The sequence below is a fragment of the Strongylocentrotus purpuratus genome, unplaced genomic scaffold (genome assembly GCF_000002235.5).
Source record: "Strongylocentrotus purpuratus isolate Spur 01 unplaced genomic scaffold, Spur_5.0 spur5_contig_819, whole genome shotgun sequence".
Taxonomy (NCBI): domain Eukaryota; kingdom Metazoa; phylum Echinodermata; class Echinoidea; order Camarodonta; family Strongylocentrotidae; genus Strongylocentrotus; species Strongylocentrotus purpuratus.
In genome coordinates, this window is record NW_022145523.1 from 217,500 (window position 1) to 279,738 (window position 62,239).

At 38.3% G+C, this 62,239-nt stretch overlaps 2 protein-coding genes across 2 annotated transcripts; one reads left to right on the plus strand and one right to left on the minus strand.

Moving 5' to 3' along the window:
* Positions 1-22,162: 22,162 nt before the first annotated feature.
* Positions 22,163-38,744, plus strand: LOC115922177 (testis-expressed protein 10 homolog). The gene is made up of 15 exons (XM_030980482.1): positions 22,163-22,370; positions 23,132-23,468; positions 24,369-24,508; positions 24,935-25,119; positions 27,237-27,495; positions 27,943-28,306; positions 29,247-29,379; positions 30,108-30,277; positions 30,802-30,970; positions 31,561-31,646; positions 32,879-33,036; positions 33,852-33,932; positions 36,280-36,613; positions 37,256-37,374; positions 38,334-38,744. Exons 1-15 carry the CDS (start codon positions 22,170-22,172, stop codon positions 38,424-38,426), a joined length of 2,829 nt encoding a protein of 942 aa, XP_030836342.1. The 5' UTR covers positions 22,163-22,169; the 3' UTR covers positions 38,427-38,744.
* Positions 38,745-40,884: 2,140 nt separating this feature from the next.
* LOC587625 (ATP-dependent RNA helicase DDX42) lies at positions 40,885-60,620 on the minus strand. Its single transcript, XM_030980419.1, has 20 exons — positions 60,522-60,620; positions 59,541-59,714; positions 58,692-58,866; positions 57,794-57,889; positions 56,837-56,998; positions 56,259-56,363; positions 55,557-55,676; positions 54,006-54,113; positions 53,275-53,343; positions 52,189-52,317; positions 51,444-51,543; positions 50,797-50,844; positions 49,861-49,958; positions 48,723-48,897; positions 47,836-47,937; positions 46,407-46,508; positions 45,589-45,713; positions 44,712-44,966; positions 43,559-43,827; positions 40,885-42,850 (listed from the first exon to the last, which is right to left on the minus strand). Exons 2-20 carry the CDS (start codon positions 59,696-59,698, stop codon positions 42,307-42,309), a joined length of 2,940 nt encoding a protein of 979 aa, XP_030836279.1. The 5' UTR covers positions 59,699-59,714; positions 60,522-60,620; the 3' UTR covers positions 40,885-42,306.
* Between the last annotated feature and the right edge of the window lie 1,619 nt (positions 60,621-62,239).

Here is a 62,239-nt window from a genome sequence, read left to right on the forward strand (position 1 = left end):
GTCACTTCCTTTCACTGTAGTAGGCAATCAGCTGACCTCATAAAAATCTGAAAAGAAAGAAAGAGAGTAAAAAGGGTATTATTAAGATGTAGTCCATGTACATATAAACCCAAATTGCAGCTTTCAAGGCTCATGATGCTTAGTTTCGGTAAGCGAAAAGAAGAAGAAGGAGGAGAGGGAGAAAAAGAAGGAGAAGAGGGAGAAAAAGAAGGAGAAGAAGGAGAAAAAGGAGAAAAAGAAGAAGAACCAGAAGAAGAACCAGAAGAAGGAGAAGAAGAAGAAGAAGAAGAAGAAGAAGAAGAAGAAGAAGAAGAAGAAGAAGAAGAAGAGGAAGAAGAAGAGGAAGAAGAAGAGGAAGAAGAAGAGGAAGAAGGAGGAAGAAGAAAAAGGAGGAAGAAGAAAAAGGAGGAAGAAGCTAGAAAAGGAGAAGGAGAAGGAAAAGGAGAAGGAGAAGGAGAAGGAGAAGAAGAGGAAGGAGAAGGAGAAGAAGGAGAAGAAGGGGAAGAAGAAGAAGAAGGAAGAAGAAAAAACAAATATTTGTGCATTAAACTTGATTACATTACGAAAGAGGCTTACTGGTATTACATACATGTAATATACAGGTGTACATTGCACATGTTTATGTCATACTAGTACAGTAGGGGACATGAAAGTACAGCTACGATGCACTACGTGTTCACATTAGCATTGATTGTGGAACGGACGTGGGTGTCTTCAGGGGAAGACTAGCTAGTTCACAGTCATGCTTAGATGCAGGTGTAATAGTGAGAGAAGCCCTTAGGACACCAGATGGGGTTGACAGATATCGTCCTGCAGCCATTGATCGGTCCATCAAATCTAGAGCATATTCGATTGAAGGGAGTGAGGAAGAAACGTTATGTCAGCCTCCTACAGTGTGTAAAGCTATGCCATTGATAACATCCCATCCGAATCACTTCTTGAATGGAAAATCAGAATTCAAATCTCACAATTGCAATTTGGTCCACGGATTGTTAATTATGCTTTAGTCACAGCTTTGCGTATTTGGCTTGCATATTGCTGTGTATTTATGGCAAGCTGTTTTAACATTTATTCCTATTTCTTGATATCTGTTGTAAAGCAATGGTAATTCTTGATATCAAGAATTCAAGTCTTGATATCAAGAAATTGGAATAAATGTTAAAACGGCTTGCCATAAATACGCAGCAATAATATGCAAGCCAAATACGCAAAGCTGTGACTGAAGCATTAGACACGGACAACTCTCTTGTTTGTGTACATGTTCACAAGAAAGTTAAAGGTACTATGTCCCATTTGCAGGCCAAAAAAATGAAAAAGCTAAATTCCAACTGCATTTGAAAGATAATACTTATTTAGAACTTCCCTAAAAAAGGTGCGGCTTGAAAATGTCTTCAAGTGGGAAAATAATGGCTATTAGTTGTCAAATCGACTTTAGAGCTATAGAGCCCAAAAGTAATAGTCTTGATTTTCAGACAATTGTACCGAATGGTCATACGTTTTATGCTCCGCAAAGATTCAATCAGTTTAATCTTGGCCATCACAAGAAGTGGGTTATTGATGTAGACAAATGCTCATGTACCCTTTACAACTCTTTTCGTGTATGTTATTACCAAAGAAGAAAAAAAAGCCAGTCAGTCAGTCAATAGTGTCTGACAGTGAAGTCTAGTAAGTAAACGGGTTTCCTTGCATAATTTGAATATGAGGACACTGCTAACGTTTAAATTTCACAGATAGGACATACATGACATATTCATAATTCCTGCAAAGTTCTACAGAATTTGAGGTTAGCTGCAAAAGGGACATAGTACCTTTAAATGCACTGAATTTACACAATTACAGCAAAGCTGTGATTTACCACAGAGTCCAAAATTCTTTCTTTTACACATACATGTAGCATCTCTTTGACTTTTCTAAAGAAAGTGTGATATTTATAAAAGGAATATTTTCATATTTTGTACAGAACTCTCTCTCTCTTTTAGAGATTGCTTTCTACTCCCACTATTGTGTTTTTCAAATATCTATTACCTATCAATACTAGTATACTACATGTACACAACACATATATATATAACTTACAATTTGGCAGTATTCTCAAATAGCAATGCAATGATAAAAAATGATCAGTATATTTGCAGGTTTTGTCTACATGTACCTCTGAATGAGGAAAATTTGAAGAAGGTAGTTTCACTTGGATGCAAAACTGTGCAAACATATTGAGCTTTCAAATTACAATACATTATATCTCTAATCTATCTGCTATCGCTGTCAAAACAATGATAAGATACACATTGATCAAACAAATATTTTTCACACCAAATATTGTTTTTTTAAAGATAACAATTGTTGGTGTGCACAATGCACATATTCCTTATAAATCATTAATAATTAATTGATTAATTCAAAACATTAATATGTCAACATTAAAGATAGGCCCGCAAACCAAACAAAGGCAGTAGTTGAAAGTACACACACAATGTACATTGTAGAGGTGTTGTGGTCTAGTGAATACATCAAGAGGCTGTGGCTACAACTGCTACAGTTTCATTGCTTTACAAATCTTCTATTAAATGGAATATTCTTTTCAGAGTTATGTCTTTAAGTTCCTACTGTTTCAAAACAAAATGTATGGTTTGGGGGTCTCTTTTTTTAAATAGAGGTAGTCACAGTATATGTAGTTTCTAAACCCAATCACAAGGTCAAAACAACTGAAACAAATAATTTAATTGTAAAATATTTTCTCTCATGAATGTACAAACACATTCATGTAGTGGATTTAGGAAAACAGAGAACTACATAGACTACATGCACATGCCCTGATACATAAAATTGTAGTTGAACTGTTTGAAAAAAATATTAATCATGGTAAATACACTTTGGCTGTCCTAAAACTCTTTATGCTTTTTATTTATTATTTTTTTATAAGATTAAACGATTCCTTGCACACTCACCTGGACAGTGAGACAGAGACAGATGAAGAGAAAGACATAGCAGGGTGCTACTAGAATTTTTTTCACCACTTGCCCTGTCGGGCAAGTGGGTTTTCAATTTACTTGCCCAAACAATATTTCCACTTGCCCAAAACTTTAAAGCGAAAAAGGACTCTGATCTTGAGACCGCAGTAATAAATTGAAAACGAGACAAAAACATTCATCTGATTTATATGAGCAGCGAGTTTTAAATAATATGTTCACAATCATTAACAGTCATTATGAATAAATATCAAACATTTGACTTTTTGTACTTACTAGAAAATCCCTGTTGTTTATTCCATTCCGATTCGCACGTGTTCATTTCCCTAGAATAATGACGTCATATTTGGCGTGATTCAACCAATCGGCAATCAGAGAATAGCAAAGGCCTGTCGGTGCGGCCTGCAGAGCTAGAGAGAGAGAGCGCGAATAAGCTCGCAGCTGGTACGATCGCGCTAGCTGTCTCTAGCTAGCTCACGGCCGGCCGTGCGTGGAGGCGGAGCGGCATTCATGGCTTGAAGTGTCACTGTTGCATGCGCGCTGAGCTAGCTGAGCTGGCTAGCTGTCTGTGAAGTTTTTTCGAAATCGGAACGATCGCTTTTTTGCTTCTGGATTTTGACGACGGGTAAGAAGTTGACGGGTGAATGGTAGAGTTCTTGGACACTAGGAAATTACTGTAAAAGTATCACTTGCCCGAATCGGGCAAGTGATAATTTGATTTACTTGCCCGACGGCTCAATTTGGTTGCCCCGGGACGTCGGGCAAGCGGGTTTGTCGCGCCCTGCATAGATGGAGCGGGGCTTGGGAAGGAGGCAGAAAGAAGAGGAAGGGAGAAGAGAGAACGATTTAGAAAGAAAGGGTGAGGGAGCAAAAAAGAGGGAGAAGAGGGATTATTATAATTTAAAAGTCAAAGGGAGGAAACTATTTCTGCACAATGATTCTAATAGCGGACTTGCCAACCTCTGGAGTTCAAAAACTGTATTCTTTAGTGTCAAAAGTTGTATTTTACTGACAAAAGTTGTATTCTTGAAAATAAACACGGATTGTTAAGCAGATCAATGCCTCTTACAGTTTCTACCTACAGGAAGAATTTTTTTTATTGATCATTGGTTGAATATGCATTATTTCGTCACGACTGGTGTGTTCAATGAACCAAAAAACATCCCCAAATTGCCGATGTGAGATGCTTGTAGGATACTTTACAGGCAGAATGGACATTTTGCCATTGAAAATGGCGGACGCACACACAAAATATTAATAAAAAAATTATTAATTTTTTTTTTTTTTTTTTTTAAATTAAAGGCACACTGTCCTACTTGTAGCTACTTGCTCCCTCTATATAGAAAACTTCCCCAATCAGTGCCTGTTGGTCCCCCATGATCCTCTTTTTCTTATGTTAAATGAGAGCTGAGTTAATGAGATAGCCACCTGTCACAGTGACCTCGCTGGCTCGCTGGGCGGTCTAATCCCTTCTTGCTGAAGTAGTAAAGCCTACCTTTAAAAAAAAAAAATTAAAAAATTAAAACAATTTTTTTTTGGGGGGAGGGGGGGGGGAATCGTATTTTATTAAGGAAAATCGTATTGTCGTATTTGCTTCTAAAAATCTTACTAAATATGACTAAATTGTACTGGTTGGCAGGTCTGTAATAGGTTCTGCATTCGAGTCAGAAGGATGTAGACTAGTAGCGATTCATACACGCAAGATCAATCAGCTGGCAATAACATGAGCAGGTGAATTTCCACAATGAAAGTAAAGATAGTTGTAGATTGTGATATCTGCATGGAGCATGAAGGAAATTGATTTTGTTGGGATGTGTGACGTTCATTCACCCCACCACCTGATAGTGTTTGTCCGTATGAATGACACGGTAATCGAAATGAAAGTTCAATGAAAACATAAATAACTGGTAAACTGGGCTTGGTTTAGTAAGTCTTCAGCCTAAATGCACAATCAGAGTTATATCAAATATAATTTGTGAACCCAAGTTGATTTTCAGAAAACTAATAAAGTGCTTTGACAACTAGCAATTGTTCCACTTCAATTAAAATGTGTTTAATTTCATTTCTATTTTGGTTGTTTGTTTGTTGGTTGGTTGGTGGTTGGTTACTTAGTTAGTTGGTTCATATAATTCCCAAGCAAACTAAATGTACAATCATTAGACATTTACGGGACTGTACAGGACTGTTCATGTGTATACAATACATGAAATGAATAGGTACCACAAAAGCCGTAAAACAACTGTAAAACTTATTATCTCAAAACAAGTAGATTTGGGTAGTAATGAAGGTTTACATGCCCAACATCTACGTATGCATGCGATTCATTTGACATAGTTAAATATTTGAGTTTGACCAATGTCAATTGCTTCCATCATGTTATTGTCAAATAACTATATCATTTGTGTCAATAGACACAATTAATACTCACATTCACATCTCAAAAGACCAAAGAAATGCTGCACAATAAGACAACATAAATGACATTTACATAAGGAGCAAATGTAAAACAAATACAAATTATTTAAAGTTAAGTTCATTAATTGCAGGTATCGGGAGGAGCAGCAGAGGTTAAACGTTTCTTTGAATCTCCTATTATTTTTCCCCAGGTGCAGCAGGAACTTCATTCATGTATGCTAACCCGATACTCACCACTAAGAACCAAAATCACTTTGCGATGCACCCTCTGATTGAATCTCATTAGAATTTGACCATCCTGATAGCCGATAGTTGAGTCGACAAAGGATTCCTCTTTCTTGCTCTTGTCCTTACCACTTTCAAGCTCTGGACATAAACACCTCCATCAATCCAACCGGACTGGTGAATAAATTAGCCGTTCCCTTCTCAGAGTATAGAGCCGACTGGTGCGAAGGCCTCTGGATGCTTGAGAAGGGGTATTGTGCAGTCTAGATATCTGTATAAAGCAAATAGAGAGGGAGAAAACAGATCGGAGCTGGTGAAAGAAATCCACGGACTGATCAAACAAAACGCTCCAAGGATGATCTATTTTGGGGAGCTTTGATTAGATTTAAAACACTTCTGTAGATTCTACATTGTACAATCTATGTGCAATAACCATGTTAGGTTTTTTGTTAGATAGTATACTATGTTTAAAATCACTTGAAAAACACACATATCAGGAAACTTATACTGTATTCAACCATTAAGAAAATATGCAAGGTTAAAAAGAAATGAGAACTCTTCATCTCATTATTGATAAAAATGCAACTGCTCATAAAATGACCAATGAGTTGTGAGCTTTGATTACATTTAAAGAACTTCTGTAGACTCTGCATTGTAATGATCTACAGTATGTGAGATGACCATGTTAGATATCTTGTTATGTTTAAAATCACTTGAAAAACACAAATATCAGTGGAACTTATACTGTATTCAACCATTACAAAAAAATGCAAGGTTCAGAAGAAATGAGAACTCTTCATTTCATTATTGATAAAATGCAACTGCTAATAAAAACCAGTGAATTGTTGATTTGCACAAATCATATAACATTTCATATCACATTTTTTTATATTGTTTCTGTAGTTCTCACTTCTTGTAACTTTTTTTGCTGTTTATAATTGCAGATTCAGAGGAATTTCCCCTCACATTGATGGTTTTAAGGCACTCATTATTAAAGTCCAACAAAGATTTACAATTAAGAAAAGGAAAGTATAAGAGCAGACTTGCTCTTCACTTGGATTTAATTGATGTTCATCACATGTATAAATAATTGCAAGATATACATGTATGTTCTTATAGCATTTTCATTGACTCTGTTTACAGGTACATACAGTATTTAGTTATCAATTTCCACCTGCTTATAATATCTTGTTTACGCCTCGTTGATTGTGATTCTTTTTTATTTTGATTAATGCAAACTTTTTTTTTAATTGCACGTAGGCCTATATATATATTTGTGGTAAAATCAAGATTAATTCATGCTACAGTATATTTCAAAAGCAACTCTGAACAAAAGTAAAAATCCAGTATCAAATGGAATACAATGAGCATGCTTTCTCAGCAGAAAAGCTTGATAAAGGTATAACACCCATGTCCTTTCCCAGCAAAAACTTGATGTGCACACAAATTATTGAATATTCCAAACTAGTGCTGTAACATCACGGATATCTCCAATTCCGTTTAACCGCCAGGCAAAACCGGACGGTTTTCGGTTAAACGATTTAAAAAAAAAAAAAAATTAAATTAAAAAAAAAAATCTTTTTTTTTTTTTTTTTTTTGCTGACTCTGTCGGCAGCAAGCCAGGTCCGTGTGAAAAAGCGGGAAGGCGCCAATTTGTGCTTGCGAACTTGTCACAAATAATAGTAACAATGTCATTTTTAGAAGAATGTGTAAGATCATTAATGTAAATTAAAAACAGTAGAGGACCTAGGATAGAACCTTGTGGTACGCCTTGTGTAAAAATTGGATGAATATTATTATAAACTACATATTGAGATCTATTACAAAGATACTTTCAAACCAAGATGACAGACAAATTGGAGTGTTGTTCTAGTTTCAGAGTGGTGATTCAACACACACATTACTGAGCTGGGAGACATTGCCAGGCATAGTGCCAGGTGGAGGGGCATAAATCTAAACTTTAAAAAAAATAATAAAAAAAAAAAAAATTATAAACAAAACAAACAAAAACGGGAAAACGAAACCGTCCAATTGAAAACAGAATCCGCCATGGGCGGTCGGATACCGGACGGTTAAACATTTGAATACAGCACTATTCCAAACAAAAATAATTTGATTGGATCAGCAGCACGATGTACATGTACATGTATCTTTTGATCCTCATGATAGCTGGGAAAACACAAGTTGCATCCATTAATTCTAAAGCATGAAAAGGGGAAAATGCACCCCAAAAGGAAGCCTAGAATAATCATGAATAACACATCTAAGTAACTACCTAGTTATCACTCTCCAACTGAATCCCTACATATACATTGCGTCAAGGTCATGCTACAATACATTATCCAACATTTCCCAGGACCCTAGACATCATTAATGTATTGAGTGAAGACCGCTCAGTCTCAGGGTGTTATAGACGTAAGGCTTGTCACTCGCTCTATCGTCACACATATTTGATCAACTGCTGAATTTGTTTTCAGACTAAAAGAAAGGAGATGGGAAAGAGGGGAATAGGAGAGAAACTGAGCAGGATCAATTGTATGCAACTTTTTTTTCTTCTCCTTCTTCTTCCAGTGTAAGTGCTGCTTCAAGGTGATGAAGATAAACGCGCTGATTGTGTGTGTCTATGTGGAGACTTTCACATATCCTGTTATTCCACATTTGAACATTTTAACTTTTTATTCTTGTTCTGCAGGTGCATATATATATAAAATGTGTAAGTAAAAATATCTGCATGATTTACACAAGACACGTGTACCCGGTACTCCCGGTTTATGGACTTGCTTTATCTCAGGACAGATGTAACTCAAATATTTTGAACTATCTTTCTGTTGTATTTCTACCATAATTTAGAATTTCGGCCCTTTTTTTTAAATTCTCACTTGTACCTAGATCGGAGGCCTCTATGTTATTCTCTACTACTCTAATGTACAAGAATTGAACTACGCATACAGATACAACATCATTTTCTAATTAACCTTTGAGCCTCTTTCTGATAAGATACATTAATTCAATGTCTGGGATTAATCTATTTGAAGTTGCATTTGAATTCTACATCATCATATAATCAATGATAACTCATATAATACAGAAATAATACCCTCATGGTGTCAATAGACAAAATTGTATTTATCAGGAGTTACACAATAGGCCGTTTTTGTAATTTAACCAAATGTATGCATCATGCCTTCCTGAATAATAATAATAACAATAATCTTTTAAAGTCCACTCCAAATTTATTAAGTTAAACCGAAAATGGAAATTCTTTTTGCCCAATTGATCGTGAGCCCGGCAGCCACTGAGCAGTGCCAGATCGACGTTGCTCTATCCCTTATTGTTGAACGCCAAACAAGGTGGCAGCAACTCCCGTCTTTTAACGTCTTTTGGTATGACGCGGCCGGGGTTTGAACCCACGCCTTTTTACAGATTATTTTATTTACCCGTTACGAATAATTGTATGCCAATAATCAGAATTTGGATTGCGTACATTAGTTGTTGCTAGGTAGGACAAACATTATGGCTTGTCCTACCTACATGTAACTACCGTAATTAACGGTGTATTAACCGCACCTTTTTGCCGCCGAAAAAACTTCAAAGTCGGGGGTGCGGTTTATACACGGTACACCAAAAAAAAAAAAAAAGTTTTGATTTATGCCCCTCCACCTGGCGCTATGCCTGGCAATGTCTCCCAGCTCAGTAATCGGTGTGTTGACTCACCACTCGGAAACTAGAACAACAATCAAATTTGTCTGTCATCTTGGTTTGAAAGTAATCTTTCTGATAGATTTCAATATGTAGTTGATAAAAATAATTCCTCCAATTTTTCTTCTATTACACGGCGTACCACAAGGTTCTATCTTAGGTCCTCTACTGTTTTTTAAGTCTCAAGTATTTTAAGTCGGCAAAAAAAAAAAAAAAAAAAAAAAAAATTTTAAGGTGAAAAAGAGGGGTGCGGTTAATACACGAGGGCGGTTTATACAACGTTAATTACGGTATACATAATGTATGCAATTTGTATTCTGACTATTGAATTAAAATTATTTGTCACTAAAATATAAAAACATATAAATTAACAGAAATTGGTGCATTAATTTGATTAAATTACGAAAATTGTCTATGCTATCACTGCTTTAGAGTTTGTAAGATACACAATTCTTCACTGGATATTTCAAAAGATAGTGCTTGACCGTCAAGTGAAACTGAACAACAGACACACACAAAGCAAAGGGATAAATGCTATTGATGTTTACAAATTTCCACATTTACAGTACAATGAAATACTGAGGTCTAGACGGCCTTGCCCTCCCTCGGGTTGTTACCCAATCAATACAGTGTACAGGTGTAATGTATACTGGTGTACTGGCATTCAACTAGCATAAAAAGAGGAATACTATACAGGGAAGGGTGGGAATCAGAAAGAGATAAAGGAGATGATTTTTGTTTAGTGTGTGTATATAATTATATATATTCAAGTTTTATGCACACTGTTATTAAAATATAAGTTGTTCTCGACACCTACTACAAAAATACAAAACTTGGTAAGGGTATGAATAATGAAGTTGATATAAACTGTACATGTACACTAAAGAGACTAAATCAGCAGGCCTAAATATAACACAACTTTGCAACAAACAGTGACATTATTCTAACCATGAGGTGTACTGCATTACCAAGATGGCTATATTTCTTTTATTTACCATGACCTTAATGAGGTCACAATTATATGGTGTCACTATACAAAAGGATTATAAGGGATGAGAGTGGGTAAGAGTTGGAGGGATTAAAGAGATTAGCCATAATGAATGGGCTTTCATTATTGGAAAAGAGAAGCCAACCTGGAAAATACTACATCCATGATGGCTTAAAGCTGGGAATTACATGATCTTACTGGCTAGGATAACATCCAGTATAACTATCTCAAAAAGTGTGGCAAAACAAAGTTGTATTTTCTTTCACAGTTGTATACATTATGTTTGTGATAATATTGTAACTAAAAATGCCAAATTCTGAAATCTTTGCAAGCTGGCTAGTTGCTAACTTTGAACATTTCTTTATAAATATCAGATTCCAAACTGAACATTTTACCTCCTTCGTGTACATCATATATCTTCTTCTTCTGTTGAAGTATAGGCCACCATGTTGTCAGTTTTTCCTCATACTTTTAAAGTTGTGCAGTACATATATGTACTTCAGTGAATTTGAATTTGCCATTGGAAACCAAGATTTCTTGCAGTTATTTATCTCTTCTCCTTTTTTTTTCTTCCTTTTCTTTTTTTGAGCTTTCATCGAGTTTTCAGTGCTCTTTTTAGAAATTACCCGAGCTAGATTATTCACTGCACCTATGCATTTTTTTCCACTGACTCTTTAAATAATTTGCAAATTTCAAACAATAAAAAAAAATCATTCCAAAAGGCATTAATATCTCACCCAAGCGCATAAAGAGATTCAAGAAAAAAGGAGCAGTGTTACAAAAGCACATTGAAGTATACATTCACTTTATAATGCACAATATATTATATTTTGACAAACATACTACATGATCTTACGAGAAGGGTGTGATTTTTATTAGACTACCTCCATACAATGGCTGGCAGTGATTTGCGTACATGATCAGTAATTTAAAATCTTTCCTCAAATAGAATGCATTATACATGCACGACTTGGCAGGTTTTACCCAGAGCTCATTAATAACATTTCGTGCAGGATGAGGAGCTCAGTGTAGTCTGCTAAAACAAACCCTTGTCAGTTGCTGGGCATAACAGTGTCTGCCCTGTGAGACTAGGCCAACAGCATACTGCACATACAATGTAGGCTCTGTACTTCAGCTGATTCAGACAAGTCCAGAGACCGACAGAGCTAGGCTCTGCTCAAGGCTTTAGGGATGGTGGTAAAGTGTCAAATCATAGTCTTTGACTGCAGACTAAGCTACATGTATGTGCTTGACACTGACAGGGTATTAACCTAATTCCTTGAACACAGATCTTCAATGTTCCAACCTAATAACATGGTTCATTCGTATTCAACAAGGCAGTCATCCAATTTACATGTGGTCAATCCTCACACTACATTAGCCCAGAAATCAATCAGACACAGAGGTCCAGATGTATGGAATTCTTTACCTAATGATATTCGAAATATAAAATCAACAAACTCTTTTAAAAGAGCACTCAAATGTATTATCATTTCACAGATGTAAGATATTACTTACATTATAATCTATTTATCAGTTCTAATTAAATCTAACATAATTTTGTTACTAGGCTTAACAAAATTCTTTTTTTGTTTCTTTTTTTTTAACTTTGTAAATAGTGTAAATAGTTCAATACAAAACTTTAGGTATTTTATTATTATATTTTATTTGTCATATATTATATATTTGAAAGGTGTTGTAACGATTCAAGCTCTATTTGCTTATGTTTCATCACCTTTGTGTGTTCATTTTTCAAACTGTATATAAGTTGCAACTTGTCTTTGATAAAACAATGTTATATTCTTTTTCACGTGAAGTTAATTCAAATGTGTCGTAAAATTGAAAATGATTTGTCATCTTATATTAATTTTTCATGTGATGGTAACTTCAATGAATTGTGAAATTATGAACATGCATAAATAAATAAATAAATAAATAAAATAAAAAAGATGGGCAAATTTCAAACTCAAACACCTCAATACCCACATCCTAAGTCAACTTGCCCAACTTTGCAAGAGAGGAAATTAAATCATCAAGACAGCTTGATCTTGTTTTGAATTGAATGCACAAACATTTTCTCCTAGCTCGTTCTTCATGAAAGGTCATTCCTTGTACCGTAAATCATGTTTAAAGGTAATGCAACGTTTTGGTATGGGGTCATGAATTTGGTTCAAATGAACATATTGCCATATTATTGGAAGCATGCGATTTTACAATATAATCAATGATCAATGAAATCGAGTCTAAAGACAATAAAAGTAAGTTAAGTGGAAGCACGACTGCTGAGAACACATGCAGCATTCTTCCAGAATCTCGGGTAAGGTAACAGGTAAAGGTAAAGTGATGAAATTGTAAATAAGTAACTCTTTATGTCGTATGTTAGCGCCCTCTCAATACTGATATTACTTTAAATAGCTTTAAGACAATGTTTCTTGACTATACATTTGATACATTTGACCGATGCTATTATTCCTGTTTGGAAATTATTTTTATATCAGAACTGCATGTCTGAGATTTTCGTGGTCGCAGCTACTGGCCATAGAATTATGGCACTATTTGAAATATTTGAAATTTACCTGGGAGCATAACTCGAAGACAAAGAGTGGTGAGCTCATATTTAGACCGAAAATTTCTGTCTCTTTCGTTTGTTAGCCTCTGATCTGGGTAGGGTCGGCTCCCCTCTTTGTAGACCGAATTTTCCGTCTCTTTCGTTCGTTAGCCTCTTATTGGGGTAGGGTCGGCCGGCTCTCTCTTTAGAGACGGAAACCGTCTATACACATTCCCTTGATAACGCCACGGCCATTTCAGGTCGTAGCGTTTTGCCCCCAAAATCCCCCAAAATGTCATTTTACCTCGTGCATATCCACATGTAAATAAGGCCTAGGCTATAATACATCGGTTCCACTTACCAACTTGACTGAAATAATCAGTTTAATAGTCCCTTTTTAGGAAATTATGGGTCAAAATCGAAATCCATTTTGAAAATCTTTTTCAACATGGATTTCGATTTAGACCCATAAATTCCTAAAAAGGGACTATTAAACTGATTATTTCAGTCAAGTTGGTAAGTGGAACTGATTTATTATAGCCTAGGCCTAATTTACAATATAACATGCACGAGGTAAAATGACATTTTGGGGGAATTTGGGGGCAAAACGCTACGACCTGAAATGGCCGTGGCGTTATCAAGGGAATGTGTATAGACGGTTTCCGTCTCTAAAGAGAGAGCCGGCCGACCCTACCCCAATAAGAGGCTAACGAACGAAAGAGACGGAAAATTCGGTCTAACAACATGGATGAATGAATCTGGTTAGGACAAGGAACCACCCTTTTTCCCATCGAAGACTTCTTCAAATTATTATTTTAAGAGGTTGTGCGGGAGACTTCTGCCACCGTTCTAGTCCTCCCACTCTCCCGCAATCTCCCCGAGTCCCGGTTTATGAATAAATTACCTCCCGCCAAACGTGTAAAATGAACCAGCGTACCATATCGTCAGCAATTTTTTTTTGCTCAAGGGAGGGATGGGGGGGGGGGTACTTTACCTTTACTTTACCGCAAATACTGGAAGAATGCTGAGACAGCAGTCGAGCTTCCAGGTCTATCTTCTTGGTCTATCTTCTTGCACTCATACTCTTTAATAATAATTCTCATTATATGCAAGGGAGGCAGAGGGGCAAGAGGTTGCATCTTGACTGGACAATGTAACATGTACAATGTCCCAGGAGCAAAGAAATTGAAAAAAATCAGTTCGAGTATTGAGAGATATGACACTGTTCCTTCCAGCAACGATCAAGCCTGGTTTTGAAGGCGTCTATGGTGGGAGCCTGAACTACTACTTCAGGCAGAGAGTTCCAGTCGTCAATCACTCTGTGACTAAATGTGTTCTTCCTTACATTTGTCCTACACCTCGGCTTTGAAAGCTTGAGACTATGCCCTCTTGTCGGTGTGTCTGCTAGTTGGAAGAAGTGGTCAGGGTTGAGTCTGTCATGCTCATAAATGATCTTGTACACCTGAATCATGTCTCCTCTCCTTCTCCTGTACTCAAGGGATGGTAAGTTTAGGCATTTAAGTCTCTCTATGTAAGGTAGGTGTTTCATTGTGGAGATCATCTTTGTTGCTCTCTTCTGTACTCTCTCCACAGCTTTTGTGTCTGAAATGTACCTTGGCGACCAGATTACATTTCCATACTCAAGGAGGGGGCGCACTAGTCCCTTAAACAGCTTGGGAATGGTGGATGTGTCATGACACTGAAAGGCACGTCTGATGCTGATCAGGACCCTGTTGGCCTTGTTGATGGCATACGACACATGGCTGTGGAACTTCAGTTTGTCATCAACAAGTACCCCCAGATCCTTTGTCTCTCCAACTGTACTCAGGGCTGAACTCCCGATTGTGTAGCGCTCCTGACAGTCTCCAGATCCAAGATGTAAAACACAGCATTTTCTTGCGTTAAACTGGAGTTGCCACTTTGAGGACCAGTCTGTCAATGAGCACAGGTCAGCTTGCAGAAGTTTGCGTTGGTCAGGAGTAGAGACGCATGAGAAAGCCTTGGTGTCATCTGCGTAAATTCTTACAGTGGAGTCCAACACCTCAGGGAGATCATTGATGTAGAGAACAAACAGTGTTGGGCCGAGTACGCTGCCCTGGGGCACCCCGCTCTTCACGTTGCACCACTGAGATCTGGCATTATTTACCACCACCCTCTGTGTTCGGCCATGAAGGAAATCAGCAATCCATGTTTTGAAGTTCCCTTGGATCTTGTAAGCATCAAGTTTTGACAACAGCCGTTGGTGGGGCACGCTGTCAAATGCCTTTTGAAAGTCTAAGTAGACAACATCAACCTTTTCTCCTTGATCTAGCCAGGCAGTCCATTCCTCAAGAGTGTGGAGCAGTTGTGTAACACATGATCTACCTGGGACAAATCCATGCTGAGAATCACTGAAAAGATCATGTGACATCAAATGTTCAACCACCTTATCTCTGATGAGAGATTCCATGATCTTACAGGGGACTGATGTCAGGCTTATTGGGCGGTAATTGTTAGCATCCAACTTGCTCCCCTTCTTGTGCACAGGAACAACGTGGCTAATTTTCCATGCTGAGGGAAGCTTGCCCTCTTGAAATGACTTGGTAAAGATGATGGCCAATGGAATACACACTGATGCTGCGGTTTCATGTAAAACACAGGGATGGATACCATCCGGTCCAGCACTTTTGAACTTGGAAAGCAAACTAAGTTTGTGATGTACATCATCTGCAGTAATGACAAGTGCTGATAAGCATTCGGGAGGTTGCCTAGATTCCAAAACTGGTATAGCAGAAGTGTCCTCGTCAGTAAAGGTTGTCTCAAAGAAAGTGTTCAAGATATCTGCTTTCTCTTCATCTGATGTAGCGAAGGTTCCATCAGTCTTTCTGAGGTCAGGTAGCCCACCTCTTGTTTTCAGACTATCTTTGGCATATCTCCAGAATGCTTTTGGATTTTTCTTAACATTCTTTGCAAGATCCCTCTCAAAGTTACTGCGCAGCTCTTTTGTGAAAGATTGGAGTGTCTTTGCCAGTCTTTTAGCTCTTGATATGTCTGCTGGGTGCTTGGTAGTTTGGGCTTGTCGCCAAGCACGGTGCTTCTGTGCTTGCAGTTTGAGCGCTTGTTTGTTCATCCAACAGTGCTTTTTCTTTCGTCGGCGTGAAGCAGAACGCGGGATACATTTCATCATCTTTTCTGTTAATGTTGTGTGAAAGAACGACCATGCCTGTTCAGTATCCATATCCTTCATAGTCTCTTCCCACTTGACTTCCTCAAGCTCCTCACAAATGTCATCATATCGCCCAATGTTGTATTGAAACTTTGGAGTTCGTCTGTCTGCTTCTGGAGCCGATAAGGTGATAGTAAAACAGAGCCCAAGGTGGTCACTCAGCCCCAGTGGGGGCAACGAAACAATTTCATCAATCAAGAACTCATTATCTGAAAACACCAAATCCAGGGTGCTGTCTCTCTGACCTTCCCTTTGTCTAGTGGGAAAACTGACATGTTGATATAGGAAGCAGTCGGCTACAGTTTCCATGAACTCTTGATCTACCTCACTTCTTCCAGCATAGGACCCCCAATCAATGTGAGGATAATTGAAGTCCCCGGTGATCAGAAGATTGGTTGAGTTCATATTAGAAACCTCAAGCATCAGATTGCGTAGCTGAAGGTGGTTGTTGACAGAAGGACTTCTGTATATGCATCCAGCGAGTAGTTTCTTGGAACCAGCAAGTCGCAGTGTGATCCACACAGACTCATCAAAATTTGTTTGAATGTCACAGTCCTGTACAAGATGGCAAACTTCATGTGATACGTAAATTGCAACACCTCTCCTTCCATCTGCAACATTTGAGTGAATGTCATATCCATCCAGGAAAAAATCCTGTTCACATACTGGGTTCTTAACATTTTTGGGGCAGACCTCATGAAATGTACTGAGCACTTTGATTTTTTTTTTTACTGAACACCCAACCAGCCCCCCGTTGAGCCGACAAAAATTGCATTCTCCCTCGAAAAAGTTCCCCAAAGTTGACAGCCCTGTTTTAATCGTTTTCCTAAGCGAGTTAGTACTAGACCTAGTAGTCCTTACCAATACTTACCAAATTCCCATGCTTAGTCTAGACTACTCACTGTTAATAATATGTTAAACATAATCACAAGGAAAATATGGGTAAAATTATGCTCACGTGGAAATATTGGTTGAGTCCAGATTGACTTCAGCCGCATTCAGAAGAAAGATACCGCAGCAGAACTACATGTAGCACAGTACTCAGCTGACTGTAGCTGTATGCATAGCGTAGAAGTAACAGCCGTCGAAGATTGTAAACAACAACGAAACACATGCACGTGGCGTGCTAATCCATACCACGCGTGTACGTGATAGCTGCACGTTAACTTATTTACGCTGATTATGTAAGTAGTACGTAGATCTACATCATTTAGGCAATTGTTGTTATTCCAAAACATAACGTCAGAAGAGAATTATTGGAAAGAAATGTTTGATTCTTCTTAATTTACTCTTTACTTGCTCGAAAGAGCTACAAATTTAATTTAACATGAAATGCATGATGACTTCGTGTAGTCCCATCCGTTCGTTATTTCGTCTGGAATTTGGCATTTTGTTGTTGTTGTTGAACATAGATCTAGCCTACTAGATCTATCTAGAAATCTACATCTCCTAGTACTTGTACTAGTACTTGTAGTAGACTACTATATACATCATTAAAATAACTATCACTATGTCTATCATGTCTATGGTCTATGTTAAAATGTTGAACTAGACCCTACTCAAAAATGATCAAAATCTATGATCTAGACATCTAGACCTAGGCCTAGCCTAGACCGAAAGCTTCAGTCTCTCTAATCGTCGGTTGTTCCACTGAGACTACGTCTGGCTCCACTAGACCTCCGATTATAGAGACTGAAGTCTGGGGACCTCTTTCTGTGAGGCACTGTACGGAACAAATGGTTCGGTTCGACCGGACCGCGATGAATGAGATATGCAACGAGATTTTCACCTTGCCTGATTTACCTTGATGTTGGGCTTCAAGTATAATTACTTATATGCCCCTCTGCAGCAGGATTAATGTCTGTATGTACTGGGGATTGCGCCTACGTCGGAGCTCCGGACAATGCAATAGCAAGGAAACATTTCTTTAGGGTTGTACATGTCATATTTAGCTCTCCATGCTTTTTCCAGGTTGGATTTGAATGAGTTTACAGATGGGCTATCAATTACATAAGCTGGAAGCGCATTCCATAAATTGACGACTCGCTGTGAAAACGATCCCTTTCGGATAGAAGTGAAGGCTCTAACTTTTGATAGTTTGAAGCTGTGGCCACGTGTTCTGTCATTCAAAGGTCTCAGAAAGAATTGGTTGGGGTCACTGCGGTCAATCCCATGGAAAAGTCTATAGGCCCTATGTTTGTATCATATCCGCTCTGTGACAACGGTATGCAAGTGTGGGCAATTTCAAATGTCTAAGCCGGTCAGAATATTCCAAGTCACGAATAGATAGAAGAATTTTTGTCATCCTGCGTTGCACTCTCTCCAGCTTTAGATGGTCTCTCTTGAGAACAGGGTGCCACACACTGGAGCAGTATTCTAAGGATGGCCTTATTAAAGACTTGTATTGTAGAGGTGTACAAGGCCCGATTCATCCAAGAATGAAAAGGTGCGGCGAATCAGGCCAAGCTTCCTGTTCGCAGAGGATGCAACTCTGTTTACATGCGCTGAAAACTTTAAGTTGTTGTCGAAGGATACTCCCAGATCAGTCTCTAGAACCACAGATGTCAAAATTGATGAGTTGAGGTTATAGTTGACATTAGGGTTAGACTTCCCAAGATGCATCACCTTTGTCTTTGACTCATTTACGGGGAGTTGCCACTTGTCCGTCCACTTTGCAAGGAGATCTAGATCATGTTGTAATGCAGCACTATCTTCTAGTGAGTTCACAGGAGAGTACAGCTTAGTGTCGTCTGCAAAGAGTTTGACTGTAGATGATACGGACGTAGATAATGAATCTGGAATGTCGTTAATGAAGATCGTAAATAATACTGGACCGAGGACGCTTCCTTGCGGAATACCACTTGTGACCAGGCAGGAAGAGGATTTGGAGCCATTCACTATCACTTGTTGAGAGCGATCAGATAGGAAGTTGGAGATCCATTTCCACACTTTTCCTCGGATTCCATAAGCCTGTAATTTCTTCATCAGTCTGGCATGAGGTACACTGTCAAAAGCTTTCCTGTAGTCCAGGTAAATGCAGTCAATGTTGTTACCTGTATCCAAGTACTTGGTCCAATCATTTGTCACTTCTAGTAGCTGGGTAGAACATGAGTGACCCTTTCTAAAACCATGTTGATGTTTGGTGATTAGATCATTAGACTCCAAATGCTCTACAATTTCATCCCTTACCACAGTCTCCATGATCTTGCCAATTACACTTGTGAGGCTTATTGGCCTGTAATTTCCTGGGTCAGATTTTTTGCCTTTCTTGAATAATGGTACAACATTCGCTGACTTCCAAGATTTCGGGACACATCCAGTTGACATAGATTCATTAAATATTTCAGCTAGACAATCAATAACGTGAAGCTTTAATTCTTTTAGAATTCGAATGTGTATTCCATCTGGGCCAGCAGATTTAGTTTGGTCCATCTTCTCAATCAAGAGATGAATCTTCTCTCTATGTATAATCATGTCCTCTAAGCAAGCTGAGTAATCTCTTCCTTGAAGCTCAGGAATGTTGTTGAGGTTTTCCTTCGTAAAAACTGAGCAGAAGTAATTGTTGAGTAACTCAGCTTTCTCATTATCAGATTCTGCAATGGAACCATCAGGCTTACATAAGTTCTCTATTGCACTTTTGACTTTCAACTTGCTTTGAATGTACTTCCAGACGCTCTTTGGATTCTTCTTTACATCCTTCGAAATCTTGAGTTCAAATCCTCCCTTAGCAGATCTGGTGGCACTGGTTGCTAGGTTTCTGACAGCATTATACTCCTCCCTTGTTTGGTTGACAGTGACAGGATTAATAGGTATCTTCCGTCTAGCTCTCAGATGCTTATTCCAAGCTGAATGTTTCCTCCTTACCGCCTTCTTAACCTCACTATTCATCCACTGTGGTCTGGCTTTCAATCCGGGAAGTCTCAACGGTACAAATTTCTTAGTAAGCTCAATAATTGTTTTCTCAAAGCAAGCATATTTCTCCTCCAGATTTACGTATTCCTCTGTCCATTCAAAACAATGGTGTTCCTCCACGTACTCCCTTAGCTGCTCATATTTCCCTTTAAAGAATGCATAAGCAGGAGTGAAAGACTTCTCTTCATATAGCAGACTCATATTAAACTGTATTGATAAATGGTCACTTTTTCCAAATGGTGGTTTAAGTTCAAGGTCATCGATGAAATCTGGTTGATCTGTTAAGATCAGATCTAATACGTTTGATCTTTGGCCTTCACGTAACCTTGTTGGTTCTGTCACTAACTGATGCATGTATGTATCTTCTGTGATTACTAAGAATCTTTGTGAGAAGCTGAATTCAGTACATCCTCATAACTGCTGCAATTATAACACAAATTAAAAATAACATATAGCTTATTTGACTTACGATAGCTTGCTCATTTAGGTCCTAAATTAATGATTAATCCGAGAAAGTCTCGTCGTCAACATTATCCGTCTTGGTTTTAGTTGATGAATATTCATTTTTTCTTTTCGAACGTCCAATAGCTACCGTAGCTACGTACGAGTCGGCCCAGCTTGACCAACGAACTCCCACGAAACGAGTGCTCTGATTGGCCATTTGGCTATGTTTTGGTAGGTGGACCCGGAAATATATCGGCCGCCGGGTAATATTTCGAATGCATGAACGTACCGTTTCACAGTTCGGAAATACAAATTGGATAATTCATATAAGTAAGTCCGTAAATTATACATTTAATATTAAGGACAACTGTAATTAGGACAAATGACATACCGACCTAATTTACATCTGATTTAGACATCAGAAAATTAGATCTAAATAAAGAAAATCGGGGAGAAAATGTCAAGAACGAAAAGATGTTCCGCTCTGGCTCTAGATTACCCCCACGGTATGAGATCTCTGGGTTGCCATCTGTATTGGGGAATGACAACAAATGTCAGTTTTATTAAAGAAATGACCCAAATCAGATGGTTATTGCTGTCTAGACCTAGCCTAGACCTATATCGATTTCTTAACCTTTTTTTTTCTCCCTCTCTCTTATTATCATGTTATTCTAATTTAAAATCTTAACTTACTTTTAACTAAGTTCTCCTCTTTTCCAGTTCCTCCCTCTGTCTTTTCCTTCTCCTCCTCTCCTTCCCCTTCTCCATCTCCTTTTCTTCTTCCTCCTCCTCTCCTCCTCCTCGGCTCTACCTCCTCCCCCTCCTTCCCCAACTCCTCCCCTAGACCGAAAGCTTCAGTCTCTATAATCGTCGGTTGTTCCACTGAGACTACGTCTGGCTCCACTAGACCTCCGGTTATAGAGACTGAACGATCGCCTATACCATCATACGTTGAAGATATCACGGCTAGATTTTAGTCGCTAGGCCCCTCCCACAAACATGACAAACTTGCCACGGCCGTATTGTTATGCCCCCAAAATCCCTCAAAATGTCATTTTACCTCACCATCTACACGTTCGTAATGGCGTTATCACAGTTTTTCCTTCATAATCATTTTTGCCTTCGGCGTAGACTAGAAGGGATGAGATTGATTTAGATGACTCCGGCAGCAAGAGTTTAACATCGCTTGCAAGATTTTCAACATGGATGTCGATTTTGACCCATAATTTCCTTAAAAGGGACCATTAAACGGATTATTTCAATCAAATTAGTAAGTGGAACCGATGTATTATAGCCTAGGCCTAATTTACATTTGGATATACACGAGGTAAAATGACATTTTGGGGGATTTTGGGGGCAAAACGCTACGACCTGAAATGGCCGTGGCGTTATCAAGGGAATGTGTATAGACGGTTTCCGTCTCTAAAGAGAGAGCCGGCCGACCCTACCCAATAAGAGGCTAACGAACGAAAGAGACAGAAAATTTGGTCTACTCCTTTCCCTTCCCCATCTCCTTGTCTTCTTCTTCCTCCTCTTCCTCGTTCTCCTCCTCAATCTGTTTTTTCTTCTTCTGCTTTCTTGAGTGTTCGATGTTCTCAGCAGTGATTTTGCTTTTGCTATTTATTCATTGTTCTTGTTCATAATGGATTTATGCATAGATGTACATAGATTGCCATTTGACAAATTGATGTACAATTGATTATGCTGAGATGGCAATATATGATTTCTTTTCCTTTTTTAAAATTGTTTTAATCATAGTCAATCATGGTGAAAGGTTCGAGGAAGAACAAGGAAAAGAAGAAGGATTTCCAGAAGGTCAAACTCAAAGTTGGCAAGCAGTTGGCCAAAGCAGATAATTTTACGGATACATCGTTCAAGTCTCGTGCTATTCACATCAGAGAACAGCTTAAGACATCAGATAAGGATGGAGGGGAACCTGTCACATCGAGAAAACAGAACATTCAAGTAAGATTTTGTTTTAAATCAGTTTCAAACCTATCTTAAAGGCTGTCTGTACTAGTTTGGCCAGAAGGGATTAGACCACACAGCGAGGTCACTGACAGGTGGCTATCTCATCAACTCAGCTCTCAATTAACATAAGAAAAAGAGGATCATGGGGACCAACCTGCACCGATTGGGAAAGTTTCTATATAGAGGGAGCAAGTAGTTTTTCAAGTAGTACAGTGGGGCTTAAGGTTCCCATTCTTCCCATACTCATTATTTCAGAAAATCAACAAATGAGAAGAGGACATAAATCATATTTAAAAGTAAACTGAATTTTTGTGGATGACCCAACTGCCCTTTACTTGTCAGAAAAGTTTAATAATTCTACAGCAGTGTGAATCAGGAAAAAAAATTGGAAAAGTTATTTTTTATCATAATCCAAGAATGATGCAAACCCTCTTCATTTCATTTGTTAATATGAATTAAACTGTACTAAATTGTACTAGTTTGGTTAGGAGGGATTAGAGCACCAAGGGTGGTCATTGACAGGTGGCTATCTCATCAATTCAGCTCTCAATTAACATAAGAAAAAGAGGATCATGGGGGACCAATGGTCACCAATTAGGCATTGTTTCTATAGATGGAGCAAGAAGCTATAACTGGTACAGTGGGGCTTTAAAACATGTAAACAAAATATTAAAAAGTAAGAAATTCTAAAAGGGAGTGTACACTACTGGACCCTCAAAGTTTTCTCCTTTTACTTTTTCTTCTCATTCTGCTAGGAGCTTCTGTGTCAAGCCAACCATTACAACGCCTCCATCCGTAGCAGTGCTATACAAGGCACCAAGACTCTCCTCACCACCAACCCCTCCCTGATCCCGGAACACCTCCCTACCCTCATCCCTTCAATCTCAACCGCCATGACTGACAAGGAGGGGGTGGTACGTCAGGCAGGGGTCGCTCTCCTACGGGTCATCATGGATACGCTGGCATCTCATCAGATGGCCCCCTTCTTTCCTACCGTCTGTATGCATCTGTGCTGTGCCATGACACACATACAGGAAGATGTCCAGCTTGATTCTTTGGTTGTCATGGAAACCATTCTGCAACATTATCCAGGTAAATAGTAAGAGTAGTCAATGGATGGGAAATTGAAAAATGAGTTCTTGTACACCTGTCTTCAAGTTTGACACAAAATTGACTATTAGTGCAACTAGATACACCAAGAAAATTGTAAATTTACAGAATCCATGATTTTGAGATCATTCTGTAATTAAACGTGACAGTATTCCTTCTCTTCCTTCTTCTCCTCCTCATTCCCCTCCTTCTCCTCATTCCTCTCCTACTCATCCTTCTCCTACTCCTCATTCCTCTCCTACTCATTCCCCTCCTTCTCCTCATTCCTCTCCTACTCATCCTTCTCCTACTCCTCATTCCTCTCCTACTCATCCTTCTCCTACTCCTCATTCCTCTCCTACTCATCCTTCTCCTACTCCTCATTCCTCTCCTACTCATCCTTCTCCTACTCCTCATTCCTCTCCAACTCATCCTTCTCCTACTCCTCATTCCTCTCCTACTCATCCTTCTCCTACTCCTCATTCCTCTCCTACTCATCCTTCTCCTACTCCTCATTCCTCTCCAACTCATCCTTCTCCTACTCCTCATTCCTCTCCTACTCATCCTTCTCCTACTCCTCATTCCTCTCCTACTCATCCTTCTCCTACTCCTCATTCCTCTCCAACTCATCCTTCTCCTACTCCTCATTCCTCTCCTACTCATCCTTCTCCTACTCCTCATTCCTCTCCTACTCATCCTTCTCCTACTCCTCATTCCTCTCCTACTCATCCTTCTCCTACTCCTCATTCCTCTCCTACTCATCCTTCTCCTCCTCCTCCTCCTCCTTCTCCTCCTTCTCCTCATTCTCCTCATTCTCATCCCTTCTCCTTCTCCTTCTTCTTCTCCTTATTCTCTTGTGAAATTGATAACAGATGATTCAAGCGATCTCTTCTTTCTTTCCAGGTTTGATTGCTCCTCATTGTAAGGAACTCCTGACTAACTTCATCAATCTCATCTCCCAGCAGAGGAATAAACTTGGTAGCTCTAGTAGCCTCAAGGTCAACCCTAGCGGCAAACTCGCTGGACAAAAATGGAGACTAAAGGTTTGATACTTATACTCTTTTCAAAAACTTTTTTTTAATTTAAATTTTTGATAGTGTGACGTCATTGATCCTGTACTGAAACCTTGTATTTGCAAATAAAAACGGTTCAGAGTTACTTGTGAATTCAATGTTTCTCCAAAGTGCTAGATGACATTTCTACAAAAAAGAAATAATTCTTCTGACTAAATCAAATGCTGCCTTTCAAGAGTACAAAAAAATTGATGCTGCAATTTATTTGGTGATTAACATCAATCGTAATTATGTACATAAGACATAGGGGATTGCAAAGTTGCCATTGATTTAATAGAGGACTTGCGAATTGATTTGGATCAATTGCAACTCGTTATAAGACAGGGCCCAGAACTTCTGTAACTGTATATTTAAATTGACTTCTACTCTTTTATGTTATGTATTTGAATCTTGTAGGTTCTCCAGATGCTTCAGAAGTTTCTGGATGTGATGAGGAAGTCCAAAGAGAAAGAGCATTTACCCGAGCGAGGAGAGATGAGCCAAACTATCAAAGTGGATTCTACCGGAGCTAAACCAACATATGCACCTATCTTGAAGGCGAATGGAGCATTCAGTGGCAGACCAAAACCCTTTATTTTAAGGTTTGTAAAAGATTTTACTGTCTATGTATAATGTGATTGCATTGTGACAGCATATTGAAGTCCAGATTTTCAGATAAAATAAGGAGCTAGAGAGAGAAAAAGAGAAATAGAAGGGGGGCAAAGATGATGGTAATGACAATTATGATAACTGTTAAAACATACTGGAAAAGTGAATTGAGAGATTTGTGCACGCCAATACTGATTAAATAAAAGGAGGTATCAGTATTAATATACATGTATATATAATGAAAGTAAAGAAACTATTTGAAGTGCATTTTGTAGGAGAAAAAGGATATTTGGGCCAAGGTAAAGAAAAGGTGTCTTTGATATCACATTGCTGGTGAACCTTCTTGCTACATCTTTAACTCCTCCTCCTCCTCCTCCTCCTCCTCCTCCTCCTCCTCCTCCTCCTCCTCCTCCTCCTCCTCCTCCTCCTCCTCCTCCTCCTCCTCCTCCTCCTCCTCCTCCTCCTCCTCCTCCTCCTCCTCCTCCTCCTCCTCCTCCTCCTCCTCCTCCTCCTCCTCCTCCTCCTCCTCCTCCTCCTCCTCCTCCTCCTCCTCCTCCTCCTCCTCCTCCTCCTCCTCCTCCTCCTCCTCCTCCTCCTCCTCCTCCTCCTCCTCCTCCTCCTCCTCCTCCTCCTCCTCCTCCTCCTCCTCCTCCTCCTCCTCCTCCTCCTCCTCCTCCTCCTCCTCCTCCTCCTCCTCCTCCTCCTCCTCCTCCTCCTCCTCCTCCTCCTCCTCCTCCTCCTCCTCCTCCTCCTCCTCCTCCTCCTCCTCCTCCTCCTCCTCCTCCTCCTCCTCCTCCTCCTCCTCCTCCTCCTCCTCCTCCTCCTCCTCCTCCTCCTCCTCCTCCTCCTCCTCTCCTCCTCCTCCTCCTCCTCCTCCTCCTCCTCCTCCTCCTCCTCCTCCTCCTCCTCCTCCTCCTCCTCCTCCTCCTCCTCCTCCTCCTCCTCCTCCTCCTCCTCCTCCTCCTCCTCCTCCTCCTCCTCCTCCTCCTCCTCCTCCTCCTCCTCCTCCTCCTCCTCCTCCTCCTCCTCCTCCTCCTCCTCCTCCTCCTCCTCCTCCTCCTCCTCCTCCTCCTCCTCCTCCTCCTCCTCCTCCTCCTCCTCCTCCTCCTCCTCCTCCTCCTCCTCCTCCTCCTCCTCCTCCTCCTCCTCCTCCTCCTCCTCCTCCTCCTCCTCCTCCTCCTCCTCCTCCTCCTCCTCCTCCTCCTCCTCCTCCTCCTCCTCCTCCTCCTCCTCCTCCCTCCTCCTCCTCCTCCTCCTCCTCCTCCCTCCTCCTCCTCCTCCTCCTCCTCCTCCTCCTCCTCCTCCTCCTCCTCCTCCTCCTCCTCCTCCTCCTCCTCCTCCTCCTCCTCCTCCTCCTCCTCCTCCTCCTCCTCCTCCTCCTCCTCCTCCTCCTCCTCCTCCTCCTCCTCCTCCTCCTCCTCCTCCTCCTCCTCCTCCTCCTCCTCCTCCTCCTCCTCCTCCTCCTCCTCTCCTCCTCCTCCTCCTCCTCCTCCTCCTCCTCCTCCTCCTCCTCCTCCTCCTCCTCCTCCTCCTCCTCCTCCTCCTCCTCCTCCTCCTCCTCCTCCTCCTCCTCCTCCTCCTCCTCCTCCTCCTCCTCCTCCTCCTCCTCCTCCTCCTCCTCCTCCTCCTCCTCCTCCTCCTCCTCCTCCTCCTCCTCCTCCTCCTCCTCCTCCTCCTCCTCCTCCTCCTCCTCCTCCTCCTCCTCCTCCTCCTCCTCCTCCTCCTCCTCCTCCTCCTCCTCCTCCTCCTCCTCCTCCTCCTCCTCCTCCTCCTCCTCCTCCTCCTCCTCCTCCTCCTCCTCCTCCTCCTCCTCCTCCTCCTCCTCCTCCTCCTCCTCCTCCTCCTCCTCCTCCTCCTCCTCCTCCTCCTCCTCCTCCTCCTCCTCCTCCTCCTCCTCCTCCTCCTCCTCCTCCTCCTCCTCCTCCTCCTCCTCCTCCTCCTCCTCCTCCTCCTCCTCCTCCTCCTCCTCCTCCTCCTCCTCCTCCTCCTCCTCCTCTTCTTCTTCTTCTTCTTCTTCTTCTTCATGAAAAAAGAGAGAAATATTGGTTCTTTGTGTGACAACAGACATTTAAACTATCAGGTATTCTATTTTTCCCCATCTGCATCACAGAACTGATCAGTCCGTGTCCAACCTTGGTATCGACTTCTTATCTGATCCTGAGGCCATACTGGGCATGGCTCGTACCCTGATCCCCCTGCTCCTCCAGTGCTGGGGCGAGGTCAACTTGCCGGCCAAGGGTCAAGGACAAGGTGAGAGCGGGGTCACCCTAGGCCAGAAGGAGGAAGAGACGCTAGGTTGCGTGGTAGCCATCCTACAGACCCTCTGGAGTCTCCTACAGAGAGCGTGTGATGAGAAAGGCAATGATAGTGTAAGTTGCTTGTTCTAATTTTTGCTCTCTTCTACCATATATAGTTAATCATCTGTTTGGAGCCAGAAGGGCGTTAACTCATTTTATTTTACATTGAGTATCTCTGCCAATATGGCTCCAAACAGAGGTAATGTGTAACAAGCCTCTTATGGCAATGTTCATTGTATTTTTGCTATTTGGACATCTTACTACAAGTAATATGTGGAAGTTGATATTATGAATATTGTGAAAAAAAACATGCCGGTTGTCGGTATGAAACCCATAACATATACATTTAATTGACACTTTAATGACCTTTATTGAAAGTGCTGTGTTCGTATTTTAATCTTTAATATGTTTTAATAGAAGTAATATCTGAAGCTGCTATCTAGGACACCAGTACCATACCGAGTAAAAAGATTGTTTATTTCTGTTCCCCCTTAATTTATTGAATTATTCTAACGACAGGCTCTCGACGAGATGAAGAAGACCTACCAACGCAAAATCAGTCAGCAATTCCACCAAGGGTTCCCGTACTCACTCCACCATGCCCATACCACCACCACCACTCCCAGGAGGGGTAGTAGCAAGCCCCCCGCTGGATCATCCCATGGATCAGCCACGCCCATCAACCTGTCTGCATGTAACCTGGTATTGAGTATCTTGGTTGTCGAGGGTAACAAGCCACGCCCTTGGATGGGGATGGTGAGGGAGTTCATAGAGGATGCCTTGAGGGAGGAGGACGATGGGGAGTATCCTCTGGGTCAGGAGGAGCAGGAAGTCTTGATGGATGTGGTGCAGAAGATGATGAACAAACCTGGTGATGATGAGAGTAAGTCGGGCAATCGTGACTATGAAACTGAGATATCTGGCATGGGAGTGTCGTGGTAGAGTGGTTTAAGGCGCTTGACTGGAGATGCGAAGGTCGAGGGTTCAAATCCCGACATGGCACTAATATCCTTTGGCAAGATATTAACCTGCACTTGCTACTCTCTACCCAGGTGTTATATGGGTACCCGGTAGGATGCGACCGTCATTGTTGGTCAAACAGTTTTTTGGATCATGTAACGCCTGGCTGGAATGCTCCCCAGGGAGTGGAAAATGTGCGGGTAAGCCTGAATCAGATGACCGGGGTAATAATATATCTGTAAAGCGCTTAGGCACATCGTTGGATCGATGTATTGAGCGCTATATAAACTTGGAATATTATTAGACCGGTTTATTAACATATTCAAATTGTATGCATACTTTTTAAACAAAATCTTTCTTCACGTCCTGAAAGCTTGCCTGATATCGCACCAAATAACACATGCAGACTGGATTCTGAGTATAATAGTTCATTTATTAATAACAGGTTAATGGATTAAATCGTCACTAGGTCCCCAGGAAAGAAACATCTATTAATTTGAATATGTTAGTAATCCGGTCTATTTGAGGGTTGAACGGGATGATGCATCCCCAGCAGTGGACCAGGGAAAGCACAGGTGCAAGCTAGGAATTCTAACCAACTCCACTACATTAGAATGATTTTCCTCAAACAACTTGATTAGCCATAAGCAGTCAAATATGACTGAATGCCAAACACAATCAGATCCATTGTTGAATCATTACAGAGTTGATGCACATAGCACTGAAAGTGAAGGAATTTCAGTTTATCCTTGTTTGATTCCACAGAAATAATTTTAGCAAAGTTAGTACTTAAACCTTCATTTATTTCATTATCATGATTGTCACAATTGTAAAATTTTGGGATTCGATTATTTCCTTTTCAGCGAGTATTAGCCTTGAAGATGCACTGTTTGTGTACTATGCGAGAGCACATCCTCTTTCACAGCAGAAGCTAAGAGCTCTTAAAACTCTGAGATCAATCTGTCTTGACAGAGCAAGGCCAGATGATGACAACATGTAAGTATTGCTTTGATATCCATCATTAAGGCCCCTCCCCCCCAAAAAAAAATAAAAAATAAAATAAAATAAAAAAATTGCAACCATCTGTTGTCTTATATACCCCAGTCCTGCTGTCATGATCGACACCTGACCAAAATATAAACCTGACAAAAAATTAAAACATCGCAAATGGGCAAGATATATTAATTATCAGGTTAGAGTTAGTTTAAAGGCAGGCTTTTCTGGTGCCACCACTTAAGATTGGTGTATACTGCCATCTGCTGCTTACCATGTCCTGATGATTTGACATCCATGTCCCATGATGCATCACCGTCTGATGACGTGGCGGGATGACATGTTTTATTTAGGTCGCTAAAAATTGATTGTTTGACCATGGTATAATTGGGTTGCAACTCTTCCATACATTGTACATTGGAATATCAAGATTCTTGATCGATGGACTTTAACACGGATCTGCAACAAATTCTGTCTTAATCTGTTGTATACTCCCACAAATATATATAATGACAAATTTATACTTTTTGTAACTTCAAATTTTTTTGCAAGTACGTAATATGTAATAAGTTGTAATCTATTTTACTGCGTATTATTTGTACTTGTCTATATCTAAGTTTTGTTGGAATGTTTTTAAAATCAGAGCTTGTAAAACTTGCAATGTAATTTAGCTCTTGTGCTACCATTTGCAGATGTTCTAATAAACCATTCTACTACTACCTACCACACAGTTCTGAGAAGCTGCCAGCATTCTTTGATAGCCTAGGTGAGCTGATAGATGAAGCCAGGTCTAGCCCACTAGGTATCTCTGAGGAAGCCCTTCATACCCTGCTCGTAGCTGCATCAAGAGGTCACATACAAGCTATACAGTGCATGGAAAAACACTTACCACAATGGCTTTGTAAGTCAAGTATATATGATTATTTATATCATCCAATAGAATGATATACATGCTGCAAGTCTGGATTTTTTTTGAGTTTTTCTAATCAACTCAATTTTTGTCTCGTTTAATTGAAGTTGTGCTATACAAAATCTAATTTCATTATTTGTTATGCCTCTGTCACCGAAGGTGGTGCCAGAGGCATAATGTTTTGGAGTTTTCCATCCATCCATCCCAGCTACAGGGTAGCAACAGCCAAAGTGAAAGGGCATATTGGTCTTCCATTAAACTCCTCCAGTATAAAAGTGTTAAAATACTCTGAAGCTTTTCTTCTTCTTTTTTTTCCTCAAATTTCATAAACAAGCATATATAAATACCGGTATTGCTACATAGTGCTCTGTCATGGTACATGAGTCTGAATATTTAGATTAGGAAACCAAAGTAATTAGTTCTCCAGAACACATGTATTTTAAGTCACTTATTCTTCAAACTAAAAATGTTATGATAAAAATCTAAATTTACCATTTTATCTGTGTATTTTGTAGCTCCTGATAATGCTGTGATGGAGTGTTTAGATCAATCAACACAACGTAGACTGTTAGAATGCCTCTACCATCTTCCATCCCTGGACTCATCTCTCATGAAGCAGCTTATGAGATACTGCTGCAAGACAAACTCAGATGTCCACTTTCCTTTGTATCTCCTTGCAAACAGGTACGTATTCCAGGGTTGTACAGTGAACCTGTACATAAAGACCGCTCAAGGGAAACGAGAGTATTATTCTTTATAGGCAGGAGGTCTTTATTTACAGGTTCCTTTAGTATGGTTTTCAGTGAGAAATCATGTTCAAGGGGGGGGGGGATGTGGTCTTTATAGACAGGTGGTAGCTAAAGCAAGTTTGACTGTACCACCAAAGGGAAACAGAGAATGTGGCCACTGTAGATAGGTGGCCTTTCTAGACAGGTTCTACAACACATTTCCTTCTTGAGGGAGACAACATGCATGGCCACTAGACAGGTGGCCTTTATAGAGAGGTGGCTACTAAGGCAGGTTTGACGGTATCTGGTTCAGATTTAGATTCAGGGATGCTAGCTGTAGACTACCACCTGCTTTTACACTGCAGTACCTTTCTATCTTTGACCTCTTCAGGTTTTATGTTGTACATAATGTATGGGACTTTAACTTACAAAAAATATTGAATTTATAAATCTGTAGAAGGATTGATATCAAAGATTGTGAATATTACACAACTGTTGAACTCATTTAAGTTGACCTTCCCATTCTCTTTGTTGTTTCTTTTTCAGGTGCTTTGACAATGTGTTTGGTACATCAAGGAAACCTCCTTTGTCGCATTCTGCTTTCATGGACTTTGTATACACCGTGTCTATGGGTAAGATTATTATGCTGAAAAGAAACATATCCCTGATATCTTTACACTTTATTGCAAAAGAAAAATGTTGTTTGTATAATCTCTAAAATCCATGGGTCTGTATTCTCCTGAAATTGAAATTTGATGCTTGGTTTTATGTTGATTATGTTTGTTACTTCTTTGTGGAAACCAGTTATGACTTTCTTTGCCAATTAATGCACCTGTATAGCTTTTGTTAACCCCCCCCCCTAAAAAACTGTGAATCATTTTTAACAAGTTTCTTTCCTACCAGAAACAGAAATTATTTGCAAGCTTGGTCTATACTTGTAAATCAAATCTAAGCATTTCCCTTTATACAACACCTACTAAGATTATTGCAACCGCATTGGTCAATTCTTAATTACATGACATGCGCTAAAAGTAATATTGAACAGTATCTTTCGCCAGGCGTGCAATTTTGATTGATCAATTTGTACCATTGCACGCTGACGTCACTAAGGATGAACAAAGTATATTGTGAGGCAAGTGACGTCACCGTGCAATGGTGCAAATTGATCAAACAAAATTGCACTCTAAAGTCACAATAAACATACACGCAGCGCATAGTACGCACATGGTTTGCTGCCTGCTTATCAATAGTGCACGCTTACTAGGCTCACTATCAAAATCACTGAGATTTGGCCAAGGAAAACTTTTCTTTTAAAAAATAGTTTTAAGCCCGTGTCTGAGGTGTTGTATTAAACAAATAGCGAATGGTCTTTATTTGTGCAATGGAACAAGATTTTGCATTCGGTAAAAGATGAGATGCTCTATTCAACTCGGCTGCACCTCGTTGAATAGAGAGTCTTTTATCTTTCCCCTTGTGCAAAATCTTGTACCATTGCACTCATGGCCATTCACTATTTGCATAATATTTTAACATGATGTAGACCAAGCCTACACTTTATTGCCTAATTAACATTGAAAAATAAATAAATACAGGACATGGAATACAGAATTACAGCTATTATTTTCATCTCCAGTCTCATATATTTTGTGTTTTTATTTTCCATGCCACTCCATAGTTAATGAAATTTCCATCTTTAACATGATCAACCTTTCAGAATAACATCTTATGAAAAATTAAAATCTGTTTGATAAGAATTTTGAAAGGAAGTTGCTAATTTTCTGAAGCCAAGATAACAATATTTGCTGTTTTCATGAAAGCAACTTGCTATGAATGTAAGCTAACCCTGTGATGTCTTTGTGTTTAGGCACTTCACCTGAAGACTTATCATCTCTTCTGAACAAGATAGAGTCATCGGATGAGTCATCTAATCATGCTCTAAGGATAGCTCTTCATCCCTTCTATCACATCGTCCATGGCAAGAGGGAGGTGGAGCTCCTGCATAGAGCTAATGCTGTCAACAAGGTAAAGGATATTCATACATGTACATCTTTTTTGTAGCTGGGTCAATTAATGGCGAAATATCACCCAACCCCCAAAAAGTGCAACAACACTTCCGGTCATTTTAGGAGACTGGCTGCCATTTTGGATGCCATATTGGATTTTCACGTTCCCTGGTGGCCATAACCCATGTAAGTGGTATGAATGGATTCTTCGACTCCCAAAACCTAGGTATAGACACCAAAATACATCTCTTAGATGGATATATCATGCCTAATGGCTTTTCCAATATATTGGCGGCCATCTTGGACGCCATTTTAAAAATAAACACTTTCCAGAGGTCCGAATTTCTTAGATTTGTAATATGTTCTGGATGTCAAACACTACCAGAAACCATTGAAAAACCTTTTGTTGACATTTTTTAGGGTCAAACCCTATATTGACAGGACTAATATTTCTATAAAATAATTGAAATTATCTGTCTGCATATATCCTGAAAATTGTTTTAATCTGTATGTGCCTTGTAAATAATCTGAGAATGTTTTGTGTTAGAGTAATTCACTTCTTTTAAATAAAAAAAAACCCTTTGAGATATACATGCAGATATCAAACGCCATGGGATTTTTATAATAAGGTTCACCAAGTTTTTAGAATGCTACGTCACACTCAGCCACAATCCCTGAGTTGAGTCTGGCCCTCTGTGGTTTTCAGGGTAAAGGAAGCATATTCAATATTCAATTTAATATTCAATCCATCCATATGTTTGTAAAGGAAATCCTAAATTTTCATTGTTATCCACACATCCACTTATTTGATTTCCTTTTCTTTCTGTTGTCTAGATTGCAATGCAAGTTTACAGGAGGCACCCTGATCCAGAAGTGGCCATAGCGGGAGTTCTTGCTCACATTCAAGATACCTTGGTATGTAGTATGGAGAGTATGGAGAGGGGGAAACAGATTTAATGTTCTGGATAGGATGTATGAAGTGACTGTTGATTTTACATCAGATACCTTGAGATTTAGCCCATTTTAAATGTATCTTCAAAGAGGTTGGGTGTTAAAAAAAAGATGACATAATAATGATATGGTGTTAAATATGAAGTGACCTTTTATTTCAAAGCAGATAACTTGATTTAGCCCATTTTAAATATACATTTAAAGAGGTTGGGTTTCAAACAAAGATGACATATTAATGCGATGTTAAATATGAAGTATCTGCTCATTTACAGCAGATAACTTGAGATTAAGCCCATTTTAAATGTATGGCTAAAGAGGTTTGTGCTTTTAAAAAAAGAGGACAATGAACTTGGGAGCATTCTCATTCTTCTTATGCCAGTTTGGAAGAAATCATAGTGTGTGAGGTGTAAATTTCAGCAAGATAGAATTTATTTTATTTCAAATTGATCATTCCAGAACCTCACAGTATACATCGATTTGTAGGTACAGTATAATAATAATAACAATCTTTTAATCCACTCCAAATTTTATTAAACTGAAAATGGAAATTCTTTTTGCCCAATTGATCGTGAGCCCGGCAGCCAGTGAGCAGCGCCAGATCGACGTTGCTCTATCCCCTTATTGTTGAACGCCAAACAAGGTAGCAGCAACTCCCGTCTTTTAACGTCTTTTGGTATGACGCGGCCGGGGTTCAAACCCACGACCGACGCTCTACTGACTGAGCCAACACACTGGTATACATGTGTAATCATCTATTCCCAATAGACCGGTCTACTAACAAATTCAAAAGTATTGATGTTTCTTTCCCGGGGACCTAGTGACGAGTTATTAAATTTACCTGTTGTTAATGAATGAACTTCAATACTTAAAATCTATTCTGCATACATTAATTGTTGCTATGTTGGGCAAGCATTGGGCAAGCTTTTAAGGTTGTCAAGAACAACCTTAGTTTGTTTTAAAAGTATGCATACAATTTGAAAATGTTAGTAAACCGATCTATTGCTTCCAGACAGTTTCTTCACAATTCAAATTGCATGGCCAATACTTTACTCTACTTCATTTTTATTATGCCTCCGTTACGAAGTAGCCGGAGGCATTATGTTTTCGGGTTGTCCGTCCGTCCGTCTGTACGTACGTCTGTACGTACGTCTGTACGTACGTACGTCTGTACGTACGTACGTACGTCCCGTTCTCGTGATCGCGTTATCTGAAGAACCGATTGATGGATTCCTGCCAAACTTTGGTCATGTATGTATCTTGCAGAGCCGATGAACTGATTAGATTTTGGGGTTACGATGTCAAAGGTCAAAGGTCACAGGGCTCATTATGTATGCAAAAACAGCTCGTGATCGCGTTATCTGAAGAACCGATTGATGGATTCCTGCCAAACTTTGGTCATGTATGTATCTTGCAGAGTCAAAGAACTGATTAGATTTTGGGGTCATGAGGTTAAAGGTCAAAGGTCACAGGGCTCATTATGTATGCAAAAACAGCTCGTGATCGCGTTATCTCAAGAACCGAGTAATGGATTGCTGCCAAACTTAGGTCATGTATGTTACTTGCAGAACCGATGAAGTGATTAGATTTTGGGGTCACGAGGTCAAAGGTCAAAGGCTACAGCGCACATTATGTATGCAAAAACAGCTCGTGATTGCGTTATCTCAAGAACCGATTGATGGATTGCTGCTAAACTTAGGTCATGTATGTTACTTGCAGAGCAGATGAACTGATTAGATTTTGGGGTCATGAGGTCAAAGGTCAAAGGCCACAACGCACATTATGTATGCAAAAACAGCTCGTGATCGCGTTCTCAAGAACCGATTGATGGATTCCTGCCAAAATTAGGTCATGTATGTTACTTGCAGAGCCAATGAACTGAGTAGATTTTTGGTTCATAAGATCAAAGGTCAAAGGTCATGGGCTCATTATGTATGCAAAAATAGCTTGTGAACACATTCTCATTAGAACTGACAGATGGATTACTATTTAACTCAGGACATCTTGCAGAGCCAATGAACTGAGTAGATTTTAGGGTCATGAGGTCAAAGATCAAAGGGTCATATATGTATATGAGAAATTGCTTGTAATCACGATATTCTGAGAACCTGTTAATGGATTACAATTGAACTTGAATTCGAAAAATGTCTTCTGTTTTGGTTTGTAAAATTGCTCTATGACGGAGGCATCATTTTCGACTGCGCGCAGTCGAATTCCATCTAGTTAAAATTTAAATCATCACTTAACAGCTTAATCTTATAATGTGTATTACATAACATTAATATTTTTGTTTTCTCTTGATCTTTCTTCACAGAAATCCTTCAATTGTCTTCCTATCTGTACCGTCTTAAGCATCTTAGAACACACAGCCATGCTTCAGAGATATCATACGCAATCAGCCTCGTCATCATCATCAGTACTCCAAAGCATGTCATCATCGAGAGAAACGTTGGACAGTATAGACGGAATGATTGGAAGCCTTGCATTCTTACTCTTGTACGACGCTGCAGTCAGAAATGTTGCCGATTTGGCAGGCAGGGAGGAGGAGTATGCAGTGGAGCTGTGGAAACAGGCCGTAGATTGTGTGACAAACTTTGGAGATGGGTCAGTCGGCTCACTTATAAACTGTGCACTCACTGCATGCAAAGGTATGGTAGATCTTTCATCTTTCTCTTTTCTTTGTAATCATTATAGTTATGTGTATTTCATGTAAGTATTATTCAATTAATAAATTATGGAAAAAAGAGGAGGGAAAAAAATCTTTCATTGTGGTTTATTGGCAACATGAAGTTAATGTTATGTACATGTCCAATCTTGACCCTTGATTACTTTGTGTTATGTTATCTGTCTGGAGTTATGAATTGATGCTTTATATTGGTTGTTTTGATTTGGTGAAAGTTTGAAATCATTCTTTGATAAATATTATAGCAAAACCTCACAATAATCTGTTTAGTCATTTTGCTTTTATCATCTTTACACTTGTGTGTTATGTATAATTCTGCTGTGACATGACCTTTGTTACCGTTAAACCAATGGAAAAAGAATTTCTGTTGTATGACAGATGAATCAATGAATTCAATTCAATTCAACATTTTCTTTCCAGGAACATCTGATAATGTCTCTGATAGTGTATGGAAAGAAATGATTGTGTGTACTGCTTGCCAATCAGATAATTGTGTCATGTGATCAAAGGATGTATTCTGTTAAAAATAAAAATTACATTATCTGCATGAGCCTCATAATGTATTGCAAATTAATAATTTGTTTCATTTTGATCCCTCCTTTAAAAGACCACTCAGACGACAGGCAAGTTGCCAAGGTCATAGTCCGTCTCCTTCAGACTGGGAGTGTGAAGAGAAGGATGCAGATACACAGTGGCAAACTCCTCGCATTGGTGCAGCTCATTGAGGTAATTAGTTTGTTTGTTTGTTTTACCCGACTGCTAAGAAAGCATGGGTATGCTGTTAGGTGAGCAACTAGGCGATCGACAGCTCCTCTCCGAGGGACTTATTAATGAGAATTAATGCCTTACCAAAGGACACTAGCGCATTGAATTGGTTTCAAACACGGGACCTTCTGGTTATGAGTCTCCTGCTCTACCAATGAGCTATCGCGCCTCAGTCAATTATGAAATCACACGCAGCAAAACCTTGTAAGAGATCATTTTGCTTTCATATTATTAAAAAATTTGTGTAGATCATAAAAAAAAGCATTGCATAGAGTGTAAAGAGTGACCCACATAGAAAGACAGATTTAAAATGCTCCATACATGTAGCTCTGTGATCAGGAACAGTAAGATTTGTTGGCCAGCATTATGATACCTTGTATTTTAATTCAACGTCTCTCATTAGTGCAGTTCAGTGAGGGAATTATGAAGCCACACGCAGCAAAGCCTCGTGGGAGATAACTTTGCTTTCATATTAGGATAAAAAACGAAATTGTGCAGAATTTTCAAAGAAGCATTGCATAGAATGTAAAGAGTTATGTACATTAAGTGACTAAAACAGAAAGACAAATTTAAAATGCTCCATAGCTCGGTGATCAGGAAAGTTAAGGTCTGTTGGCATGAACTATGATACCTTGTATTTCAATTAAATTCAACTTTCCTCATTAGTGCAGTTCAGTGAGGTATTGATAAAGTCACACAGTGTTGGAATGTCACGTTTTGCTTTCAGAAAAAATATGTGCAGAATCCAACAGAATTTTTAAGCCATAAAAAAATGGTTCATACAGCAAAAAGTTGAGTGATCAGGGAGATTTTAACGTTTTTGTTCTTTTGAGTTTATGTTATTATACCTGATATCCTATATTCTTACCCAATATGAATTTATAATATCTTTTCTTTTTGTTGCTTTCTTCATGTTCCAGGACAATTTAGCCGCTCCAAGCGACAGTAGATGGTTTGCAGAGCTGAAATATGAAGTCAGCCTTCTAGCAAAGGAAATTCAACTGGATAGATGAAATCAGCAAAGAGACATTCTAAAGTATTTCGCTTTACTGACAATGTGAAGGAAATTCCACAGAGCATCACCAGCTCAAAAATTGTTACTGTTAATTTTGGACTGGAATATTATAGTTATACATTTCTGAATCCATGATACCTATAATACTTCTTGAAAGTAGTAACGGGGAATATATTCAAAGCCAGATCTATTACACATTGTTGTTATAAGAAGTAAACCCAAATTTCGTCGGCCTTATGCCAAAAGGGCCTTAACTGCTTTTGGCCATTCCGAGATAATCGCGTTTAAAGGTTTTGGCCTCTCTAATAATCAAAAGTTTGTGGTCGTTTTTTTTGTTTTTGAAGCCAATTTTGATAAATATGTTAAGTTATTAAGTTTTACATGAAATGTTTAAAATGTGTTATAAAATATTCAGAATTGTACATGCTATGTGCAAAAAACATGTTAGGGCCTTTTTGGCATAAGGCTTGAATGCAGCGTATTTATGCCAGAAGGGCCGTAACCTACTCGGCATTGTGCCAAAAAGGGGCGTACGTAACCTACGCGTCGTTGTGCCAAAAGGGCGCGCATAGTTAGCGCCCTTCTGGCATGAGGAAATTTTCTTGTTTCGCAACACCTTTGGTTTGCCAGAAAGGCCCTCCTACGGCTATTGGATCACAAAAACTGATAAAACTGGTTAATTAAAATGTTTGAAAAAGTATTTTTGATATCTGAATATTTTATTAATATAATGCAGCTTTCGGTAAAGTTATTTCTTAGAGATCGTACATTTAGAACACCTTTTTCGTTGTTTATTTTTCATCACAGTCCCATACGTTGACATCTGCATATTTCAACGAGTCGGTCGCATTTCATGCATCCACACCTAATTTAAATCTCACTCAGATTTAATGATCTAAATTCATGACATATACTTGGAGTGATTATTTTAAGTACATTGTGTCTATTCTAGACTAATCATGTTTTTAATGGTGTTTCTACTGATATTTATTGAATTAAATGGAAATTACGAAATAATCTGTCATTGATAAAAGATTTGCCGTGTAGGTTAAGGCCCTTTTGGCGTAAGGAAAAAGATGAGATACGCGTTAAGGCCCTTTTGAAATTCATAATTATCTTCATAAATAAATTGAATTTCAACAAGGGAAGCACATCATTTTAAAGAGAATGATAAGATCTACAAGGTGATGTTAATAACTCAATAACCCCAAAAATCGGGTTAAGGCCCTTTTGGCATAAGGCCGACGGTATTGTGACTAGGAAAATATAGTTTTGTTGGAATATCTACTAGCACAGAAAGGTTAAATTGTACCAATCACCTGAATGAATTAATTGTGTAAAGCTAGAATGTTTCAAATCAACCTCAAAAACTCTACCTAGGATTCTATAAGTAAATGGTTTAATAAGAAGTACCAGTATGTGGAAGCTGAAAGATAACAAAGAAACCTGCGTATAGGGCTCGCTCAGAACACAAGTCGATTTTGGGTTCTGTGCGTGCCCTATTCTTTGTGCATTAACTAGTCTACTTCACGTTTTATTGTTCACTAAGAATGTATTTAAACTGCAATTTAATTTAAAAGGTTAAAGAAATAAGCTTAGAAGAAATAAAGTGTAGAAGAAATATTTGAAGCTCATTTTGTTACCACAGTATAGCAACATGGAACCCAATTTGAACTAAGATTTGGAGGCCATTTATGTATGAATTGAACTGTTGAGACAAAGAGTTTGCTGCCATGCTCTGACAGCTTGTCAGAGAGCCCTCCCCATAACTATATCTTTTGAATAAAAGCAAATACCAATATTACTTATACAAAGGTTTTATTTCTGCTCATTGTTCCACAAATGTGCACTTGTGTGTGTCTGTGCCATCACAGCTTTCTTTGAAATCAGGGCCCCGTCTGATCAAACCTGTTATCAATAACAAATACTAAATATCTATGACAAATTCGCTCTCAGCCTATCAAATACCACAATTTCAGTAGACACATGAGGAGAAAACACTTAGAAAAATTCACTATTTTTAAAGCAAAAAGGACTTTAAAAAATAGAACTCCAACAATAGATAGTCCTAAATGAAAGAATACTGATATCTTTTGTAGGAGAATCAACTTTGGCATGTACAAAGTGAATGCAAAGTGGCCATCGTTGTCTCACATGTGTAGACGGGTACATCGGATAAGAGAAATCAAATCCAGTTTTCTGATGGTCATGACCTATTCGGCAGTATGTAGAAAAGATGAGACATTGTAATGACTTCATAGGGGGAGCATTTTCTTACTTTTATTTTTTATTTTGTAAAATGTGTGTTGATACTTGTAATCGTATACAATGTATAATTATCCTACCCTTATGTGGAAGCTTAAAGAAGTTTAGTGGAAAAATACATATTTATTCTTTATATTTTATGCCACAAATAAATTGATTCTGAAGAACAAAATAAAAGAGGCTACATGTACTTGATTGATGCTGATTAAATTGTAGTTTATTGAACATACCTGCATGAAAAATACATAGTATCTTTCCTTGTATACATATACATAATACAGGTATATGTACTTAAGTTACATTGAGCTATTGTTTACTATTTATATATACATTTGACAGAATGTTACTTATCCCCTCATCAACATTAGATATTGCAGAAAAATATCTATGCATGACCAAAAAAATAAAACGACTTTTTATTAAGAAAAGTTTTAAGAAGCCCAACATATGTTTGTTTCTTTGATTTTAATCTTGTATCTAAACATCCCGAACACCCACCTTCAGCATTGTCCATGTAGTATAAGCCATGGGGTCATAATTATAGTGAAGAATGGTTCTACTTGGTACTTCTCATTTATTGTGAAGATCCTGCCCCACTGTCCTTTCTTAACACAGTGACGCAATAACAGAGACTTTCATTTTTCAGTCAAACCCGTCTATAGGAAAACACAAAAAGTGGTCTTTATAGACAGGTTCCTTTTTACATGTTTCAATGAGAAACCATTTTCAAGGGAAACATAAAATGTGTTTTTTGTAGATCAGTGGTCACTAAAGCAGGTTTGACTATTAACTCCAAGGCAAGAGATACACAAGGCCATTGAAACTGTCTTGAGTTGATCTGATGAAAGTCTCTGTGATTGTGTTTCATGTGGGTTTTACAGTAAAAGGTATGGGAAACTTTTTGTTAAAACCCATAAATTATAAAAGTACAATAATGACAAACCTGACACCATTATCAGGCAGAATTGTCTGACAAAATAGTCTTATAAATGCATTGGGATGGCTGTGTAACATTTACCAAAATTAACCAGTGCTGTAATACTTGGACTTGAGTCCAATTCTTTAGGAGTTGGACTTGGGCTTCTAGACATAAGGACTTGGCCCAATTCCAGGTCAAGTCAGGGATGAAATTTTAATGATTGTCAAAGAAGTTGAAAGACATCAGTAAATCATCAACCAACTACAGTGAACTCTGCATAAATCAAATTATCCCTAAGTCGGATCATTTTTTTTTTACCAAACTATGCGAAATGTATTATTTACATTTCCAATGTCAAATTTTGCACAAGTCATACTATTTTTGCGGTTCCAACAGATTTGACTTATGCAGAGGTTATTTTATCTTTAAAAAAAATGCATTTTATAACTATCTGTACTCGACTCAGAGGCATGAAGGAGATCTAGGCCAATTGAGTTCAACAAAGCTACTAGGACTAAAAATAAATCATGGATTCTTTTTAGCAAGCAACTTCTGGCCAGAGTTTCAATCAATCCTACATGCAACCCATTTTAATAAACCAGTGCCATAATTTAACTCAGCATTGTACAATAAGAAAGAATACATGTACATATAACAGATAGAGAGTGAACTAAGTCCACACTACATCTTATCCTTACGTATCCCAACGACTCTTACGTTTCGGCTTTGCCTGTTCAGCTGAGTTTCCACCAGCAGAGCTACTGCTAATACTGCTACTGCTGACCGCACTACCATGTAACCCACTAGTACCACTCCCGACTCCAAAATTGACCCCTCTCAAAGTCCAGCCATGGTTCTCTTCCTCCGGCGTGCTCTCATCCGGGTCTGGGACATCCCCATCCTCTTCACCTCTGACCTCCGACCCGTCTTCCTCACGACCTCTATCCCTTCTATCATTGTCGTGATGATCCCGTCCACCGCTGCTGCTGCGCCGTCGTTCCCCATGACTCCCTCCGGAGCTGCGATCACGTTCGCCGTGACTCCCTCCCGAGCTGCGATCACGGCCCACGTTGGATCTACGGACGTGGCCGAAGCTGACACTCGCCCCTCTCTCGTGACCTCTATCGTGACCTGACCCCTCACCGCCCTGTGATGATGATGGCGACATTGCTGATGATGGCGGCATAGCTGATGATGAGGAGGAGGTTGAGGCGGCTTGTTGCGATGGTATGTAGGATCTGTCAGGGTTTCAATACAAAAATAACTGGTAAAATTAATTCTTGTGTGATCAAGACACATTTAATTAAAAAGATAATGCATTTTGAGTGTTGACTTATTAACTCATTAATCAACTCATTATTGCTCATCAAAACCCAAATTACCTTCATTTCTTATTTCTTCATCAATCATATTTATTCTAATCAATATATTTATGTGTCATCACATAAAATGACATCGGCATCAATTTAAACATGTCTTGCTGGGACTACTTTTAGGCAAACTCATATTTATTGATTATATTCATTGCATCTAGTGATGTTTTCTTTAAAGACCCTATCGGAAATGAAAAATTGAATAGATGAATTACATGGCCAACTTGGGTGCCGTTCCATTTGTGTTCCCAAAATCTCTAGTTAAAGGGGTACTTTTCCCACAACAAAGTCTGGCACGTATTGACTGATACACACCGGAGATAGGGGATGCTTTCAAAGGGAGAAAACGTGCATATGCGTACCCTAAATAACACTGAGTGGGGGGGGGGGGGCAGGGTTCCTTGAGAGGGCTTTTTATTCAATACTTAATTTTCATCATGAAGCATGCAGGGAAGAGTTTTTTAAGGATGATTTTCTTTATTCTAGCTATACATGTAAACAACTTATTTGTTTAGGTGTTTGGTACACTTCAATTACATCATCATCTGACTGTCATCTCCACCATCCACCTACCTAACCATAGGAGCCATGGCAGAGTACAGTCCACCTGTGCTACTGCTGACTTGACTGCTACTGATGTATCCTCCCCCACCCAGGTGGGATGCAGGGGCGGGGAGGGGCTGGTGTCTGACCTGCTGGGGAGGGGGAGGCTGATGCTGGGAGGAGGGTCTCCCCCCTACTGCTTTGTTGTTACCAGATTCAAACTGGGTCGGGGTTCGGAAGGACATGTTGGACGTGGACGGCGAGGAAGTGGAAGCCACAAAATGAGACTTGAACTGATTCTGGAAATAAAGTAGAAAATTGTGTTAATAGGTTAAGAAAGTTTCATGTTACAGCAAATCCGTGTACAGTGGAAAATTATTTTAACAAGGTCATATTGACCAAGGAAGTTACCTTGTTATATCAGGGTAAAAAAAAAAGAATAATATTAAGAGCCGAGACAAGCAAAATCACCTTGTTATAACAGATACCTCGGTATATCAGAGCTCTTTATAATGAGGTTTCACTGTACAACTCTTGTTTAATACAAAGTCACTGGAACTCTATACTCCTGTACAATATAAAGCCTGAATAGGTTGGCGTACAAGTAAAATGGCCTAAAATTGGGCAAAAACCTGAAAACTGTCTTCCCTGTATTTAGTTGATTATGGCTTGATTTCACTCTTTTTCAGTTGGCTAAAAGCGTGGAATCAAAAGCATAATGATTAATAATCATGTCTTGCTAAATAGAAAACTGCTTTCCGTTTATCTTGCCAAGCGACAGAATTATCAACAATCACAACCATCTCAATTTCGCTTCCAATTTCAACCATCTTAAATACTGTAATGGTAACTAATCAAATGTATACAGGGGGGTGTTTCACAAAGATCCTAAGTCAGACTTAACAACTATGAAAAGCTGTTATCATCTATGAGAATAATTTGTAAAAGTTATCATGAAAGGCATAAAAGGTTGATTCGAATCATTCATATTTTCTATTATCAAGGAGATTTCATGTTCTTGATGTGGAATTTATAAAAAGTCTAAAAATACTTGAATTTTCGCTTTTGAATATATTTTATTTGATGGCTACAAATGGCTCTCCATAATCTTAAAGTCCAACTAAGAGTTAAGTTTGACTTAGGATCTTTGTGAAACACCCCCCAGATGTGAATGTAGACTTACAGAGAAAGCACTCTTCATAGCATTTAGTCTGTTGGTATAGAGGCTTCCTACACCTCTATTCTCTTCATCTCCATCTCCAGAACCAAGAAATTCCATGGATGACCCACCAGCACCGCCTCCTCCCGCTCCTCCTCCTCCTCCTGCTCCCCCTCCTGATCTGAATGATGGTCGCTCACGGTAACCGAGTCCACCACCTCCAATGTTAAGGCGCTTTCCCTTGCCAGCCCGGTAACGAGACTTCTTGAAGTATTGATTCTGAAGAGGAAACCGATACAGAACCGTCAGTGTCTCCCACTCTAAATTCTAAAGTTAAATTTCTGTTTCATTCTTTTACGTTGCATTTTCATCATATAATCTGAAAATAATCATCAATGCTTTCCTAGCAGAATTTGTTCTTGACAATCTTAGAGGTTTTCTAAATGTTTCTGTACAAGGAAATAATTATGCATACAAAATATGAAGTAAACAGCTATGTGGAATGCATTGTGACTACAGGTAGTGACAGTGAAATCAAACCTTGATAGCAAACTACTCTAGATGAAAGCAGAAATATTAGAATGTTATGAATTTCAAAAATTGCTAATCACTATAGGTATGGGCTCTTCAAATTGGTTGAATCAGAAATGTCTCCGTAATGTAGTGGGGGACAACTTTCCCATTTGTCAACACACAAAATGGCTACATTTTCAATTTTTATGACTCAAGAGGGTCTATTCTTCATAGAGGACTCATAATAATTTTGAGTTGTGCCCCAACTAAAATAAATAATGTTTGCTTCTTGTACTAGAATGTAAAGCCTATAGAGGAAACTACCTATAATAATATACCGGTATATAATATATACCGGTAAATGTACATATAAACATATCATTCATACCTGCATTGCAAGGTCTAACAATGATTTGGGTACTGCTTGATCAGCGCCCTCTAAGTTCCGCACAAGGTCACCAGCAAACTGATTGTCTTTCTTGAGGATGAGTGTGTATGCTGTTCCCTTCTCGCCTGAAACAGAAAAAAAATAACTCCTCTTGTTAACTCGAGCCCAAATTGCGATAGACTCTTTACAAAGTGCCTACAACACCTGGCTACTAATTCTAAATGTGTAGCCAGCCTACAGATAGATATAGAAAGCCTTCCTTAGACTTTCCAACATGAACAATCTACATTTGGGCTTTTGTTTCATTCAAGCCTGTGAATGCAGATAAGAAGGAAGCATGAATTGAAATAATTGTGGTTAAAATTCAATAACAAAATACTGAGCAGTGATTATTAGTTAAGTCTATCGACTAGGATTGACATGCTTTGCAGTACCGGTATGTGTTCCATATGCACTGTTGAAGAGACAACAGTCAAAATGTGCCAATCCTATGTGGCAGTCCATAACTTTTTCCATTAGTTAGTCAAAGCTTGTAGAGTTACAGTAAAAAAATTTAAAAAAAGCAAGGAAATGTTTATAACATTTACAGCCTTGTGGCCCGAAACTACTACCCCTCTTTTTCCTATTGATCTATAATTGTTTTAATTAACAATAAATTTACAATATATAATCAGTACAATCTCAATACAGGAACAAAATTTACAAACTACCATCTTTATCTCTCAACAAATATCAATGTTGATTTAACGCATTTTCAGATTCTTACGAAATGAGATGAGAAACACATAAACAGTGAGAATGACTAGGTATGTATTTACCTGCACGTCCTGTTCTTCCTATCCTATGGGTATGGGTATCGATGTCTCTGGCCACATCGTAGTTGACCACATTCTTGATTGAAGGGATATCTAGACCTCTCGCTGTCATGAAAGAAAGAAACATGAAGATGATTACATATAGTTCCAAATGACATCATAGTTGACCACATTCTTGATTGAAGGGATATCTAGACCTCTCGCTGTCATGAAAGAAAGAAACATGAAGATGATTACATATAGTTCCAAATGACATCATAGTTGACCACATTCTTGATTGAAGGGATATCTAGACCTCTCGCTGTCATGAAAGAAAGAAACATGAAGATGATTACATATAGTTCCAAATGACATCATAGTTGACCACATTCTTGATTGAAGGGATATCTAGACCTCTCGCTGTCATGAAAAACAGAAACATGAAGTTGATTACATAAAGTTACAAACGACATCATGGTTGATTACATTCTTGATTGACGGGATATCTAGACCTCTCGCTGTCATGCAAAAAGGAAACACGAAGATGATTTATACATACTCGCTTACAAATACTACATTTTATTTGCAAGCCAGAGGTGGCCTATGGTCCACAATTTGAAAAGCGCTGATCACCATATTGAGAGAAAATCATGATCTACAACATTATGCACATTAACGTAATATCCAAAAGATAAATCACCTGCAGAAGAAAGAACAGGCATTGTCTACAAGATGCATTGATTGTGACAATTCCTATGTTGGAGAAACAGGGAGAACACTGAAAGAAAGAACGCAAAAGAGCCCTCAGATTGAGTAATCCACCTCATTCAGCAGTAGCAAAACACATCTTTAATACTGGACACAACATATGATGGGATGATGCCCATATTATTGACTTTGAAACATATTTCTGGTCAAGAAAGGTGAAAGAATCAATCTGGATAAAAAAGATTAAGCTTGCCTACTAAATTTTAAGGTTGGTAGAAGCTTAAACTATATCACTAACATCAGACCTGCCAACCTCTGGACTTCAAAAACTGTATTCTTTAATCCCAAATGTTGTATTTTACTGACAAAAGTTGTATTCTTCAAAAAATATATAAAATGTTACACGGATCAATGCTTCTTACAGTTCTTACGTACAGGGAGAAATTTTGTATGGATCATTGGTTGAATATGCATGATTTCGTCATGACTAGCGTGTTCGATGAACCAATGAAAATCCCCACATTGCCGAAGTGAGATGCTTGTAGGATACTTTACAGGACAGAATGGGCATTTTGCATAGCACACACAATTTAAAATTTAAATTAAAAAAATAATAATAATAAAAAATTGTTGTTGAAAATCATATTTTATTGAGGAAAATCGTACTGTCGTATTTGCTTCTAAAAATCGTACTAAATATGACTAAATCGTACTGAATGGCAGGTCTGTAACATGCAAAGCTTACCTGCTACATCTGTTGCTACTAGGATTGGGATGGCTCTCCTCTTAAAAGCAGTGATGACTGAATTTCTTTCCAGCTGATTCATGTCTCCGTGAAGCAAACCAACTGAAATTCAAAAGCAAGAAATTATGACATTGAACTAAAATATAGAGATTATTGCACGGATTATTTGAACATTTTTTCAAAATAAAATGATATTTATCCCTCCACAGGCTACTCAATCTTCCTCTGTGTTACAAAACAAATCAATAACTATTGTATACATTTCATCCTTTTTTCTTCCTCTTAACGATTTTCAAATTTCAGTATCTCTTTCCCTCTCCTTCTTTCTTTCTCCCACCTCCGTCTTTCACTCTGTTAACTGTCATCGCCACCACCATCATCATCATCATCATCATCATCATCACCACCCATCACCATCACCACCACCATCATCACCACCATCACCATCATCATCATCATCATCCACATCATCATCATCATCATCATCATCATCACCATCATCATCATCATCATCATCATCCACATCATCATCATCATCATCATCATCATCGTCATCATCATCATCATCATCGTTTTATCATCATCGTCATCATCATCATCATCATCCACATCATCATCATCATCATCATCATTCACATCATCATCATCATCATCGTCGTCATCATCATCATCATCATCATCACCCACATCATCATCATCATCATCATCATCATCGTCATCATCATCATCATCATCGTCGTTGTCGTCATCATCATCATCGTCATCCTCATCATCATCATCATCATCATCATCGTCATCATCATCATCATATCCTTCTTTCTTTCTGTTTGTTACTTCTTTATTTTTCAATATTCTATCGCTGTTATTAAATCTCTGTCTCTCCTTACCATCAAAATCTTTTCTTTTAAGGCTTGTAGCTAGCTCTTCCGCATTGATTTTCTTTGTGACAAAGATAAGAACACTGCCCTCTGTGGTGAAGCGAACAAGCCGAGAAAGGAGCCAGGGAAACTTCCTGGTTTGATCGCTGAAGATTTCTACAACTTGAGTTACATCTTGGTTGGCCTGTTGACATAAACGGACATAAAAGAAATCAATGACGTCCTTAAAATACATGAAATCAAGAATACATCTTCACAATAGTTGTCTACCTTAGCTAGAATGTCTGTATATAAACAAAATATGCAAAGAAAAAATATTGTGAGATGTTTGTTTCTCATACTTTATGCCAGTATGGACAGATTCCAGGGAAATTTTGAGGCAGAACTTGACAACAACATTCATATAAATTTGCTATTTTACCATGTGGATAGTCCTGAAAAGGACTGTTGAGTTTGAATGAGGTGAAAAGAAAAGAGAGTGCGAGAGAAGTATTATTTTGGTTTTGTCCTTTGGAGGACTACTTGATATTGTTGGGAGGGGGGTAGAGAAATTAAGAGAGAGAGGTATTCTTTCATGACTATAGTCCTGAAAAGGACTAATGAGCTAGGTTATGAAGGCAGAGAAAAAGAACAAGGCTCGACGTTCAAAAAAAGGTAAACTGTTTGTTTTATGTGGGTGAAACCTCAAACTTTCTATGATAATGATAATACTGATTATGAAGCGCATTTATTGAATAACTTACTCAAGGCGCAATACAAAACAAAATACACAAATCTCTCTCCAGAGAATTTAACAACAAACTAACAGTAGTAACTTTGAGTAAATAAAACCTTTTTAACATGTTTCTGAAAGGTTTCTAGGCATGGAATGTTTCGAATAGCACTTGGCAGCTTGTTCCAGAGGACTGGTGCAACATGCACAAATGCACAATCCCCATAATAGGTGGTTTGGGTTCTGGGGACTTCTAGGATGGTAGAGGCAGAAGAACGGAGTGAGTAATGAGAGGTGAGGAGATCATTCAGGTACTCAGGTGCAGTATTGTGGAGTGCCTTAAAGACAAGCGTTAGGATTTTGTATTCAATCCATTTTTTTAACTGGGAGCCTGTGGTAATGAATTTCAGGAAAGGTGTAGTACGAGAAGCTTACCTCTCCAATGTCTCCCTGTATAACTCTGATAGGGTCTGTCAGGATGTCTCTAGCAAGGCGTTCTACCTTCTTCCTAAAGGTAGCACTGAACAGCAGAGCTGAAACAATGAGAGAAATGCAAACAAAATTAGGCAAAAAATCCAAGCAAAAGATTAATCCTTTTCTTCATAGTACCTTATCACAGTACTCAACATTCTACCTAGACATACAGTTAACAAGTAAATTATTCATACCCTTACTAAGTTTTGTTATTTTTTAAGTACGGGAAAATTCATTTGTTCTGATTTATGTTTCTTGAGATGAAATAAGGCCCTAATTCAACCAGTCCACCTGTCATTTTTGAGTTATGAAAAACAAGAAAAACATCAAATTTACAATAGGTATGAATACTTTAGTTGTAACTGTATAATGCTGAATAGAGGAAGTTGAGATCACTGATAAAGCTTCTTATATGCAATTAGTATGATGCATTAACCTTTTACCGGACACTTAACAGTATTTCTTTGTACTACAAAAAAGCTTCTAAATGAAATGTCCTGAAGCGGTGAATCTGCATTTAGCGAGGATCGTCAAAACAATGGAACCATTTAAATTGTTAACGTGTCTGTGAATTGGAAATGCACATTGCTGTACGCTTGTTGCGCTGGGTAACGGCACGTTTGTCTACTGGTCAAAATACGTTGACCTTGCGATGCATAACACTTTACTTCTGAAGATATACAGCCATTTACGGGGTGTCCGGTATGAAGAGGCGTCCAGTATTAGGTTAAGTGACCATTATATATGATAGTCACATATTGACCAATGTCTATTCCTCAGACTGCTGGTACGATTTGATTATAAAATCAATCTTCTTGTTTGGATAAGAATAACGATATGCAAAATGATCTAAACTAATTTGTGTGATTTTGAGTAATTTCTTTTTGGTACACTTACTCTGTCTGTCTGGTCTCACATGATCAGCTATTGACCGCACTTGAGGCTCTAAAAAGAAGAGGAAAAAAACAAGGATATTGCACAAATCATACATATCTTACTAAAGGGAAATATGACATAAATTATAAGATATGAAATTTCCAGGGCTATGTAGAAAGAAAAAATTCTTAATTTCTTTTAAAAAGTACAGCTACAAAGAGAAGCAACAAACCAATCCATATCTAAGAGAGCAAACCAAGTAGCGTTTGAATAAATCAATACTAGAATGTATTCTTTTCTGAACAGCATAACAAATTCAATTATAGCCATACCATAAATCAAAAGCATATCAGGCAGCACGATAATTAAGTGATATATTAAATGACAATTTTTTCTTGAAAGTGATAATTGGAAGATCCAAGGCAAATGCAATGCACAAGTTTCATGATTAATTTTTTTATGGAAAAAAAATAAAAACATGAAAACATTCATTAAGAAACACAAACACCTAACACCTGGATGAAGAGTATCAAATGTAGATTAACGTCATGCCAAAGGGGGTTAGTCCGGGCTGGGATTTGATACCCGTACCTTGTGATCTGCAGTCAGTTGACTTACATGTATCCCCTAAACCACAACACCTCTACATAAACACAATGACAACTTACCAAAGCCCATGTCAAACATCCTATCAGCCTCGTCGAATATGAGATAGGATACTCTGCGCAGGTTGGTTGCTTTCTTCTTTACCAGGTCAATCAAACGACCCTACAAATAGAGAACAACATTCAAACATCACATCACAATCAGATCAAACTGAAAACAATCTTTTTCTTTCTAGCTATACATATGAGATAGATAATGCATTATAGTTCCCATATAATCCTTTTTTGTGCAGCACTGTATGGAGATTTTTATATTTTTATTAGCGGGGAAAAATAGGCATATAGCACTTGAACTGGCTATCATCTATACTATATTTCAGGTAAATTATGTACATCATTTTTATCTTTATTGGCAATTTCACAGTATCACTAAAAAGGAAAACATAATTCAAACACAAATGTCAGATATGCCCTGATGTCATACAGATCTATTTACATTAATTTTTGTGTTTGTGTAGTTGTATGTGTGTGTGTCTAAACTATCTGCAATTCTCTTAAGTATATCATCATATATCATATATTTCTGGAGATAAGCCTTTGATAGGCCTTTTGCCTTTGTATGTACCTCCAAATTTTCATATGTTTCTTGTTTTTCTATCTGTTGTAATTTTGTACTATACTTTTTATTGTTGTTGAATTTCTTTCACTACCTATACTACATGGCTATCAAACAGGTTGTTTTGTATGAGTTTGTCATTTTTATTGAATTGTGGATTAAATAAATTGAATAGAATTAAATTGAACTTACAGGTGTAGCGACGATGACCTCTGGCCCCTCCTCACATGCCCTCTGTTGTTCATGCATGTTACCGCCTCCATACGCACACACAACGTGGATGTTGTACGCCTTCCCAAACTTCTTCACCTCCATATAAATCTGAGAAGGGTATCAATTTTTCTTTTTGTTATCAAGGTACAAGGCTTGATGGTATATTATTAAACTTGGCGTGTAAATAGATACACAAGGGGTGGTCAGTAAACTCCTTAATTTACACATGAACTTAAAATAATGATTAGGAAAATAATGATGCTGATGATGATGATGATGATGACGATGATGATGACGATGATGATGATGATGATGATGTGTTGAAATGACGATGTCAATAATGATTAGGAAATAGGATGATGACAATGACATTGAATAATTAAGATAAAAAAGACTATTATGGTGATGATCACTATATTATCTCTGCAAATGACAAAAAAATAAAAAAAGAAATGGATAATGATTTTGATGGGTGTTTATGATAATGATGATCATCATCATCATCATGTTGAAGATGATGTCAATGATGCTGATGTGAAGATTAAACTTTTATGATGAAGATATCGATCAGTTTGATGAAAATGGAAAACAAATTGATCATAGTATACATAAAGATGTTGGTTATTGTGATGATTACAAAGGTATTGATTGATAAACATAATGATAGCAGTTATGATAGCAATGTTGTTATTCATGATTATCATGATGGTGATGTTGTATTTGTTTGATTTATTGAGATTTAAAAAATCATCAAACAGGCAGCTAAGAGCAGAAGTTGTTCAATGTACAGAGTATAAAGTACATGGCATTAAAGCACACTGATAATATTGAAAACTCAATATCAATAAAAGAAATTGATAGCACATTAAAAGATATTGAAAACTGTTTGTTTTGGGTAAAACAGAAATTTAAGAATTGAAAATTTAAAAGTTTACTGCAACAATCGTGGAGTAGGTAGCCCACAAAGACTGATAGAGATTGTGATAGAAGACTAATATGATGACAATATATCATGATGATATTGAGGATTAATTTGATGCAGAATGATACAGAATTTCTGATTACCTGTTGTGCAAGTTCTCTGGTAGGGGCACAGATAAGTCCTATAGGTCCATCCCCTTTTTTGATTGCTCTCTGAATGAAAAAGAAGACAAGCCAAAAATAGTGATAATTTCTTACTTCAATTAATGCAATAAAGAGAGAGTTTTACACTAACATTGAAACTCACCAATTTTTAAAGATTGGTCACTGCCGCAAAATGATTCACAACAATTAATTTTGTATATTCATAGTAGTCTCTTGCCATGAAAACAGCCATCAATAATTATCCAAAAAAAAGCATAGAACTGTTTTTTCCTCTTTTCATTTTTTTTATTTCAATGCAACCACTTCTGCATAGGTAGCAGAGAAAGTATTGCAGCACTATTTTCAATGTAAATGGCAGGTAGACAGGAACTTGTACAGATTGCATATTTCCTTTGATAATGATCAAAATCATTGCTAAAGTTGATCTAAGCATGGATAGCCCATAACAGCATTAAACTCTTAAAGCAGGACTGCACTACTTGTAGCTACTTGGGCCCTCTATATAGCAAACAATGCCTAAACGGGTACCCTTTGATCCCCATGGTCCCTTTTTTCTGATGTTAATTGAGAGCTGATTTGACAAGATAACCACCTGTCAGTGAACACGCAAGGAGGTCTAATCCCTACTGGCCAAACTAGTGCAGATAGGCTTTACACTAACACAAATCTACTTGTTTTTATAGTACTTGGATGAATGTTATTTTCCTCACCTGGTCCATGATGTGTACCAGCATAGGCCACACGAAAGCAGCCGTCTTCCCACTGCCTGTCTTAGCAATACCGATCACATCACGGCCACACATGGCAATGGGAACACCCTGATTAAAAGAAAATATGATACACATGTATGAATGCAGGAGTCAGAAGCAGTCGCAATCATCAATGTCAAACATTTTAGCATTAATAATCATTGATTCTCCTTGAATATCAAATTTACAATTACAAGAGTAAAATCTCATTTACAAATGATTATATGATATACAATAATTTTTGAATTCACACTTTAACCCAATATTTTGATCCATTCTTTTCCGATCTAAATTCTATATCATTTTACAAATACATTATCACTATCACTATCGCTATCGTTAACGCCATTACAACCTCTACTACCCCAACATCACTACTATTATGATACCTACCACAATAACACTATTACCACAACTACCGTATTTGCCGGCGTAAAGGCCGCACCCCCGCATAGGCCGCACCCCCGATTTTGACATTTAAAAAAAAAAAAAAAAAAAAAAAAAAAAAAATCCTTTTTTTTGTTTTGTTGTTGTTGTTTTGCTGCCGAAAACCCACGCGTGGAAGGACCTTCATTTAACATCGAGGTTCAGTTGAAGACGCTGATTTGTGCTTGTAAACTTGTCACAAATAATAGTAACAATGTCGTTTTTAGAAGAATGTGTAAGATCATTAATGTGAATTAAAAACAATAAAGTACCTATGGTACCAGTGGTGTACCTTGTGGTACACCATTTGTTATAGAAAAAAATTTGAGGAACTATTATTATAAACTACATATTGAGATCTATTAGAAAGATTACTTTCAAACCAAGATGACAGTCAAATTTTAGTGTTGTTGTAGTTTCCGAGTGGTGAGTCAACACACTGATTACTGAGCTGGGAGACATTGCCAGGCATAGCGCCATAAATCGAAACTAAAAAAAAAAAAAAAAAAAAAAAAAACTTTTTTTACTCTTTCGGCGCATAGGCCGCACCCCGACTTTTTGATATTTTCTCTTCCAAAAATACTGCGGCCTATACGCCGGCAAATACGGTACTAACATAAACACAACTACCACAAATGATCACTACCGTAGTCCACAATCAAAAGCATATCTATATCACTACCACACCAACAACCCCATCATCATCACAATACCATAATCACTAACAACATAACAACAACCTCTATCAATTCTCGCTATCGCCAATAACTTAAAAATACCTGTAAGTTAAATTCAGGCCCCATTTCAAATGCACTATTTGATAATTTGGTGTCCAAGTCACTTCCTGTCTGGTCGTTGATTTGATTTGGAGTATCTTTCTCGTTTTAAGGTTGCTGCCATGAAAAAAATTTACGAACCTAGAAATGGCTTTCAGACACATACGTACATTGCGCTTAATGCATAATGCATGCACACGGGCCGCTGTACACTGGAAATGCCTCAAAATTACAGCCAAGAGGCTACATTGGGCATTTTAGGCATATTGGCGATGGCGAGAATTTTCTTGGTCTCTACCACGATCCTTACCTGTGCCTGGATTGGGGTAGGGCTAGAGAAATCTGATTTCCTGATGCAGTGCATTAGCTGCTCATCAAATCCAAAGTGAGCAAAACTTGTTACTGGCTTAGGAGGATCAGCTCCGGACACCTGGGAAGAAAAGGGGGTGGCAAAAGATCAAAACAATTTCAAAAGTAGGCTTAACTGTTGAATACCTATAATGCAAGTGGTTTGGGTATACATATACCATAATAGGTATAGGTATGAGTAATGAATATTGTGTATTGGGTAATTGGTAATTGGTATTGCATAATGGGTATTGTGTATTTTGTATTAGGTATTGGGCAATGGACATTGGGTAATAGGTATTGAATAATAAGTGTTTGTTAATGGATGATGGGTAAAGGGCAATGGGTGTTGAGGGTGGGGTGGGATTTGGGATGGCATTAGGGTTAGGATTAGGGGAAAATAATTCATTTCTTTCTACAAAAAACACACAAAATTTACACAGAATAATTCATTTGTTAACTGTACATAACCAAGTTGCACTCTGTAGTTGCAAACCTTTGTTTATCTTTGTCCAGGGCAGCGTCTCATGATACCGTCATAAGTACGAGTTCAACGACATCCTATTGAAATGCGTGTTAAATTTATTACATGCATTTCAATGGAATGTCGGTGAACTTGTACTTATGATGGTTTTGTGAGACGCTGCCCTGGTGCTCAACTTACCTTGATATTGAGTTTCTGGCGTAGATCCAACACAACCGAGTAGTTGAGTGTTTGGATGGACTCATGCTCATTGTAGAAATTCTTGTTGAATGGCTCATAGTCAACCTGCAAGTATGAAAAACAGAAAAGTATTCATTTACCTCCATTTAGCCCTGGTAAAAAAAAACAATATGATACTTTGTAATCACTGTGAGAATATCGCACTTATACAACACAAATCCTAAAAGATCTCTTGCAAACAGTACAGCATATTTTACACTGATTGGACCAATCCTGCAGCTGTCTACAAGGGCCTGGAACTTGTACACTAATATCGGAGAACGGCGACATGAAAGAGAAATTATCAAAACAAATCTGTCCTTTTTCCCTTTTTTTTACTTATCTGACCCTTTTCATCTTACCATAAGGTACTTAAAAGGAAATTTTCAGTACAAAATTATAGAAGAGTCAATATCACCAAAGGAAATTGACGAGGGAAATCTGAGAAAAAATTTATAATGGAGAAGAAAAATAACCATCCTTTTAGATAGAGTTATTGACATATCATTATTTGTAGTATGAAGAAATGGTATGAGTACCATAGAGTGGTCTACTGGAGGCAGTGGGTCGATGATCTTTGACCTCTCTGGAACTATGGGATTGCCGTCAGCGTCATAGTCGATAGGTTCATCTTCATCATTGATAGGGAGAGTGTTCAGACCTGCCTCAGGGTTGTCCTCCATGTATTTCATATATGCTTCCTGAGAAGAAGAAAAATGTGGTAAAAATGGTTAGATATGTACACGGATTACACTCAGTAAATAAAGAAAAAGGACATTATTTATAGTTAAAGGGCATTCTAACCGTTGTTATAAGTAGATTTGTATGAAAGCAGAAAAATAACAGAAACAGAATGGCAAAAGTTTGAAATGAATCGGTCAAATAGTAAGGAAGCTAGGAGTGTTTGATATATGAGATCACTAAGTCTATGCAAATCTCAAATTGGTAGTTTGGTTAGTGGATTGTGACGTAGGATGTGGATAACTCTCCCACTTGCCGTGTACAAAAATATCACTAATTTCTCTTTTTCTCATACGTTCCTTCTCCCTTGGGGCACTACTCAAAATATATTATAGATAGCATATTATTATATGTCCTCTATAAAGAATAGACCCTCCTGAGCCAAGAATTTTTGGAAAATTTAAATTTTAGTCATTTCATATATCACATTGACATTACCGCTTCGGTCTATTTGAAGTGCCCATACGTATAGTGATTACTACTTTCAAAAATTCGTAACTTTCTTTTATTTAGTCAGATTTAATTGAAACTTTTATCAGTTTGCTTCTCTGAACTTCCTGCTTTCGTTTAGAGTTGGATTTCCCTTTAAGATTTTAAACAAAAAATTAATAAAAAATAAACATAAATTAATCCTCTTTAATACTTCTCTCCATATTATCCATCTACCCCTATATATGGCATTCGGTTTTCTGCTCTCCCTCCCTCTCTAAATCTCACTCTCTTTGTTTATTTTCAATCTTAGAATTGTATCTTACCATTTCATCTAGTTCTTCAATGTCGTTTCTGGTTGCCTTCTGTGCTTTCTTGCTCTTCTTTGCCTCCGCATCTTTTTCTTCCTTGGTTAATTCAACCTGGCAAAATATAAAAAAGACTTGGTTGTGATATATCATAATAGAAAAATACCTAGATTTTTGGCAGTGACAGCATAAAGGAAGCAGTGTTGATTAATGCTGTATGATCTTTCTGGTTAGTTACAAGCCGGTTAACCTACCATACAAAGAAAAAGCAGTTTATGGTTTATCCTTAGAAAATAATCCTCATGAAATTATTCATTTCTTTCATGATATTAGTAGTTGACACATTTCATTTGCAATTGGTCTCACACTCTCACTAAACTCTTTAAAGAAATTAAGAAATAGGCATATTACTAGGCATAGTAAATGAGAGATGCATGAGGTTACACACATAGAATAGTAAGAATACCATGCTAGTCTCTCATTGCAATTACTGGAGTAGAAAAGTAATATTTCTGCCTGCTATAAAATGAAGAGAAAAAAAAAGTCAACTTTCTCTTTCCTATCTCTTTCTCACTCCTCCCTTCATCAACCTCACCTTAATCCTTGCTCTCCTCTTTCTTGGGTGCTTTCTTCTCTTCCTTCTTCTCCTACCCCTTTCCCTGATCTGTCCTCCTTCTCTTTATCTCTTCCCCGTTCTCTCCCCCTTCATTTACCCCCCCCCCCCCTTCTCTCTCTCTCTCTCTCTCTCTCTCTCAACCTCACCTTTATCCTACCATGAAGGCATCTTGTAGGTTCTCTTGTTCATCACTGCACTCTTCTTTCTTCGGCTTCCCCCTTTCCCTGATCCTTCCTCTTCTATCTCTCGCCCCCTCCACCAACCCATCCCCACCCCTCCGTCTCTCTCACTTAACCTCACCTTAATCCCCGCCATGAAGGCATCCAGAGGGTCCTCATCGTCTTCACTGCTCTCCTCTTTCTTGGGTGGGGCTTTATCTTCATAGTACAGGTTTCTGTATCTATCTCCAAACGTATCAACTTTCTTTGGAGCAGCAGGGCCACCCGTCTCTTCATCACTGTCTGCATCAAAATACCTACAAGAAATTCATGAAACAGTCATAACATACTAACTTGAAGGGGTTCTATTCTTTAAAGTGAGTAAGATGAAAATATGCCAAAATCATGCATTTGTATTCCGAGCATCCTTCAAATAATTTGTTATCTCATGTGGGACACATCCAGCACATATATAGCATTTTAAAGCAATATGAAATCTTGTTAGTATTTCGTACTCAGCAAGTTTTTTTTAAGTTCAAGTTCTTAAATTCATCCCAATTTTCCATAAGATAACAGAAAATAACGAGAAACTTTCGTGAAATAATAAGGCTGGAAACTTTCATGAATTGTTTAAAGCCCCACTGCACTAGTTTTGCCAGGAGGGATTAGACCTCCCTGTATGGTCACAGACAGATGGTTATCTCATCAAATAAGCTCTTAATTAACTTAAGAAAAAGAGGATCATGGGGGACCAATGGTCACCGATTAGGCATTGTTTGCTATATAGAGGGCGCAAGTAGCTATAAGTAGTGCAGTGCTTAGCTTTTTCAAATTATCAAGCGCTAGCATAATTTTAGAACGATTCTGGTTTCATGCTACTTGTATTTTCATTGACATCCCCCCCCCCCCCCTGAGAATAAAAAACAGGGAGCATAATTCTGTTTTACAAACAAAACATTTGGGTAAAATCTACGTAAAAGCTGACACTTACTCTTGTTCTGTTCTATGTCTCTTCTTGATCTTCTCCAAGTCCTGTTCATCAAAGCCCATGATAGCATTGCTGTACAGAGATTTCTTGTCTCTGCCACGGCTAGCTGGTACAAACCGGTTGTACACACCCCCACCACGACTTCCACCTCCTCGCTGCATGTCTGCTGCACAATGTCTGTTTACCCATCAAGAAAACAAAAGCATAGTAACCATTGTGGACCGTCAGTGTGTTGAGATATGTCATTTGTTCCGTATTAAAAATCTTTAAGTGTTCAAACCTTAATTAAACTTATTAAAGTGATTACTGGTAGTGTAAAAAGGCGCACGCAGGGAGTTCCCTCCCTATACTAAACTAACCCCTATTAATTATTATAAAGTATCACATTGGCAAATGCAAAAATTGTTTTTTTTTGTGAGTAGGGTCTAGAATCTAGATCTACACCGCATGTCTATGCATTTCACCCGAAACCAATATCACAAGCTCTTGTAAGAGGTCAGCGTTTTTTTGTTATATTAAGTATAAGAACAAAGATGTGCAACTCCGAAGTGAAGCCAGTGTGCCAATGTTTGTCGGGCGAGGGAAGAGGTGAATTATACAAATGCATTTGCCATTTCAAATTTTCAGCAAATTCAGGCTTTTTAATTTTGTTTAGATCTAGACTCTACCTGCCTTTCCATGCAGGGGTATGGGTGACAGTTAAGGCTAGGTGATAACAATATCATATTTCATATCATCATCCAGCTAATAATGCTACCCTGGCCATGTCTATGGACCATCCATGGCCATGCCATGCAGCAGTGCATGGAAGATTAGGTTTGTTGAATCTTGAATTCCTACCTCATAAAACCCAACGCATGGGACTGTTCACCGATTTCAATTCGTCAGATTCATAATCATGAACGTTCGTCGATTTTTTTTTACAAGCCATGAAACGCTTCTCTCACTCCCTTCGTCATCAAAATTGGATGTGCATTTACTTACCACTTTTACTTGCTTTCAGAAGAATTAAAATCTCTTACTGAGCTGCGAATACAACGCCAATTAGCCCGAGTTGAGCCTAGCTATCTCTCTCTCTCTCTCTCTCTCTCTCTCCAGAAGCGAAGGTCAACGCACTTTCCGCGCAATTTCTGGTGACCGGTGCGGAGCAAAACGCGCTGCGCCAATTTTTATCCTGCGAATTAGAAAAAAGAAAAATCGCGAACCGCCTTACACTATGTAAACATGAGCCAATGATCATAAAATTGTATCTCGTGATTATCTTTACTCTCGTCTTTATCTTCCTCTTTTCTTTTTTTTTCTTCTTTTCTTCTTTTTCTTTTTTCTTCTAATTCTTCTTCTTCTTCTTCTTCTTCTTCTTCTTCTTCTTCTTCTTCTTCTTCTTCTTCTTCTTCTTCTTCTTCTTCTTCTTCTTCTTCTTCGCTTCTTCTTCTTCTTCTTCTTCTTCTTCTCTTCTTCTTCTTCTTCTTCTTCTTCTTCTTCTTCTTCTTCTTCTTCTTCTTTTTCTTCTCATCCACCTGCAATGGGCTCTCGATCTGAGTATAAGGCCTAATTGCAAAAAAGAACAAAAATTGGGTCGGTCGGTCGAAAATCTTTTTTACTTTTTGTTTTCTTTCCCCCTTTGGGGTGATATTTTTCAGCATTGAATGCTTTTCTTTTTTAAACGGTAACATAAATAAAACTTTTAAGCCGACCGTAGATTTCAGGAATTTTGGGTCGGTCGCAGAGGGCAATACAACATCTTTTTTTGTTAGGCCTAAGGTGGAATCCATATGCAAACATTTATTGTTGCTATGTCGGGAAAGCATCGTGCAATACTTTCAGCTAACAGAGAAACTTGATTTTTTTTTTTAATTCATGCATAAATTAGTAAACGTTTTTATATTAGTTATTTGTTATTTATTTGTTCCCTTTATGGTTTTTACACACAAAAACTAAGGTCATAAAAGCGTCATGGTTACATTTTATAAATAGCATATAGGTTGCAAATATGAGAGAAAATAAATGTGCTTTATATTATTTTGCTGTTCCTTCTTATTCGAGGACTTGGACGTGAAGCCAAATTTCCTCCATATAAACAGGTAAAAGGAAAGGTAAAGGAAAGAGGGAAGGGGAAATGAAGGAGAATAAGAAAACGAACGAGGAGAAGAAGAAGAAGAAGAAGAAGAAGAAGAAGAAGAAGAAGAAGAAGAAAAAAAAAAAAAAAGAAGAAGAAGAAGAAAGAAAAATAAGATTACCAAAATTAACTGAAAGATAAATAGACATAATTAAAACAGATGGTTTCTATTTTAAATTTAATCGTTTGATTTATTATTTCCAACGACTTGGTTTGAGGTCATACGGGTACATTCTTTATTCATACATCTCCTTTTTAATTAATCAAGTATTTGATATTGGTAATATATTTACAAAATAATGAAGTCATTCTTGATGAGTGGTAATCCGGGGAACGCCCCTAGCACATTATAAACCCACATTCTCCTGAAACAAGTTTTGGTTAAAAATGTCGAATCTTTAGAGCCTAGGCTCTCTTACCTACACATCTCATCAATATGAACAACAACAAAGGTTCCACCCCAATCAGCTAAACTAGTTCTATTGTTGCCTTTATATTTGATATTGATCTAAGTTGTCGGGAAAAAGACTTTATTACCCTTCTCGCCCTTTTGCCTCTGAGTAAAAGATATCATGTTTTGTAAATG

What these genes read in the sequence shown, in the direction of transcription:
- LOC115922177 (XM_030980482.1), top strand. Translation starts at nt 22,170, where the DNA reads ATGGTGAAAGGTTCGAGGAAGAACAAGGAAAAGAAGAAGGATTTCCAG. An exon ending in CTCACATTCAAGATACCTTG is followed by an intron (nt 33,933 to 36,279) that starts GTATGTAGTATG and finishes CTTTCTTCACAG; the next exon opens with AAATCCTTCAATTGTCTTCC. An exon ending in TGCACTCACTGCATGCAAAG is followed by an intron (nt 36,614 to 37,255) that starts GTATGGTAGATC and finishes CTCCTTTAAAAG; the next exon opens with ACCACTCAGACGACAGGCAA.
- LOC587625 (XM_030980419.1), bottom strand. Translation starts at nt 59,698, where the DNA reads ATGCAGCGAGGAGGTGGAAGTCGTGGTGGGGGTGTGTACAACCGGTTT. An exon ending in TTGAAGAACTAGATGAAATG is followed by an intron (nt 56,999 to 57,793) that starts GTAAGATACAAT and finishes TCTTCTTCTCAG; the next exon opens with GAAGCATATATGAAATACAT. An exon ending in TAAAAGAAAAGATTTTGATG is followed by an intron (nt 47,938 to 48,722) that starts GTAAGGAGAGAC and finishes TTTGAATTTCAG; the next exon opens with TTGGTTTGCTTCACGGAGAC.